This window comes from Melospiza georgiana, chromosome 4 (genome assembly GCF_028018845.1).
Source record: "Melospiza georgiana isolate bMelGeo1 chromosome 4, bMelGeo1.pri, whole genome shotgun sequence".
In the NCBI taxonomy this organism is placed as follows: domain Eukaryota; kingdom Metazoa; phylum Chordata; class Aves; order Passeriformes; family Passerellidae; genus Melospiza; species Melospiza georgiana.
In genome coordinates, this window is record NC_080433.1 from 70,144,982 (window position 1) to 70,217,070 (window position 72,089).

General features: G+C 38.6%; 1 protein-coding gene across 1 annotated transcript; it reads right to left on the reverse strand.

The window, feature by feature from the left end:
• Nucleotides 1-13,089: 13,089 nt before the first annotated feature.
• GNAT3 (G protein subunit alpha transducin 3) lies at nt 13,090-39,237 on the reverse strand. The gene is made up of 8 exons (XM_058022743.1): nt 39,120-39,237; nt 31,477-31,519; nt 27,590-27,731; nt 22,797-22,954; nt 18,955-19,083; nt 14,316-14,445; nt 13,966-14,119; nt 13,090-13,280 (listed from the first exon to the last, which is right to left on the reverse strand). The coding sequence occupies exons 1-8, from the start codon at nt 39,235-39,237 to the stop codon at nt 13,090-13,092; spliced, it is 1,065 nt and encodes a 354-aa protein (XP_057878726.1).
• Nucleotides 39,238-72,089: the final 32,852 nt, after the last annotated feature.

Consider the following 72,089-nt stretch of genomic DNA (forward strand, 5'->3'; position numbering starts at 1 on the left):
AGAAAATACATTTTATGCCCATACTTCATGTTAGTAATTCAAACTGTCATACTGTATACTTTAAGAACAAGACAGGAAGGAGCTTGTTCACTTTGTGAGTTTTTTCTTTTTCTCAGAATAGTCCTTTGAAACCTTATTTGCATTGAAAATAGTTATTGAAAAGTTGAGTGTCATGTCAGGGTTCCTATTCTACTCAGAGGATGTAATTTTGCTTTGAAAATTGGTCTCTCATCTTGAATGAGCAAATAAGCATCCTGGTGGATGCCAATTAGATGAACTTTTGTATCCCGAGTAGAACTGCTGAGAGCAATTTTGATGGACTGAATTTGCATCTGAATATGCTTTCAACTGGATCTAAAACACATTGTAAAATCAGATTGATCTCTCCAGAGCTCTTTCAATGGAAAAGATTCCAGTAATGTAATTTTATTTGGAAAAATTCAGAGAAAGACATTTGGATTTCTGTTTAGTTCCTAAGAGTTTTTCTTTTAACTACCCAAATAACATATCTTGAGAAGTCAGTATGAAAGTATTTCAGTTTTTCTGAAAGTAAACATTGAGAATACTTACAGCCTTTTGTTTCTGTGCTTTTGAGACTTATCTTCAAGGAAAAATCTGTAGCACTGATTCCTATCAGAAAAAACTCGAACACTGAAATCCTGAAATTCTTTTGAAAAACAACTTCCATTCTCAGACTTAATCTGTAGAGGGAGAAGCATTGATTGCTTAAAATGTTTCCAGCTGCAATAGTCTAAATCAGGAACTTAAAAATATTTTTGATAGATGCTGCCTTTGCTAATGGCAGCACTGGGTATAATCACTGACAGAAATAGCACTGATTACTGGTATCAGGGAAAAGCACTTCCAGCTCTGACTGTCTGTCTATCCTTCAAAACCAGTTTCCATAACATTATGATTTATGCTGTGATCCCAGGACTGCTGAGATTTGTACCAGGGTTTTTGGGCACTGGAGTGCCTGTTGACCTGGACTTTCATTGTCTCCCTACATTTGAGGCTGATGTTAAGAGAATTCTAAGCAGATTCAGGGAAACTATTTTTGGGAGAAGCTGTGCATCAGCATCCTGCCATGAGCAGGCAGGATTGGTGTTCACTTTAAAATCTGTTCCTCTGCATCCTAAATACCCCAGGCTATAGTAAAAGTGCAGAATTACTTCATCTTGCCTTCAGACAAATGATATGCCAGTCTTTTGCAGTAAAAATACTTTTTTCCTCAGCTCCATGGAGCTACAGATTGGTGCTATTGATGTACTGCTGTCATTCTTGTTCATCTGGACTCACAAAAAAATCTCCAGCATTTTTTTCTGAAGCAGCTATCAGGGAAGATGAAAGGAGCTGTATTGCCTCTGAAACCTCTTGTGAATTGTTGATTCTGCTTGGATTTAAAAGATCAGCTTCAGCAGTGGTGGGCATTGCAACATAAGGACAGGTAGTGGCCAGTGCTCTGTGGAAAGGGATCACACCAATGGAACAAAGGTTATCCAAGACATCACTACTATGTAGTTCCTCAGGTCTAAAGTCCTGTGTCAGAGTCAGGCATTAATGACAGCAATTGCTAAAGGAAAAACATCTTAGTGAACATAGGGATAGCTTCCTGTTCTTAAAAGTAACAATGGTAAAATTGCTGTGCTTCACTGAAACAGGCAGAACGAGCAGGAGATGCTTCTCTTCCCTTCAGGAGTCTCCTCTGTGTCAAAGTAATTTTTCCAAGGAATTTCCAACATGACTAACCTTACCCCAGTGCTGGACCTGAGGGAAGCTCTGATATTTGGTGGCTACTTTTGTTTCGTGTGTCAGAACAAACACAACTGAGTCAGTCCTTTAAAATTAGCAGCCAGAGGCCAAGGTGGAGGAGTCATTGTGTGCAAGCCCTCTCCTGGGCTGCAGAGATCAGCTGAAGGGCTGCTCTGCGAGCTGCACCCTCCTGAGAGTGGCCAGGAGAGGAGGAAGGAGAAATGTCCTTCCTAGTTTTTTTGCTTTTCCTTTTGAAGGGAGATATTTCTCCATTCACCACCTTTACCATTCCCCTGTGTTCTGTGCTGTGAGCTGTCTCTCTGCAGCCAAAAGAAGGCTGAATTTATCAGATGCTCTGTCTGGTACTCTGATTCAGCCACTAAGCCTGTGCTGTGATGAATGCTGCTGTGGGCAGACAATGTAATGGCAGGGAGCTTTTGAAGAGCCTGCAAGGGAGGGAGGAGGGAGAACAGTGTCATCTTGACATCCCAAAAGCCCATCAGTTTCCAGGAATAAAGATCACCCGTATCCGCTCCCCACCCTTGCAGACAAAGCCCTGGCCTGTGCTGCTTTCTGAGAGCCCCACGTCCCTCACAGTGGTTACATAAAGGCCTGATGCACACAAAGGCAGGCCTGTGTTTATAGTGGCACACAGACAAACTCATAAACAATACCTCTCCCAACAGCACAAGTTCATACAGAATCCCGGTCTTGAGTGAGCTGGAAGATAAACATGAATCTGTGTTTTTCTTTGAAATAGAAAATTCTACAGCAAATGATGGCTTTATCACTTTAAATGCCTGCTTCACAATTTTGGGGGATAGAGTTTGAATCCTTATTATAGGCTACTAGAAGCACAAGAAACACTTTGCTACAGCTAAGAAAAGCTTTCAGATGATTATGAGTTTAAAGTTGTATGTGCTGCTGGGTTAGCAGCCTCCTAACTGTGCTGTAATTTTTGTAGCTGCAGAAAATGGCATGTTGCACTTGAATTGTTTGGGAGAAAATATATATTGCATACAGATGGAGAGATTGGGAATTCTTACCCCCAGGAGAGTTCTGTGGAATTGAATATATCAAAAGCGACCTTTAAACTTTTCATATGCTCATATAAAGATGCTGCATATGTGCACATGTGCACATTTTGGCACATTGCTGTTCTGACTTATGGCCAGTGACAGAGCTTCATCTTGTGGGCCAAGATTGCTCCTGCCATTTCTTTTACAAAGAGACCTGTCTGAACATCTTCACCTCCCTTGTAGTCAGCTGGACTGCAGAGAGGTCAAAGTTGGGGCTGCATAATTTCCAGGGACTATAATCAGTGCTAGGTATAGCCAACTATAATCAGATGATTCTAGTCAGCAAAATTATCCAGGTCATCTTGCCCCTGTGAAAAATGGGAAAAAAAGAAATCCTTTCCAGGAGGTCCAAAAGCCTTTGGGTTGTTTGTGACAAGGTGTGAGTGAAAATATTATCCCAGTGCTGTACTTGAGCTTCTTTTTCTGGTGGTCAGCTGGTGTTGGTGACCCGGCCCTCTCCTCAGACAGCAAAAAGGGTTACTGGAAAATATTCACATAGATCCTTGGAAAAAAAATGAACTGGAGATGTGAATCAGTCTCACTGAGGGCTGCAAACTTCTCTGGGAGAAATTCTGTAGGTAAGTTCAGCCCTCAGTATGTGGAAATTTTTTGTTCTCATTGAACAAAATTGCCAAGGTACAAAAAGTTTCCCTGCAAATCATTTTCCTCAGAGGAAGAAAGTGAAGCTGAGGAACCCGGGGAAGAAAAACTCAATGTTAGCAATACAGAATCTGACCTATTTATGAGGAACCTTCTGTTTCAGCCTGCCAGATTGAACAGTCATTATTAATCCCATTTCACAGAGCTGATTAAATTAAAATTTTCTTTTGTATTGTACATTAATATATAACACTGAAAACTTGAGGAGGTAGAAGCTAAACAGGGAAACTAACAAGAAGAATAACGTAGCTTACTCTATAAACTAGAAAAATCTGGCTTGTGGCAGCTTCAACCTGAGCAGGAAAGATCCACATGCTAATAAACAATCCAGAGAGAGGGAGAAGGAGAGAGAGAACAGGCTGAACCTTCTACAGGATTCCAGGTGGAAGTTTTTTCTTGGCTAACATTTTTTCACTCATGACAACTCTCTCTCAATTCCAGTTGAAAGCAGCTGCTTCCCTAGAATGGGCTGCAGCTTTCCCAACTTTCCTGTCTTGGCCTCACGTCTGTCAGAATCTGACATAAAAACTTGCACTAAAAATGTGAATGCAAGCCTTGTTTGTTTTTTGTTGCCTATGAAAATATTCCTGCAATAATCTTTAAAGATACCATACATTCTTTTGCCTCAGAAATGTGTTCTCTGTAATACCTTTTTTTCAATATTAAAAAGTGTTTTCAATATTGTCTTTATGACCACTCAGGGTTCAGCTTTTACACTTTTTTTTTGGTTGTATATATAAAATCCAAGATATGTTGCTATTCTCTGCCATTAGGTGGATATTATTTGATTTTGGCATTCAGTTAATGGAGATGGAAACATTGAGGTACATTCAGACTCAGGAAATTTTGCCTATTTTCACAAAGTCAATCATATACCATTCTTTATGAAGAATGCAACATTTCAGATTCCAGTTCTATCAGGTGCTAAATACTCCCAGCAAAGTGCTCCAGTCCTTCCACAGAGGACCTACATAGCAAGGTCTTTTTTGGCATCAGATTCTCCTTCAAAGAGGTGTCTGGATTCCCACTTATGTTTAGAAAAGTTGATCTCTGCAGCAAAACCCTCTCTGCAGGATTTCCTATTGACTGCCCTGAGCTCCTTCTGCTGCATGCTGACTCTTGGTAGCTCATGCTCCCTTGCTGAACTCTCCCCTCTCACTTTGTAGGGAACTTTAACTCTCTGTTCAGGGGAGTAATTTTTGCTTCAAAAGCTGCTTGTCTGTGTCTAAATCCCTTTGCTGTGTAAACTGCAGCATTCCCCAGCACCCAGATCTGGGTGTCTGCCTGAACTACTGGATATGAGAGCCCCCACTTTATTTAATGTTCCTAAAAACCAATTCATGGAAAAGCAAAGGCTAGCCCTGAATATGCCATACTTTAAAATCAATGAGCCTCTTTGCATTTTGCTTTCTACTTCTTACTCCTCCTCAATGCATCTGTTGGATCTGTACCAGCAGACAGAACCACATGATTTGCACTACAGGATGAAATGGCTTTAAATGGCAACGTGGCACTGGTACAGCAATAACATCTCAGCAGCAGACAGCGTGAGATTAATGTCACCATTAGCCAGTGGATGTTTGATATCTTAACCTCAAGGATTCATTGGGCTTGTAAATCTGTAGGAGCTCAGCTGGGCTCTCAGTTGTTACAGATCACAGGAATAATGCAAACAGGCATTTGCTGGGGCCTCGTGGATCTGCAAAGTCTGCGTTTGCTTGAGCAGTCTTCATAAAAAGTAGAAATCTTGTTATAATATAAACATGAATGTATATGTATATAAACATTGTTTTATGCAAGAAAATTCAATAAACCTAAATTCAGTAAACAGAAGTTAAAAGCAACTGCATATTAAATATTTAAAGGAGAAAGCAGCAGCTCCTTCATATTTGTGAGCTCAGGGATAGCAAGCAAATATTTTGGGCATAATTCCTCACTGTTCTTGTCAACCTAAACAAAAACATAAAGGAGAACAGCAAAATACCTCTACCTGTGCAGCTCCTGAGCTGGGGGAACTGAGGCATGGCAAGCAGACCTTATCCTGAGAGTTTTCTGGGTGCCATTTGTCACTGGTGCCCAGAGAGCCCACTGTGTCCCCAGATCAAACACAACCCACACAACTGGCAGGGCTGAGCCCTTAACGATGGGGCTACTGCTGCTCTCTGCTGGTGCAGAGCCAGGCTTAGGAAAACTCTGCTGAACCAAACCAACTCTGAGAAAACAAATGCTGCTGCCTCGAGCTGTGCAAAGAGGGGGCATTCCCCATCAGGTAGGTCCTGACGTTTTCAGCCTTTATTTTTCTTTCTGGTTTTAATAGATGCTGGTATACCTTCACACCTGACAAGGGAAATATTTGGGATCTATCACAATATTCTATTTCAAAAAACCAAGGGTTTAATTCTGAACTTTGAAACTTTTCTGTTATAATGTGCAAAACAAAACAAAACAAAATGAACAAACAAAGAAACAAACACCCAACCAAACCCCCCCCCAAAAATCCCAAAAAAAAAACCAAAAGAAAAACCAAAAACAAAACCAAAAGAAAAACCCCACAACTGTTTTGAAAGGGAGAAAATTATTTAGTCTGAAAACATATATGTCCTTAATTTAATCCCCTTTCCTCTAAGGGAAAAGGGCCTTTCCTCTGGCCACTTTCACCTTTTTCCCATAGCTACTATTCTGTGAAGCCCCAAAACTGTTTTGCAAGTATTTTCTCTACCTCATGTGCCTTTTCAGAGGGGCATTAATTTAGAAATTCAAATTACTTGTAGTATGAAAAACACCAGCTGAGAAAGAGCACTGATAAACAAATGAGAGTTTGTTTATTACAAAGAAGACATCTAAAGTATGTTATAAACATCTAGATATCATTTTACTTTCATGAAAGTTCTACTTGCTGTCTCTATTTACCTAATGGCTTCCTTTTCTTTCTGATGGAAGTACATTAAAGTAATGATGTCTTAAGTTTCAGCTTTCATATTTTCCAGATTCTGTGCTGCATTAAGATGTAACTCTGAACTTCATATAAAGTGTTAGCAAGTTCTCTTCACAGTTTAGTTAGACAAAAGCATCTTTTTCCAGCCTGAGAACCGAGGACACCATTGCAGCTTTAGGCTCAAGAAGTATAAACAACAGCAAACTGGGGAGAGCAGTCTGGGAGGATGCGACTTCATAACCTGAAGCTGTAATTGGACAATTGACCCCAATATGTAAGTGGACCAAAACTTACAAAAGTGCGAAAACTCATGAGTTGGGGCCCATCTTGGGTAAAGCCACAGCTGGGTTATTGCATTGCCCAAGGTGTATCCATTGAAGGCCTTTTAATAAATATTTTATTCCTTTAACTCTGTCTAGCCTCTCTTGCAGAGTTCTGATGCTCTTTAGGCATCAGTCTCTTCCCTTGTTCAATTTACATGGGATCAATAACGACCCTGTTGAATAATGTGTCTGGTTGTTTACTGATGCCTTGAGAGGCTCTCTGGAACAGAGGCTAGCCAGAGTTAAAGGAATAAAGTAGGTGTTTATTGAAAGGCCTTCAAAGGATACACCTTGGGCAGTGCAAGAGCCCAGCCGTCTCTCTGCCCAAGATGGACCCAAGATGGATGACTGGTCCCGAGTTTTCACACTTTTATAAGTTTTGGTCCATTTACATATTGGGGTGGATTGTCCAATTACAGCTTCAGCTTGTGAAGTCCCATCCTCCCAAATTGCTCTCCTCAATTCCCTGCTGTTTATACTTTTTGGGCCTAAAGCTGCAATGGTGTTCTTGGTTCTCGGGCTGGAAATAGATGGTTTTGTCTGACTAAACTGTGAGGAGAACTTGCTAACACTTTATATGAAGTTCAGAGTCACACCCTAAGGCAGTACAGAAACTAAAAAATATAAAAGCTAAAACTTAAGAAATCAAGACAAGAAAATAAACTTCGTCATTTCCACACACGTATACATAAAAATACAGCGGGAATTCTCAAAGATCCAACATAAAAACTAACTACTAATTGCTGTTTTATTACAAATCCAACATACAATGAGAATCAATTTTAAGCAGAACTCCTAAACAAGGTTATATTGACTTTTTCAGAGATAGCACAATAAGGTATAAAAAAAAATTATAAAATCAAAGTAATAAGGAGAAAATGTATCAGTCATAGTACATCATGTTGTTGACATTATACAGAACAACCCAGTAACATTTCATTCATGGTGAGCTCTGACCAAAATGCAGTACCATGACATCTCTATGCTGGGTGCAGTTCACAAGCCAAATAACTGCCTATTTTACAGGAGAAAAAATACACTTAAAGAGACATTAAGTCTTCCTTTTTGCAAATCTCTACTTCTAACTGGAATGAACACGATATCCCCTTAAGCTGCAGCTCTTTACCACAGCTTTAATCAACACACACAACTTGCAAAAATATCCTCAGATCTGCTGTGTTCTTCCCCCTCATAAACTAAATAGAGTATCAGTCTATCTCACTGCTCTCTACACATCTTGCTATCACAAAACCACCCACTGAACAGTCCTGCGAGGTAGCAAATTGTAGCTTAGTATCTTTTGAGTAAGATCTCATTGTAGCTGAATAATTTCATTTTACAGCTCCCTGCTCCTGTGTGGACAGGATTTGCACTCGGGGGTAAACAGAGCTAACAGGTTTGATCAATGCCTGTTCAGCTTGTAAGTGCCCCTTGATCTCAGGTCTCAGAGGACCCTCATACGTGCTACTTCAGAATTTGTGATTTGCTCTTAATGGGTTGGGATAAGGAGCTTTCACAATGCTCATCCTCAGAGTCTCACTGTCCTGTGATTTATATGCCATTCCTATGCTTTTAAAATGTTACAGAAAAGGACTGTATTTATGGCAGGTTTTTATGATGTTACAGAAAGTGGTTTCAGAACATGCAATGCATCATATAGGTACACATTGTAAGAAGGATATGTTAGCTTTTCTGAGTGTCTTGCTACTTTCATTCACATTAATCAGATTTATATGTCCCAGTGGATGAAAGTATGAACTGCAGAGATGTTAATTCAATCTGTTAGGACAAGTGGCTGACTCAGAGTTGAAAAGGAGCATGACCTTTCCTCATCAGTTTTCTCTTAGCACCAATGTAGAAAATCTTCTTGCAATCCTCAGTGAGGAAAAATAAACCTCTGGTGTTTCTTGAGTGGCCATTTCGGGTCATTTTGTCCCCAGCACAGCTGGTGTGCATAGAGCAGGTTTCAGACTGTTGGAGACACCTTTTCTTCATAATTTTCAGCTTATGGGTTCAACTTTGCTTCTAGCTAAGGCAAAAATTGCAGTTAGGGTTAGGGATTTGAAGGGCTTCTACCATTAGGCCTTTTCTAGCGCGGACACATTCCTGGGAAGATTTTTGGAAACTTCTGGCCATCTTTTCTCTGAAAGTCAGGTGTCATGTTTCCATCTCACCTCAAAAATTTCTTTTCCTTGTGCCAAGTTCCTGTTTTCAACAACAAGGTGTGTGCATAGAGAGGAAAGGATAAAAAGTCACCATGTACTAAACCTACATGGCAGATATCAGCCTTCACTCTTCTTCCTGTCCTCCACTACAGCTTGTTCTCCATAATTCTCCTCACCCCTCACTTTTTGGCCCTTCCAGGTAATTCAGGCCAAGCTCAGGTTGCTGCAGGGCTATGCAGGGTCAGGCTGGGTGTCAGTGCAGGTTTGGCACTGCTGACCACAGGTGGGTGTCTGGAGCCAGAAATTCAGCAGCTCCACAAGGTGCATTCAGAAATGCTTAATGACCTTAAGGGATCAGGCAGGACTGAGAAGAAAGTGATCCTGCTTTCTCTCTGGGGTAACTCAGCCCAAGCAGGGGCAGGTGACCTGGATTTCACCCCAGCAGTAAGAGCTGCCAGCCTTGGGCCCTTTCCCTGCCTCCTCTGTGTGTCTGTAGGAAGGAATTAGAGGCATCATGAGGCTGCACTCCTGGGCATGGCTTGGCTGCAGTTCCTGCCTGGTTTGGGGCTGTGGGAGGCAGCAGCAGCCCCTGGAATGGGATATTTGGGATATAGGCACAGGGTTACATGCAGCACTGCTGCACACAGCACTGGGCACTGGCACCCATCCCAGCTGAGTTCCCCGTGGTGTCACCAGGAGATGGAGCTGCAGGCTGGGCTGCAGGTGACACCCAGCACCCTGTCCTGTGCTGTGTCCCCAGCTCGTCCCTGTGGTGTCACCAGGAGATGGAGCTGCAGACTGGGCTGCAGGTGACACCCAGCACCCTGTCCTGTGCTGTGTCCCCAGCTTGTCCCCGTGGTGTCACCAGGAGATGGAGCTGCAGGCTGGGCTGCAGGTGACACCCAGCACCCTGTCCTGTGCTGTGTCCCCAGCTTGTCCCTGTGGTGTCACCAGGAGATGGAGCTGCAGGCTAGGCTGCAGGTGACACCCAGCACCCTGTCCTGTGCTGTGTCCCCAGCTCGTCCCTCAGTGCCCTGGGTCCTGGTGACACTGCCTGCAGCCTCTTCTCTTGGAGGAACACGAGCTGAGAGCTCACTCCTGTCACTGGGCAGGCTTAGGCCTCCCAAACTTCTTCCACATGAGCTGGAAACCTGTCGGGATATTTAGCTTGTCAGAGTGACCCCGAGATATGTTAGAAAGTCTCTTTTCCCAGCCCGGTGCTTGAAAAAGGAGTCAGGGCTCTTCAGTTCTTGGTCTCAAGGTTGTTTATTGTATCTTATATAAAAAATTCTTTCTCTGGCCTGCCAAGGTCCAGCAGGACAGTTCCAGGCACTCTGCCTGCCCCCAGGGCAGTGTTGTGTCTTTATACTAAAAACTATGTGTAAAATATTTACAATTACTTTCCAATATCTATCACCTATGTTAGACAGTGAGCTTCTGCTCTAAACCAATCTGAAAGTGCCAACAGCACAGCAGAAGATGAAGGCCAAGAAGAAGAAGAAGGAGAAAAGCTGGACACACCCAGTTCCCTCCATCTTGTCTCCTGAGCCTCCACAATAAAAACTCCAAAATCTACTTTTCCACCCCGTGGTAACTTCACTATTATTCTGCTTAAACTGTTGTGGCTTGCTGATCTTCATATAAGGTTGGTAGTTTGCTCCACGTGTCACAATCAAACCCACAGGTGTTTTGGTTCTGTGCCAGGGCTTCTGAGCCCCCTGGCAGGGGTCTTGGCCATCCTGGACAGCCAGAGGGATGTTCTGGGTTCCCACAGAAACCCAATCCCAGCAGTCTTACCTGTATGAGCTTTGGGCCTGTGGTGTCAAGGCTGTTTGACTTCTCGGACATTTGCTTGAAGAATATGTTTGAGACTTGCTTATTCATGGATTTTTTTCTTAAAGATCTTGGCTTTTATTATGTAAACCCCTCATAAGGATGTAGCCATACTTTTAATGCACAGAGTTCAAATGGAGATGAATGACAAATACCCAGCTTTTCCAAATATTGGTCAGAAATTATTGTTGATGTCTCCATAGTTCAAATTATTCATTTCAAATTAGATTTATTGCTGGAAATGAGTCCAGGATCCTTACCACTGGAAATCCATTACTTTCAATAAAAACAAGAAATTAATCAAGTGAAGCACTACAAATGAGGCAGCAGCAGAAATACAGGCAATGCAAAATGTATTTTGGCTCTTCACTTCCCACTTCTTTTGGAGACCTACACACCCTGATGGCCCTGCCTATGTGGACAGCTTGCAGGATGCTGCTGTTCAGTGGCCAAGTTCCCTGTTCTAATTAGATTAACCAGATCACAGGGAGTCTGTGGTGAACATTAACTTGAAATGAATTTAAAAAAAAAAAAGACAAAGGCAGAAAGAAACCCTTCATCAATGATTCTATTTTAAAAGTAAGTGTTGTTTCAAAGCCAAATTTCAAATTTCAGTTGAATATTTTTAGAACACTGTCATGCTCTAACTTCAGCTGGCAAATAATTACCACACAACCACTTGCTCACACACACTCCAAAACCTGCTGTGAATGAGGAAAAGGTAAAGTCCATGTCTTGATATTAGAACAGTTTAATAACACAAAAAAAGTAAAATATAATAATAGTAATAATAATAGTAATAATAATAATAATAATGATAATAATAATAGCAACAATAGTAACAATAATAATAGTAAGGAGAATGAAAAAGAGAGAGAGGAATACAACCTAGAAAAAACAAGGGATGCTCAATGCAGCTGCTCATTGCCTGCCAGGGACCCATTCCCAGTCCATCCCTGAGCAGTGATCAAGCCTTCCTGGCCAATCTCCCCCAGTTTCCTTACTGGACATGATGTTCCATGTTATGGAATATCCCTTTGTCCAGTTCAGGCCAGCTGTCCTTGCCATGCATCTTGTGGCATCTCTGACTGGCAGAGCATGAGGTGCTGCAAAGTCCTTGATGTAGGATCGGCACCACTGAGCAACAGCCAAACATCAATGTGCTATCATTATTCTTACACTAAATGCAAGACTCAGCACTGGGACAGCCACTAGGAAATAAATTAACTCTAACCCAGCTGAAACCAGGGAAAAGTCCCATTCTATTTAAAATAGTCAAATATTTCCTATAGTTAGTCACAACAAATCAACAGGACTTAAGGGAGATTAGTTCTGCATTAGCAAGATCTTTGTGTAGCGAAAAGTGCTCTGTGCCAAAGTCCCAAGGATGTGCTTTTGCCATGAGAACTGGTGGGTTTACATCTGCTCTGCAGTGGTAGAACTTACTGCTGCCATTCCTGTTGAGTAGCAGGACTATTAATTGCTTTTTAAGAAAGTCTCATGTTTAATTTCAAACAAAAAATGTTTCAACTTGCCTTTGTGCCTTATGCAGAAACCGACAGTCATTATAATTTTTTTCTCTCCTTAGGGATTTACAAAACTTGCCTCCATCTTACTGTGTTTAATTTTAATTTTTCTAAAACTGGGAATTTTGTCAATTTTGTATGTGTGCAGTTTTATGCATATGTCCCTCAGATCTTCCAACAAAACAATATCATTAAACATTCAGATTTGCACTGCTCTTCATGGTACACCATCTAAGTCTGGGGGTTTGTTTTTGCTGAATAAATGGCAGGTCACTTTCAGTTGTTTATGTAACATACAGAATACAAAACAGAACATAAATTATGTATTGATACTGTTTAAAGCTATAGTTTTCTTTAGGCCTCAATTATAAATTCTTTTTCATCCTGTATCACTAGAAGACACAGGATATTGAGGAGTCCCCAGTTTGCTAAGAAGTGCTGATTCCTGGTCTAGTGGAAGATGTTACTGCTTATGGCACAGGGATTGGCACAAGATGATCTTTAAGGTCTCTTCCAGATCAAAGAATTCTATGATTCTATGATATTGATTTAAATAGGAATGTGACTTTGATTCCAGCAGGGTTTATCAGCAGCTGTCATCTTTGTAGAACAAGATATTTTTTTTTAAATCTCCTTATGATATCTGGAAGGTCTGTGTTGGTCTGCAGTGCTTAGGCTGTACCTACCACTGCGCTGATACTAACTGGTGCCTAACTGATATTGCTTCTTACCTAGAGGATTTCTTTTTCTATTTCAGTCATCACATCAGATGAAGAGAGGAAAGAGGACTGAAGCTCTGAGCAAGGGGATGAATGGTTAGAAAAGCCCACAGTCTTTCAGATTTTCTTTGATTATTATGTCTGTGACTGCATCAAAAACAAATTTGACATTCTGAGTGTCTGTGGCACAGGTCAAGTGACAATATACCTCCTTATCTTCTTTCCTTATGTTCAAGTCTAGAAATTGTTTCTTGATGTAGTTTGCAGCATCTTCAAATGTATTTTGTCCTAGTAGAAAGAAAAGTAAATGAATAAAAAGACACATTTCAACTGGTACTTCCTCACAACTGCAAAAAGAGAAGAAATAATGTTTTCTGTGGTTTTCCCCCCCTTCTTTCTATTTGACTTAACTTCATACTTTAAGTTTGAAAATTCTGTATCTATACTGTTTTTTCTCTGGAAATTTCTGACACAGCCTTATATATTCTCTTGCATCAGCTGGAAACATCTGGTGTTTTTTAATTTCCAGTAGACACTACTGTGACATACAAAAAGAGACAGACTTCCCTTATGGAATGAGTTCTTAAAATGGGAACAAAAATTTTGGATTCAGTTGTGACGTGTGTGTGAGTGATAAAATACTGACTTGTACTGAATTATTGGCTGAGTCCATCACAGCACCCTTCAGCCACCTGAAACTTTTAAACTCTTAGCTTCTTATACCACCAATGGACAGAAATAAAGAACTCAAGGGGGAGAAATGAACCCACTCTAGGATAAACATGGTGGGTAGGTGAGATGAGTTGAATTCTAACTGTGTCTGTCTCATACCATTCTTTCATGAGAAGATTCTTAGGTAAGAGGTTTAATATTTAAATGCTTATAAATAGGAGACATGAGTCAAAGTCAGTGTTTCATTCATGGCCTACACAAAACATCTGAATGTGTTTTCTCCTGAACACTCCAAACTTACCATCATACTCAGGAAAGCAGATATTCAGGTGAACTTTTGTTATTTTCTCTTGAAAGAGGTCTTTTTTGTTTAGGAACAGCACAATGGAAGTGGCTGCAAAGCACTTGTGGTTGCAGATGCTGTTGAACAGATGAAGGCTTTCATGCATTCTGTTCTGTTGAGATGCAAAAGGTAAACATGAGACTGAAAAATCTCATCTCCATGCATAATTTTTACTGAGATGTTCTTTACTGGAAAGAACCAATAGAGTGTAATAGCCTTTAAATTGTTATCAGAGAATGGGAATGTACCATCAGAGAGTACATTAAAACTTAGAAGCAAAAAGGGGTTGTTTGTCTGTTCTGACTCACCACTTCTTTATCTTCCACCAGAACCATGTCATAAGCACTGAGTGCAGCACAGAATATGATGCAAGTGACTCCTTCAAAGCAGTGAATCCACTTTTTCCTCTCTGATCGTTGTCCACCCACATCAAACATCCTTTGCAGAGAAAATAGCATATGTACAATGTAAAGCACTCGTAAGGATGTAGCCATGCTTTTAATGCACAGAGCTCAAATGGAGATGAATGACAAATACCCAGCTTTCCCAAATATTGGTCTGTTTCTACCCCAAAAGGTCAAGGAGTGCTGTATGTTGTTACTCATGGTTTTGTAGTGGGTATAAAATGAAATAAAAAGGCTTAAATACCTGCATGTAGGATTAATAGTCAGCACTTACGTGTGGCACTTTGTGTTCACAGAATTCACAGAATCACCAGGTTGGAAGTGACCTTAAAGATCATTGAGACCAAGTCATGCTCTAACACCTAAACTAAACCACGGCACCCAGTGCCACGTCCAGGCTTTTTTAAACACATCCAGGGTTGGTGACTCCACCACCTGCCCAGGCAGACCATTCCAGCACTATTTCACTCTTTCTGTAAAAAACTTTTCCCTAATAGCCAATCTGTATTTCCCTTGATGCAGCTTCAGACTGTGTCCTCTGGTTCTGTCAGTGGTGCCTGGAGAAAGAGACCCCAGCTGAGCACAGGCACCTTTCAGGGAGTGTAGGGAGTGATAAGGTCACCTCTGGGTCTCCTCTTCTCCAGGCTGAACACCCCCAGCTCCCTCAGTGGTTCCTCACAGGGTTTGTGTTCCAAGCCCCTCACCAGACTCTGGACATGCTCCAGCATCTCAATGTCCTTCCCAAACTGAGGGGCCCAGAAAAGGAACTGTTGAGGAAATGGGGCTCACTGCAGGACTAAGACTTGCAGGCTAGGATTTATTTAGGGCAGAGTTCTGAGGCATTGATAGAAAACCCTCAAATACAGTACCATTTATTATTTAATGGTTTTGCTTGCAGTGAACTGACATTGACCAATAAGACACAGGACTGAAGGGCAGTCACACTTTGCCCCCTGGCTGTGCATGAATTGATGTTGCCATCTGAGCTCACTGCATGACCTGCATCCCACTTTGGAGGGTCTCTCCACCTTCACTGGCTGCTCTTCAGCAGCAATTCCTGGAGAGCAGGAGCCCTTTCCTTTGTAGAGGGAATTGTAGGGCTGTCCTTCCCTGCAATGATTTCCTTCCACCTTTGGAGAGAATCATATGAACTTTATATGGGCTCTCTATGGGATCCAAAGACATCTGGGCTCACCTGGCTGGGACTTAAGGCCCTTAGCCCTAGCTTCCAAAACTCCCACTTACATTTGCAGTTTTTCAGTGATAAGGGCTAGGGCTTTCTTTTCACTGTTTTTCTGAAACAAAAGGTGCCAAACTTTAAGATTTTTCAAGTGCGTTAGAAAACAGGGAAAACATAAAAAATCAAATTTATCCTGCCCTTAGGTTTTCTGTTTCCTAGTGTGCATGATGACTTTTCCCTGTGCCTCCTGTTGTTGAACTTAATACTGTAAAGCCTAATCCCCCCTTGGATTACTCCTTCCTTCAAGAATGTGCATTAGATCTCTGGGTCCTGCAGTATCTGAAAATTAAACAATTCTTACAGCAATGAATATAATGGAATTCAGTAAGGAGCAATCATGTCAATAGTAAACAGAGCAAAAATAATTTGTTACTGAAACGCTGTTTTTTTGCAGTATCTTAATCCTTTGTTTCCTTCACCATCAGCAATGCAGTTGATGTTAAAAAAGGTTATTTTTTGTAATTTTTCTTCCTTCTTAGGGAAAGAAAAACCCTTTCAGTGCTCATAATGAAATGTTTCTGCAGCTGAGGGGTAATCTTTTTTTTTTCTGGGACATTTCATCTTTTTTTTTTTTTAATTGGGTGTCAATAAAAGTGAATTGTTTTGGAAATCAGGAAGTTTTTGTGGAGCAAGATTTTGATAATAGCAATGACATTCTTCCAAGCATATCTTCACTCAGTTCAGGAGGTCTACTGAACCGTGGGATCAGCACAAATAAAATATCTTCACTTTTGTCTCTGATTAGTATTCAAAAGTCACCTATAATTACATGCCTTTCTTGATTTGTGGCGTATAACTGAAATCAGGGTTATGGCAGGAAAACAAATAATAAAAGCTACAAAATTTATTCTTCAGGAAAGTTTTGGTAATCATGTGAATCAGTATTCTCTTCCTGTGAATTTTTAGCTTATGGCCTTTGAATATTAAAGAGAAGCCAGTTAAAAAGGACAAGACCAAGGCCAGAGACAGTGCTTAAGGGGAGTTTTGGTTGTACTAACCTTAGTTTGCTTCTCTATTCTCAGCCCAGAACTTAACACACTCACATGTAAAACCAAAATCCCTCCATAAATGGTAGAAAATGAGATGATTTTGTTTTACCAAGATAGTCAAAGTTAGTCTAGAAATCTCTATATTTTCCCAGAACTGCTCTTGAAAAGCTTAGCTGCAGATACTGAATTAGCTATCTACTCCTTCAGTGGTACACACAGAGAGGTCTGAAGATTAAAATAAAGCTTGCCTGATTTCAAACTGTTCCTAGCACACCAATAGAAAGGACACTGGAAGAAGAACTATGAAGATCAGATCTCCTTTGAAAAACATTTAAATGTGTTCTAAGCTTTAAGTCAACATTAGTGAAATAAATTGAAGAGCACACAGAAGCTAAATTGCGCTAAACCAGCAAAGTAACTGCTAAGCAAGGAGCAAATAAAAATCAATGTTTTCTGTGCAACTGTAATTCAGTTCCTGGGAGCAGTGCTGGGATTTAGACTTTCACTGCACAGTTACAAAATGTTTTCTGTCTCATTCAGTTCAGTAAAGGGACAAGTGTTTAGTAAATGAGGCATCTGTTCATGGGTTTTTTGTTTCCATGCATGGCTTGTGACCTGAAGCCCCAACAGCACATCAGCCAAAACTCACTCTGAATGTGCAAGTGTTCCTCTCTTTAGAGATGTTTCCATGGTACTTATCAAACTTGGTGCAGAGACATCAGGATCCTCCAGCTGTTTTGCATTGCTATGGCAATGCAAAGCAGCAGTTCCTGGCTGGTTAACATGGATTTATAATTGTTCTGCACCCCTTTAGCAGCTCAAACCCCTCAGACTCCTTGGTAATGATTTTTTCTAATATTACCTAATATTACTCAACTCCCTGAAACCACCAATGAATTTACTCACATAACACTACTGTGATGCACAGCAGAGGGTAAAACCAGTGGGGCTTGTGTTTGTGGTGGCTTTAAGAGCCTTCCTCTTTTTTGCAGAATAAATTTTGCAAACTAAATTTTGCAGACTAAATTTTGTAAACTCAATTCCCAGTTGTGCTGCATTTCAGCTAGACCCAAACACTAATGCTGATATTCTCATATCAGGGCTGACAGCATCCTTGTCAATGAGGATTTCCCTCTGGTGGTTTCTTTCTCCACCCTGAGCTGATTTCATACATGAACTATGATTGTAACTGGTGGCATTCGAATTTCCAATGAACAAAGCTGGAAATACATTAATCAGAAAAAAGAAGATGATGTCCATGACATTGCACTGTAGCATTTTTGGGCAGATCATGAATTTTCATGAGTGACCAGAATATTGATAGATGATAATAATTTATTTGTAAGACATCTACTTCAGGATCTCATTTTGTATGTGCAATCTCTGTTGTGTTCAAGCATCTGTGTGGTAGCATAGATGGTTTGGGGAATGCTTAATTGGCACATAAGGAGAAAGAAAGAAGCCAAATGAAAAATGTAAAAGTTATAAACCTCATGCTTTTTAAATCTGTCTGTCTCTACAGGCAGTTTCTTGTCTAGACTGCATTCCTCAATATGTGCCCCAGCTTTTAAATTGAGAATTAAATGGATTTAAGTCCACAGAGAAAAGGATTATAGAATTCTGAAATGATAATAATTCATTCAAATCCATCTTCATGTGCAATTAGATGTTTTTAATTGGTTCACCAAGCATAACTAGATCTTGAATATCTGAAAGTGTAAAACATTTCAGTCAAATTTCTCAGAGGCATTATTTTAAAAATTTTTTCTGAGCATTTTGGTTTTCATCTTAAATGAGCATGAAGATATGTTTGATAATGCTGAAATTCCCCATGGGACAGATTGTTTTTTTCTTCTTTTTTTTTTTTTTTTTGGCCAACTGTATTGCATTCCTGTGCTAAAAGCCGTTATTTCCATTCTCAAAAGAAGAGTGAAAGGTCGAGAGTATGTGCAAATTGGTAGGAATCAAATGCTTTTTGCATGCTCTTAAGGACTTTTAAGTAGGCAAATTTTATAAATGGCACAATTATTCAAATGGCAGGATATAACTAAAGCTTTTTAGACATTTGCATATGTAAAAATGCCCTTTTAAAACCTAGTATTCTGTGACCTGTTTGTAATGGTCCATTATATGCTCAGAGTTGGAGTACTGATAATAAAAGATCTCGCTTTTTCAGCTGTGTGAAAATGTTATATAAGACTGGATTCAATGATATCACAATGACATCACCTGTGTTATAAAAAGTCAACACCTATTAAAGAAAATGCTTAAGAAAAACAAAACCCAAGAAAACAGTAAAATATGGCTTTCGTACCTGAAGTTCAAATCCTTGAAAGAAAACTGAGTCTCTATGATCCCAGTTGTCTGCACTCGGGAGTGCAGGACGTCTTGCTCCGTGGGGACATAGTCTGGCATTGCCAACCTGTCCAAATCATTGAGGTAACTGGGGAGGGTGAGACAGAAATGGTGGTTGGTGAATTCAAAAAGTGAAATGTCCGTTGCATAATCACTCCATATCGAGCTCCTTTTAAATATGTTATGCAATATACAAATTTAAATACAGTACTGTTGGTTTTATACAACTGAGTTGCGCAATTCAGACTTTTTTTTTTATTTCTCCTTGTATACAGAAGTGTAGTTCAATTGGACATAGCAAACATCTTTCTTAGATTTGCAGCTTAGGAAAATCCATATTTTCCCTAAGGATGGTTGAAAACCACCTTGTCAGCAAAGGGGTTTTGGCCATTTTCTCTCAGCAAGTGGGAATTTCTACCTCAGGGCAAGAACCACAAATACCCTGCAGCAGCAGATGCTAAAGGAATCGTCTCAGCTGTCAGACTGGTTGCAACAGTGTTTTCCTTCCTAAGTGAAAAGGAGAGCATAAAATTTTTGAGGAATTCACTTTAAAGGGCTGTGTTCTCTGTAGACCTCTCAATTTACAACAAGAAGGTAAATGGTGATTTTAAAAAAAAATATATTTTTAGTCAAAACCAAAAGATTAAATGAAGCTGAGAATCCCCTTCTGAAGAGTCCTTGAAAAACTGCGGATTATCTGCTTTTATTTCTGGTATACACAAATAAAATCTACATTATATGAGAACCCAAACCAGATCTTTGAGGCACGTTTTTGTCCAACACTTCTCCTGTCCCTTATAGGGGCAGACACCTTTCTTTGAATGGCCGGGCAGAGCCTCTGAATCCTGCTGGCTGCTCTGGGAATCTGTGCGGAGGGGTTACGAGTTGGCAAAAGGAAAAGAAAAAGGTGATGCCTGAGTAACTTCCTGCAGTTTAGCTACCAATGTTCAAATAAAGACCAAAGCCAAAAGCAAGCAGCCACACAATAGCTGAAGCATTTTCAGTGTCCACTTGGTACCTTCCTATTTGAAGCCTCCTGTCTCTGACAAACAAACACTGTGTCTCTAATGGCTTTCTTTTTTCTTCTCTACACCAAGTCTACAGCCTCTACACTGAACCCAGAAGAAAGTTTTGCTGCTCAGTTTAACCAGAATCTTCCAAAAGAAACCTCACAGATCATCATCCTTGTGTGCAATATTTAATAGATCGGTAAGTTAAAAATAAAAGGAGAAGAACAAAATGAAATTAAATAAAATAAAAATTTTAAAATGCTGTAATCTTTCATTAGGATATTTCCAAGTAATGCTTGGAAATGGGATTTTCCTATTTTAAGTTGAATAAACTGTATCCAGTCTGCATGGGGTGTTGAACCTGATCTAAGTAATTCAATGTTTTCCCATTATTTGAGGCCAGGAAACAATCTGTCGGGGAAAGGAAAAAAAAGCAATATAGCTCTGTTTCTCTGAGTAGAGCCTGAGGCAAACTCAGCTCATTTTTGTGAAAGGCAGAAACAAAAGTCATTTTGTTATTTATAAAACATGTAAGCACTAAAATAAACACTTGAATATAAAATAAAGTTCTGACAGTTCTTAGCCACAAATGCCTAAATTCAATTCAACACAGCCAATTGTAATTGCATAAAGAATTAGACCAAGTCAATTATGCAGTTAAAGGAGCAGGAGGCAGCTCCAAGGGGAGACTGCAGATCATCTTCTCACTGGGCAAGGAGGGAATGGAAGCTGGGGGTCAGTAAATGCTGATTTTCCTTGGCTTGGATGAGGTGACAAGACTCCTACCCTGACAGGAAAATTACTGAGCTAGCAATATGCACCATGTACTACAATGACATGTAAAGCCACTATTCATAATCCCAATCTTGCCCCTTCCATGCCCATCATTCCATTTTAAAACAGAAATAGTTCCAGGTGAGTCTAAGGGAGAAATTCCAGCCAAATTTGAGAAAGAGGGAATTTTTCTATTATTCAGAAGAAGTAATTTTTTTTCAATTAAAACACACAAAGGAAAAGCAGTGATCAAACTTCATTAGCATGAATTAATAATGAGAAATCTCAGAGGACATAAACTCAGAAAGTCAGAGTTTACTCAGTATTAATCAAGATTCTATGTAGGAGCTGGTTCACAGGCACTGAGAAACAGGGTTTGGCATTTAAAAGACATTGAACTGCAGCGTTAGATGGTTGATTGTAGCTGACTTTGAACTGATCATTAGAAGCCCAGCAGTAAGGGCAAACATTAAGTTGATTTTAATGATTCAGAGCCAAAGGCTAGAATTTTAGAAGCATCAGGTACCAAAAGATGAAGCCAGAGAAGCAGGATTTCCAAGAAATTTGCAGAAATGTTCCAGCAGATTGAAAACATCTCACTGTAGCTGTTTTTAATGTAAGTCTAGCAATAAATAATAACTACAGACACAACCTATATTAACCTCCCTAAATACTGAAACCTACTTCAGGACACAAACATTAACACTGAAAGGGAATTAATTTATGATCTTCTATCTTCTTTGTAGACAACAAACCTTATTTGCCTGGCAGAGGGTACACAGAAGAGTGTTAGCTGGTAAACAGGATTTAAATTTTGTTTTAAATTTAAGAGGCATTTTTCCTTTTACTTATTATGACTAGTTTGTTATGGGCTTTTAGTGGGAATGGCAGTGGAACCCGTCAGAAGGGATTTTGTAGAAAAAAATTGCTTTGTACCATCCTTATAAAAATACAACGCTGCTATAAAATGCTGTCAAATCAACAAATCAACATAGGCAATATTTTCTTTGTTTAGGACTCTTGCAAAAGATCTTCGTTCTTGTTTGGAAGATATAAAGAGATGAAGAATTTTTAATATTTTTTCTGCACATTCCCTGCACTATATCTACAATTTTTGAACTTTGGATCAATTCAGGTTGCCTCCTGAGGTCCAACATTCAACGATGCCTCTCTTTTCCTGCCTTGCAGGAGGGACACCTAACGCCTTGGAATGCTTCACCCTGCAGGTGCCCTCAGCCTGCAGGAGGAGCTCCAGGAGTGGGGAAATCTCCACCTGCGGGTCTCAGAAGATGGACCTCGGCTGGAACAAAGGTCTGGAGTCAGACTCGAGCACTCTCGAAAGACTCTGACCCATTGACACCTCCCTTCACGGAGTGAATGAGCTCGGTGAGAAGGCAGCCAAGCAGGACTGGGGCCAAGCCAGGGGCTCCTGAAAAGTCTGAAGCCACTGATTCATCTGAGGTGAGAGATGTGCCCCAGCTAGATGGCGATCCTGCATGGGGGTGAGGTTGAGCAGCCCTGGTCAGCCCCCTGCTCATCTGCCTGGTGCCTCCAGGGCTCAGAAAGGGACCTGGGGATGTCAGGCTTGGAGAGCACTTCTGGTTCAGCTCAGGTGGTAAAGGCCCAGGGAACATCTGTCCTTGCAGCTGGGTTAGTTTAGAGGAAAGGTTTTATTGTTTCCTCCTGACTTATATTTAGCATCTTGCAACATACACAAAATATCACTCTAGATAAAGCCTAAGCTGTTTTCCAAAATTTTGTCAATCTTAGAAATACTCAGAAGGAGAATACTTCTTTTTTTTTTAACCATTCAAACAAACCCACAGACACAACTTGTTTCTGAAACTTTGCTTTCACGCCTTTCTCCGCCTAAACGTTTCTGACACATTATAAACCTTATCAACCCCCTCATTTTTCCCGGTTAGCCAGCAATGATTTCCAGAGGCCATTCTGCGGGGGGGGGGGGACAGTTACTGTAGCGCTGCAGAATCCAGCTGTGAGCAGCTGTGCCACCTACTATGCCGCCGAGTCGCTGAGCTGGTACTCCGCCGCCCTGGCGAAGCACGCCTGGGTGCCGCCGTCGCGCCACAGCCGCTTGATGAGCTCCACCAGCTCCGCGGACATGCTGCCATCCTCCAGAGCTGTTGCCATGGCACACAGCTTCCTTTCGTCTTCCTAAAGAGAAATTTCAGTCAATATTGTGCAATATTCAGTAAATATCGTGCCCCTTCACCTCCTTGAGGATGAGCTTGGTTTGTGATGAGTCGAAAGGGCAAAAAATTTCTCGTTTTCGCTGGTTTTTCCAGGTTGCTGCACTCGCCTGTGCATGTAAACATCTTTTTACAGGCTCACTTCCCTTTAGGTAGTGCCAAGGTTAGGCTGAAATTGTGATACACGGAGTTTTCATCTTTTTTTGTTTTGTTTTGATATGAGGGCTCAGTTTCGTCTTGCCATAGGCATTCACAAATAGTCCAGCTTGGATGGAAGGCTTTTTATATTAAGAGAGTACTAGGGTATTAAAAATTAAATTTAAAAGGACATTTAAATTTAAAACATATTATAACTATATCAATGCAGAAATCTATATCTAAAGTTGGTTTTAAATGTGTTTGTAAGAAAAAATTTCTAGCTTTTGACCCCAGTAAGAAAAGTGACAAAGTGAATATAGCTTGTGAATGCATTTCCCCTATGTGGGGAAGAAGAAGATACCCTATTACTTTATTAATATAAAAGCCTTCCATCCAACTTGGATGGAAGGCTTTTATATCAATAAAGTAATAGGGTATCAAAAATTAAATTAAAAAGGACATTTAAATTAAAATGTGTTATAATTACATTGATGCAGAAATCTATATCTAAAGTTGGTTTTGAATGCGTTTATAAGAAAAAAATTCTAGCTTTTGACCCCAATAAGAAAAGTGTCAAAGTGAATAAAGCTTGTGAATGCATTTCCCCTATTTGAGGAAGAAGAAACCTGTACAGAGTAAAATCCCAAATATTTTAAATATATTATTCTCTAATTTCTTCCTTTTGTAGCCAAATGAAAATATTTTAAATAATCTAGTTCATTAAAAATATTTCTTTTCAGTAGTTAACAGCTTAGGAATTTACTGTAAATAAAGAGCATGATTAAAATAGTCATTTGATACACTGCCACAGCAAGGGATAATTATAAAATATAGCTCCTTCTTAGTCATAGAAGTAGACAACTCAAGTGACTTGCAGTCAATAGTTGCAAAAGTATAAATGGATTCTGACAGACACTGTTTTGGCAGGGAGTATGTTTTATTCAAAACCAAGAGGCATCTTCACAAAAATTTTTAACAAATTTATTTTAGGAATGTGTTGTATCTTTATGTCTCAAGAGGAACTGCAGTTTATGGAAAATTTATAAAAAGTCAGAGACAGATCAAAAATTAAACACTGCATTTTTTTTATGAAAGAGAAATTGAGTAGGCATGGAGAAAAAAAAAAATAAAAAGAGAAATTGAGTAGGCATGGAGGAAAAAAACCAAAACTAGGAAATAACCACTAGAAAATTGCCTTCGCTGGAAAGAGAGAGGACAGCAGGATAATTGCCCTTCTACATCAAGCAGCACCAGCTCCATTTACACCCCCATGCCCTCCCGCAGTGCTGGGATCAGCAGAAGCGAGTCACTCTCTCGTGTGTGCCTCACATTTGTCTCCAGGGTGCACACTTGTTCAGCAGAAAGATAAGAGTTGCAATGTTCTCTGCTTCAAGATATGACATATCATGGAATGATTACAGCTATCCACCTACCAGGCTGGATTTGTGCGTTGCATGGCCTACAATCTTGAGCTCAGAGTCTCCAGGTGTAGAGGGTAAATGTTCATTGATTATTATGCAAAAGGGAACCTATGTGGATTTTTGTGCTTACATAATTGTCCTGGTAATAAGAATAATAATAAGTAGAGGTGGAATATCCTGGGATGGCTTTATGATGCTCATATCCCCATTTTTCTGTTTAGCCCAGAAATAAGTTTTGCACCTTTAAGGCTGGTTCTGGGAGAGAAGGGGGGAGAGAAGAAGTGCAGTTTGTTACCAGAAACTGCACTTGCTCCCCTGCATCCTCTCCTGGACTGCGCTGTCTGCAGCACAGCAGGACAGAGCTGTCCTTTGCTTTTAGTCAGTTTTTAGCTAGCTGAGGCAGAAAAGTTCCCTGGAGTGTGTTTTTTTCTTTTTCTTTGGACCTGTTTTAACCTGCTCTGCACTGAACACCCAGAAGAGCACCAGGAGCTCACACCTGTGGCCCACTCAGGTTTGGGATGCAGCATTTCCAATGCAGGAGGGATTGATAACACACTGGGTGAGCTGAGCTACTGCCCACCAAGGGGACTTTCTGAGTCTGTCATCACTTTTGGAGCAGCAAGAGCTTTTATTGTTTAATGTTGTTCATTTTTTTGTGCTGGTGAATGCTTTGCCTGTTAAATAAACAGGTTTTTGCCCACTTTTCTCCAAGGAAATGTTTTCCTGAACCATTTGGGGGAGGGGCTGCTCGAATCTGCTTTCCAGAGGAACTCCTTTGGACGTTCTCTCCCAAATTTGTCCTAAACCGGGACCACAATAAAGGAAGATAGCAGCAGACTGAACTTATCAATTATCACCCTGATTTTTGCTACTTTTTGTTCATCTCTGGCATTTGCAAAGACTTAGATGATTTTCACACAAAAATAGATGGGAATGATGTTTTAAAGAGAAAAAATTACCTCACACTTCAGAACAGATATTGTTTAAATTAAGTGTTAAGGCCTTTTCCATACCATTAAGATGTATTTGCAGGCAGACCTGGAACATGGATAAGCACACTGCTTTGGGGACCAAGATAATCCCAGTCCTTGAACTAGATGACTTTGAGCAGCTGAATCTGGACCAGAACACACAGCAAGAACAAAGTCCAGCTGAAATCACTGCTTATATCAAAACAACTAAAGCTTATCAATTTCTTATTATTTTATGGGAAGTGTAAGATAAATTTTTTGAGGTTTTTGGAAGAGAAGGTAATATTTAGTGGCTATTCAAATAAATGTGACCAGAATTTCTATTTTCTCTAAAAATCATATGCAGGTTTCTCTTCTGTCATTCTGGGGGAAAAGAAGACAGGCACTGCAAACATTCTATACAGCTGGATTTACCTGTGGTCCTAGAAGCCTTTTCTGCAATGACAAGAGTCAGCTGACTGTGCTATAAATGATAAACTTTAAAAAGCTGTGTTTTCTGCATTTGGTTATATATAATGCTAAGAAATTATATATATAAAAAAATATATAAAAATATATATATAAAAATATAATTTTCTTATATTTTATTTTTATATTTTTATGTTTTAAAATAAGATTAATTAAAATTAATATTTTAAAATATTTTTATTTTTATATTTTATACTATTTTATATTACTTTATATTTATATTTATATTTATATTTATATTTATATTTATATTTATATTTATATTTATATTCATATTTATATTCATATTTATATTTATATTATATAAAATATATATAAGAAACTGGGCTATTTAACAATTTCTCCGTGCTGTGAAGTCCCTTGAAAAGAGGAAATCTGTGAAACTGGCAGAGAGTGAGCCTGTACAGATATCTCAGAAAGTTTGTCAGGGTTGGGAAAAGAGACTGAATATTGGGGCACAGGGAGAACATCTCTCAGCAAGAGGAGGCAGAGTCTGCCCCACATGGAGGAGATGAGGGGCTGAGCCAGGCAGGGCTTGTGGCCAGCACTGCAAGGCCCAGCTGGAGCCCTGGCTTGGGCCAAGCAGGGTGGTTGGTGGCTCCTTATGCAGTACAGCACATTTACATTGCCCTGTTTTCTGTGTGCTGCTTTTGGGCCTCGTTACATTTGTTTGAATGTCTTGCATTCGTGGAAAATATTTAATTTCTATTTTTTCAAATGCCTGTACGAGCTTTAGTGACCCCTGAAGATTTTGTTTATCATTTTTTAGGTCAAAGTACAACATGTCATTATAATGAAATGTACTTCTGGAGCAAGTAGAGCTCTTTCAGATAAGCAGATGTTACTCCCTCCAAGATAAACCTCTAGGGATTAGGCAGAATTTGCCAAAACTGGAATCAACTGATATTCTGACAGGCATTTGAGAAATTCTCAGCAAGATCTCAATTACAGGCTAAAAGACTAAATCATTGCATGGAGAAGAAAAGTTTTCCCTTTATTTCTGTCCTTGAAAATTCAGTGTGACTGACAGAAGAAAGCAGGTCTTCTTCCCGTGGCTTTGCCTCCATCTGCCTGTGCAGAGGATTTTTGGCTCTGTCAGGAATGTTGGGCACCACTTCCCTGTGGTGCCAGTAGTGCATCCACACCACAGGGAGGTCTCTGTTCCAGCAGCAGTGACTGAAACGCTCCCAGCACGTCTACACAACCTGTCCTCACATGGCTGAACCCCAAGGTTTGGTCATAAAAGGAAAATATTTTTTACATTTCCCAATAGCAATAAATAAGTGGCTAAGCAGCTAAGAAAAGGTTCTGGTTTTTTTTTGTTTTTTTTTTTGTTTTGTTTTTTTTTTTTAATGTCTTTGCAACTTGAAAATTTCTTTTGTAGCAATCAAAATAGGAGTTTATGCAAAAGTTAGGCATCAGTTTTGAGAATATAAAAATAAGTGAGGACATTTTGTCACATATAACTCAAATGGAACTCAGTTTCCGCTGTCATAAAGAAAATACCAGATCCTCCTTGTTCTACTAATCTCTACTATTACATTAAAAAAAAAAAATAATGTGTTCCAATACCTATTTCAAGAGAAAGGGTGTCATACTCACAATTCCACCAGGGTTTTCATAACTGATTCCTAACTTAGTCATTGCTTTGACAATGGCCAGTATAGACTGCACTGCATTGCTGTAAACGATTGGTCTGAACTCCATGCGCTCCTCGAAGGTGAAACCGTCCTTATGGATGATTCTGGTGAAAAAATAAACAACAGAAAAAGGCTTATGGGATACATTAAAAAAAAAAAAAAAGTAATGAAAAGTTAGATCAGGCACTTTTGTAGTCAGTGTGAGAAAGAACTGAATCCATCTGGCCCTTGGAAAAGCATTTTTCAATGGTGGATCTGCCTACTCTGCTAGAACAGGAAAGCAGCAGTTTCTGTCTTTGTGAGGTTAGTTGTCTGCAGCCAGTCTGAGAGAATAGATGCTGTTTTTTCTGCTTGGGGGTTAATCTAAAACTAAGTATGAGTCTAGGACAAGAGCCAAGCCCATCCCTGGAGATATAAGGCAAGACACATTTCTGTACTTAGATCCCAAATGTTTTACTGTTGGAAACTGCAATATTAGTCATGGGCTGTCGCTGCTTGTTCAGCCATTCTGATTTGTATCCAGAATCTTACCTAGATAGAAAAATTACTGGCAAAAATGTTTCAGCACGGGGAGGCAATTATGAAAAAAACAAGAAAAAGAATTAGTATTTCTTTCTGCATCAGATATAGTTTCTACAGTAATAACAAGGTCCTATTATCTCCAGGCTTTAGAGACTTACATTGTACTCCATAGGGTAAAGAGCCTTAGTAATCAGCTTCAGTAATCTTTCTGACAGAGGAATTAGAATGTCATAATCCTCCTTGACTGGGGAATGGCATGTGGTTAAAGTTCTCCAAATCAGCGTGCAGATTATATCACAGCTCAGAGACATCTTTTTTCCATGAGTTGGGGAAAAGGATGAAATCTTCACCCACTTTGGCCTGGTATGCTCTCAGTGAACAGACTTGGAACTGCTTTGGCTGCTGGAAGCAAGGCTCTATTCTCCCTCACCTCAGCTGGTCAGAGATGAAGGCTGTTAAATACAGAATTTCTGGCTTTGGGGTTTGGTGTTTTGCCCCATCTTGCCTGAGATACACTCTGGAGAGAGATACCTCTGAGTAGCCAAGTCAGCCCTGTCAGAAAACCATTCACTCACACACACACACAAAACCCAGATGACAACTGATGTGTCTTAACATCTCTCTGATTTGTGGATGTCAGAAAACTCAAAAGTTGCATTCCTGTGCCTGTAGGAATGGCATCTGTAGGGAAAAAAAATCTCTCTAAAATGTTTTCCCAATCTCTTCTTGATCAGGCAACTTTATGAACTCTCTTTTGAAGCCTTGCCTTTTTTTTTTTTTTTTTTTTTTTTGAATGCTGTTTTCATCATGAATTCAGATGAATTCTGAAAGATTCAAAGGAGTCCTATTGAACTTGGGAGAAAGAAAAAAGAGAAGCTCATGGAGCAGAGACCATCCTCATCTTATGTATGAGGATTCTGAGGCTTTTATTCACAAAACAGGGCTTCTCATCAGATAGGTGTCTTTGATTCAGTCTCAACAGGCATAATTACCAAATATTTTGTTTTCTGCTTTTCATTCACTGAAATATTTGTAGAAGGTTCAAACTGCTAAATAAGAGCACAGCATAAAGATATGCAACTTGGTTTTAGAAAAGCTAGATTGCACAGGGGAAATTATGCAGTTAGAAGCACAGAGCTCCAGAAATGTTTTTTTTTCTTTTTAGTAGCTCTCATAACCATCCTCATCTTTTTATGCTGCAAGGGCTTTGCAGCATTTCTGTATTTTGAATATCAGAAGATATTTTTTAATGTTTAGTGGATGGATATAACGTTAAGACTGAAAAAAATGTGATTTATTAATTAGAAAATTATGTTATAAACGATACCATTATAGTTATAGTTTTTATATGTTGTAAAGTATATAGTTATAAAATTACCATGATTTTGCTGGAAACTGTATTTTCAGCAAAATTATTTCTTTTGTAAACATCTATCAGTGTTCTTTAGAAAACTTTATGCTTCACTGAAAAAAATTTACTAATATTGGGGGTTTTAACTGAAAAAAAAATCCCTTGAAAAGTCCTTGGTTGTGACCAAAAAATGACATTTTATATGAAAAAATACAATTTTTGTGAACAGTTTTCCTGTAAAATAATTTATATTTGTGATCAATTTGACAGGTCAGAAATGCACAAGTCTTTAACTCTCAGCTTTGCAGTGTTCTCCCCTTCCTCCATACTGTTAAAGCTTATCAGCCTTCTTAAAGTGCTCAGTTCAGAGGAAAATCTTTAATTTGCCCCTGCTTGGGGAAGATTTGAACACAACATGCCTCAATGGTTTGCTGAACAGGGAAGGTCTCCTGTATGGAACTCAAACCAGTAATAAATTTTTCTACTGTTTAACTGGAAAAAAAGGGTTAGCAAAGTATTTGGTGGATGGTTCTGAATCTGCTTTATTACAAAATGAGTTGCTTAAATAGTAGAAAATTGTTCTTATGACATAATATTTTTTACTTAACTCTCTAAAATGCATTGGTGAAGATAATAAATAGGTATTGGTGAAGATAATAAATAGGTAGGGGAACTTAAGTCCAGAATGGTATTACTGATTTCATAAACAGGTTGCTTGATTTTTACACAGGAAGAAATTGGTGCTTACAGTGTGGGATCAAGTCTTAACAGCTGCAATTCTGTGTAATTTTTTTCTGTATTTGGACAGGTTTAGGAATCAGACCTGGATCTCTCTATGAAAATAAGACTAGACACATCAGCAATATTTTATCAGGTTGTGCAGTAAAGGAGGATTTACCATCAGTGTAAGTATGGTCCCTTGAACTTTGGTGGATTGTTAATTTAAACAAGATACATAATTAGCATTTTTGCTGCCCTTAAAAACATGTAGGAATTTAGTTGTAACCTGTTTTATATGAAAACATTGTCAAACTAAATTGTAAATCAGCACACGTGTAGAGAGATTCAACCTTCTTCTGAAGCCAAGGAAAGTGAAGTTCCTGACTTCAATCTGTGAGGGAATTTGTGCACTTTGAACAAACAGCTACAAATATTCTTGCAGTACATTTATGATGCACTCACAGTATCTCTGTAACCAGATAGTCAGTCCAAATTTCGAGCAGGAATTTCTGCACATGAGCTTGTACAGCCTGTTTTGGTTTTTTTTTTCCAGATTGATTAATGTATGAAAACTTTTTGTGTTGATAATTTTCTTACTAAAAGCAGTTCTTACATTAATCCCTGCCCATGGTATTGTGGGTAGCAGCTGCTCACTGTGCAGGTTAGTGGCTAAATGTGTTCTCTCCTGGCATGTTGGAGACCTTTTTAACCTCAGCAGGAGCTCTGGAGACCAAGAATGATCTATAGAGGCCATTTTGGGCTGGGAACCCAATGAAACAACAACAACAACAACAACAAAAACCCAAAAAAAGCAAAAAGAAAACCCCCAAAAAACCAAACCAAAACAAAAAAATACCACCAAAACAAATAAAAAATAACTTCACCCCCCCAAAAAAACCAGGAAGAAAGCACTCTGTGTTCTATGGTGCAATGCAAATATTTTGATATTTACTCTTGAAATACAATGAAGTTAAATTAATAGGAGAGATGTTTCACACCAACATAATGAAACTGTGGAACTACTTGCTGTAGAGTGCTGTGGATGCTGTTGGTCATTCAGATTTGGCTACCAATCCACCTGAGTGTCTCAGACACTTGGTGATTTTCTTTATAGTGTGTTTGAATGGAAACCTGATTTGAATGATGTTTCTTTGCATTTTATTCAAATAAGCATAAATATTGTAATAGGATTTTAGCTAGACAGCTTATACCACAAATACCAAATTCAAAGCTGATATGCATATTCAGATACTTACTTCATTTGCTTTACAATAGTGCTCTTTCCTGACTCTCCAGCACCTGCAGAAGGGGAATGTGGAGAAGATATGATTGATAGATGAATAAGAAGCAAGTATTAAAAATAACTCTCTGGAACACTGAATTTTCTGTCTATGAAGAGAGGTACAGATGTCTTAGTTTCTCATTGCACCAAGCATAAACCCCTCCCTAATGTCCATTTGGATTTAAAAAGAACAAAGTCTGGGTTAAAGTATTAATAATGAAAAGCAAAGGAACACTTGAAAATAAGTGAATATTCAGTCAATTAAAGAAAATTACAGAATTTTTAGTTACCAAGTAAATAAAATATGGATAATATTTTGATTTCATCTCTGTCAGATGGGCAGGAAAACATGAACAATATACAGCCTCTTTTAGTGTCCCATTATTACCTGATTTGTATTTAATTTGTATTATGACGTTTTGTAGCCAAGTGAGCCAGGTCCATACCCTTTAGGCAACTTCTGTAAGCAACTGGAAAACCAGAGTGTAAAGATTTGTATGTGGTCTAGCTCATGATGCAGAGGCAGCACATGAGCAAAAGTCTTGATGCCGTTTTTTGTTCCTCTGCCATGGAGCTCTGTGGCTGGAAGTGGGAAACCTGCAGAGCAGTGCACCAGTTCCACCTTGGGAATGATTCTGCAGGAAAACCCCACAGCTGCTGAGGAGGTGCAGGCATTTGCTTACACAGCCAGTTCAAGAACTGGGGCACAGGTTTAGCCAGATTATGCACTGCTAATTTGCCCTCTTATCTCATGGAAAGGGAGTAATCAATGCAAAGTGTGTCCATGGCAAATCAACATGCGTGACTGACTATCATCTTTGGTCAGTCAGGGTGATTAGGGTTGGCAAGAGCTGCCAAAAAAGAGATGGGTTTTGAAAACACCTGGAGAGAGAATTTAACTCTGTGAATCCATGGGATAGGATTCATAGAATCAGAGAATAAGACCCCTCAAGAATCACACCCTGAGAGCATTGTCCAAACACTTCTTGAACTCTGCAGGCTGGTGCTGAGACCACTGCCCTGGGCAGCCTGTTCCAGTGCCCAGCCACCCTCTGGATGAGGATATCCAACCTAAATCTCCCCTGACACAACTTCATGCTCTACTTTGAGTCCTGCCACTGATCTTGAAGTGATCAGTGCTTGACTGTCTGTTTTCCCTCAGGAAGATGTTGAAGACTGCAGTGAGATCTCCCCTCAGACTCCTTTTCTGCAGGCTGAACAGATCTCAGCTGCTCCTCATAATGATTCCCCTCCTGACCTTTCACCATCCATCCTCATGGCCCTCCTTTGGATAATTCACTGGCTTTTTATATTGTGCTTCCCAAAACTGCACACAGGGCTTAAGGTGACAAATATTCTTCATATTTTGAAGAAACTGAAATATTCACCACCAGAATTTGTGCTCTTTTCTTGGCTGCTGATGCTGTGCCAGAATTCCCCAGGACAGAGCTGTCCCTCCCGGCTGCCAGGGCACTGCTGGCTCATGTCCAGCTCGCCACTGACCAGCACCCCCAGTTCCCTTTTCACATCACTGCTCTCCAGCCTCTCATTCCCCAGCCTGTCTGTACATCCAGGGCTGCCCCAGCCCAGGAGCAGAACCCAGCACTTTCCCTGGTTGAGCTCCATGTGGTTGGTGGTTGCCCACCCCTCTGATTTGTTGAGATCTCTCTGCAGGGCCTCTCTGCCCAGGAGGGAATTGACAGCTCATCCAAATTTAGCTTTGTTGAGAAACTTCCTCAGTAATCCTTCATGTTCTGCACCCAAGTCATTGGAGATGATGCTGAAGAGAAGCAGGGTGAGGGTGGAGCCCAGTGGGACCCCAGCAGGGACAGTCCCCAGCCTGATGTCCCCATTCACTGTCACCTTTGTGCCTGGCACAGGAGCCCATTGCTCTCCCATTGTGTAACTCGCTTTTCCAGCTGTGAGATGGACGTTTTATCCCTTGTGAGAGACAGTATCAAAAGCTCTGCTAAAGTACAACAAGATTCAGCACAGCTTTTCTCGTGGCAGATTACCTTTTCCCTCATGGTATGGTGTCCAATACTTCTGACTGAACCAAAATCCGAGGCCTAGGCTTTTTAACCAAGGACTTCTCAGTAAATAGAACCAACTGATTACTGACTTTTCAAACACATTCTGTAAAGGTAACAGTATTCAAATGACAGGGATTAATTTACTCAAATGAACCACAAGAGACAGCAAACCACACTCAAAGCATTTTCTGAAACTCATGATGTGAACGGTAGAAAGTGCAAGAGAAAAACAGGCCCATGCAAAATGGGCTGATGCTGCCATCTGCCACAGTTTGGAAAAAATGCAAATTTTTGGTAGATCATTTATTATCCTCTCAGTGACCTCCTGAAGAACTTGGTAAAGCCCTGTCTACGAGGTAGTGTTTGCTACACTTTTTGTAGGGAAGAGAGGAAACTGTACTGAGAATTTGTGCATTCATCTCATGGAAAGATGCTAGGAAACATAATAGAGAAATTAACTTCTCTTCCAGATCTGAAAGACACTGTTAAAATAGAGTAAGAGATGTAATTTATAACTTTTGGATGCAATTTTCTATCTCTGCTCATCTTTAATTTATTATTCAATAATACTTTTATCCAAACAACATGTGACTTTCAGACTTTGGCTTCGCCATGGAGTATCATCTTAGTTGTAGCTGTATTTTCACCCCAGGAAGTGGGTCAGGAATAATTTTATTTGCACTTGCTTTTTTAATTCCTCCCCTTCACCATGTAGCCTCCTTCTTTGGACAGTCCCTGGTATGGAAAACCAGAGTTAGGACTGCATTCCCACCTTCTGTAGTGGATATCTGCTTTGCAGAAATAGTGGCAAAAGTGCATCACAAAAGACCTAGAGTGATTACACAGGGAGCTGAAGGCATCTTCTTCAAGCCTAGATTTTCTGAATAATAGATAAGAACTTAGGACAGTCTTGTCCTGAAGCTCAGAAAGAACTTAATTAGGGTTTTGAGAAGCTCAGTCAGCTCTGAAGATTTATACCTCTACCTGACAGGTATCACCCTATTTTAGTCATCACCGTATTCTATATTTTGCATATTTAAGATCTAGCTGAAATTTACTCCTCATTTCTGTCTCTATTCCTTTGACAGGGATGACTGCACAGACAACACTGGCACAAAAGTCCCAGTCAATGCCTGGAAGTCTGGCTGTCACTGCTGGGGTCCCACTGGGCTCCATCCTCAGCCTGGCTCTCTTCAGCATCATCTTAAATGACCTGGGTGCAGGACTTGAAGGGATATTAAGGAAGTTTCTCAACTTCCTGGGAGCTGCAAGATGTCCCCACTGCTGGTGACATCAACACTTCTTCCCAGAGATCACCTCCACCGTGCCCCAGGGCACGCCACATTCGCCTTCTGCGGGTGCTGAACTCTGCCTGGCTGCAGCCCGCGTCTCCTCTTGCTTCGGGTGCTCCAGATCTGCATCCCTCCATGTCCCAGGCCTTCCATGTTTCTGGGCATCCTGGGGCTGAGGAGCAGGCTCAGGAAGAGCAGCCATGCAGCAAGGCTGCAAAGGAGCTGCCCCCCAGCAATCTGACACAAATCCTCTCCTGATCTGGAGTGCTCAGCCTGCTCCCTGCAGGACTCTACAGCATGTAGGCAGAGCAGAAATTGAGAAAAAAACTAGAGGTGTCTGAAACCCAGTGAGAATCTCACAAATTCAAGGGGAAACAGAACCCAGGCCCTCAGCTGTGATTTGACATTTTTGTTTTTCTATGCAGAATTTGTTTGAATAGCTGTGGAGAGTACAAGCTTTCAAGATTAGCATCTGCCGACACATTGAGGAAGGTTCTTCCATATTAAGGTGCTTTTGTGTCTCAGATAAAGAATTATTATCTCTTTACAGTTGTTATTCCTGTGGAAGGAAAGGTTTCATTTAGAAAATTTTCCAGAATTAAACACAGGGAAATAAAAAACCCCTGCTGAATATTTTGTTTAAAACCTGTCATAAAACTCACTGACAATTACATAAATCTGCAAAAAGCAGGCAAAGAAAATATTCAAATAAAAAAAGAAAATATTCAAATAAAAAAGGAAAATATTCAAAATAAAATCAGAAAATGTTTCACACCCCTGTCTGATCTTTGCCTGTGCCATTCAGAAGTCTTGATATTATGAACTAGAATGGAAATCATATCTTCCTGGTCCTCTTATGAGATTCAACTTAGTGTATGAGAGAAAGAAACTCGAGAAAAAGAAATCTAAGATCTAACACTCTTGAGAGAGAATAACATCCTTAAATACTGCCCCACTCTCCAAAAAAGAAAATCAGTATATTCCCATCAGTGAGATTGTTGGGCTTTGTGCCCAAACTCCATGTTTTCAGGCCAGGTGTTAGTAACAGGAAGTTAAGGTTCAATACTACAGTAACTACTTTCATTTAACTGGTGTAAAGTATCTGTACTATAAATTTCTACATTCAGACTATTTACCACCAGAGACCTCTTCTAGTCAGTGGAGAGAAATATTTGCTACAAAAACTAAACTTCAATTTCTGTTCCCCTGAAGCAGATGTTTAAGTTAAATTGTGTGAGTTGTGCCCCAACAGGTGAGGTGAGGATGACCAGTTCTGCTGAGGGTGGCTTTTCTCCTGACACTGAAAACTGTAGACAATGAGACATGGAGTAGTACTTTGAAAATAAATAAGTTAAAATTTTAGTGATTGTTTAAACTGAAGCTAAGTTCTTATTTCTGTGGAACATCACTGTGAGCATCAGTTATTTTGGCCACGTTTGGAACGTGCACTGCACTTTGCACACCTATAAATTGAAAGTTGGCATCCTACAAGGAAATACAAATTACAGGTGATGTGGCAGCCAGATAGAGCCCTGATATACAGGATATAAAACTTTCACCTTGGAGTTTGTTCCAGACTCAAAAAACAACCTGACCTTTTTGAAGTATGAATACACAGAGACCAGATGGAAACGCTGGGGGAAGGGATGGCTTTGGCAGCATGGGAGCACTGAGAACAGAGGATTTACCGCTCCTGGCTCCTGGCCAGCTTGTGAGGAACGTCAGATCCTCACATAATTTCCCCCCTCCCCAGTTTATAGGTACATAAAAACATGCCATAAAAACTGTAAATCACCTCAACCCAGTTAGTGTGTTTGTCTGGGTCATAGAACTTGACATAAACAAACATAGCGCCTTTTTTTCTGAATAGAAGTTCTATTTTTTGTAAAGGGATCTGCTGGAGGCTGTAGAGACACCACACTAGATTTTAAATAATACTCTCAGAAAGAAGTCAGAATACATTGGGGTTTTTTTTACATTTTAGGTGTAAGTGATTACACTGAAAAGCCTATGATATTAATCTCATTTTTTTCTGAATATTTTCTACCAACCTGCCTATTGCAAAAAGAAACTATGACATCTGGTCTGAAGTACAAAGGCAACATTAAGTCTGACTGAGCAGAAAGCTAGGACTAGGCTGGCTTGAATAAAGCTGCCCTTTATTTATGAACTCTAAAATTTCTATAATTTTTGATATCCCTTCAGAAGTATAGAAAGATAACAGGTACAAATCTGATCATGGTAGATTTAATCCTTTCCTACCTGGCCATTTTCACAGCCCCTGTGGAAGGATGTGGTGCCCATTCTGCACATTGCTTCAGCATCTCTGGCTCCAGATGTTCAGGAGACTCTCTCACTCTGGTGGAGCAATACTCTCCTGATACACAGTTTATTCACTTCTCATTTTTTTAAGAGGAAGAAAATTTAAGTTCTTGAACATTTATTTTTTTTTCTGTCTCTTCAATATATTTTTAACGAAGACTTTCTCATCTGTTGTTCAGGAGAACAAAAGCCTTCCAAAACATTACCCACTGAAAAATTTGAATTTTTATCATGTGTGATATTAGTAAAGGAAGATATTGTAAAAATTTATAAAGAAGTATTTCAGATCCAAATGTTCATCTTGTCTTATGAAAAGAGTGCTTGTGTAGCTAATGAAACTGAACTATGTTCAGGTTGGAAATGAACATAATGGAAGTTTATTTCATGTAGCTTGCATTGAATTTTAAAGTATTTTACTAAAATTATCTCAAGGCTGCTCTTAATAGTGTCAGAAGAAGACTGATTATATACATTAGGAAACATTTAAAACTTAAGTCCTTGATACTAAATGCATACATATGTTCAGTGGGGGGGTAATTTACTTGGTGTCCTGCTGTAAAGCAGCCTTCAGTAATACTGTAAGGGCATAAAAGCTTGAAGATAAAACTGCTTAACTTTTAAATTCCTCTTTATCTGGAAAATTCCTCTTTATCCTATACATTCCTCTTAAAGGATTTCTTACTTTTTCCTCATGGATAAGGTTGGATAAGGTCAAAGGCAGGATGCAGAATTAGATGGATCCTGGTTCTAACTCAGTGTCCCAATTTCTTTTTGTAACAATAAATTTAAATTACTTTAAATTTATGGAATTTTAAATGAAAATATTGTTTTGGGATTTTTTGACTGACTTAAGCTTTCCTCATTAGGAGCCATATTTTATGTTACTGTGGTACAGAAACTCTTACTATCCTTAACTGGACTGAAAAGCTTTGTAAGCCACAATCAAAATACTGATTTTACATCTAGAGTATCAAACTTCTGCTTTCCTATTATTATTTGAGAAACCTGCATGTTCTTCTCCTATTCATTTTTGAATAATTTTTCTTTGATTTTAACAGGTATAAATAGACCTTTTCATAAGATACAAAACAGAGTTGTTTACTTTATCTAATCTAGTTTTGTCTGAATAAATGTCAGTTTAAAACCATTTGCAAGAACTGCAATTACAAGAAAGGCAAAAAGAGAAACACTCCAATGATCAAAGACTCTTTTTCTATTCATTGGGAGAAACCACTGCTAACTTTTACAGGAGGCTGTTAGAAAAAAATATTGTGGTGGGGTTAATGTGCTTTCGGATATTTCTTGTAAGCTGCACATCACCATGGGAAAAAAAATAAAGCAAGAATACAGCTGTATTAAGAAAAGGAATGTTTTTTCTTTGGACATTACAGCCTCTGTCTGCTAATAAATTGATCATAGTGGGGATTAAAAGCAGTAGTTTGTGAGAATATTTATCTGTGTACTTTTCATTGCACTCTACATTATACATCCAAAAAAGCCATTCTAAACAACTTTCTGCTTCTTTAAAAAATGGAATGAAACACTTTGGAAGATAAACAATATCAATATCTTGTGACACATGGATTTTTATGTAACCTTTTATCTAACTTAATCCTCCTGCAAAGGAATGCATGTAGATCCATGAAAAAAACAGATAAGTGTGCTGTGTTCTCTGTATGTTTGTATCATAGCATTTATTCAAACAGCAAATTTTCATTTCTCAGAAGTATTCAAAGTCAAGGATCTATAACATTTAAAATTGAATACTTGCAGTGACACGGCCGTTTCCAGCCTATTCCTTGTGACTTCATGAGTGGCCACAACCAGAGAATGTTTTAAACATATATTACAGAATTGTCTTCTTCAAATAAAATAGTGAGAGGTGAGAAATTCACAGTACTAAAATGTAATTCCAGAGAAAAACAACCCCTCAATGGAAAAGCATTATGAGCAATTTTTACTCTATTTACCCAGCAGTAGTAGTTTGACTGTCCTGGCTTCCCTGGCTGCATCTTCCTGGAGTTTCTTTTCCAGTTCTCTGGATCTCCTGGCTGAGTCCTTGCTCTCTGAACTGGCTCCGCTGCCCATCTTGAGATGTTAACAATTCTCTTTATGCAGCTGATTTACTTCTTATCAGACCAGTTGCTTTGATTCAGAGGGACAACCATCAGGGCCCAAAGAAAATTTTGAAATCCCATTGGGCCTCTCTGGGCAGCCTTCAAATCAAATGCTCCTTTTCACCTGTCACATGACCTGGAGATGCTGTAGTCAAGCATTTGCATAGCAACACAAAAATGAAGTGTTATGATGTCATAGAATTAAAGTTATCCATTCAAAATCAAACCAAGGACCTCCCTTCTTGTTCAGGGAGGTTTTGTTTGACATACTCCAAAAAATGTGCAAAATGTCTTGAAACAGGATTGGAAGTAACTACAGAGTAGTTTTCAGCTTCTGAAGCAGTATGCATGCCCTGAAGCAATAAAACCCAGCATTTACAATTTTTTGTTTTTCATCTTTCTCAGTGGTCATAGCTCTAAATATATGTATCCTAGGTTTTCAAATGACAGAATTTAAATTTACATAGTAAGGACATTTTTGATTATTTTTGATTTATTAACTAGCATGTGGAATGTTTGCTGCATTTTCATATTATGGCAAGTCCATTTGTTTTCTTGGAGGGGTAAAAGACACCTTACAGTAATTTGTAATATCTTTTTAATATTTTTTTGCAAAATTTCCTTGAGTAATTTCTTGAGTAATGTCAGAATCTTTGCCATTGTTAATGCTAATAAATTATGCTAATAAGTGCTTATAAAAACATGTTATTAGTAGTTATGAGTTTTGGCTGAAAGTACTGCACCTTTTCTCATGAAGAAAGGACATTGGTCAGATTCTCCTCACAGATATAATATTTTCATGTTAGTTTCTTCACAGTGCAGTAATATTATAGAAATGTTTTATGTGATATGATGGAAATATTACTTGGCATGTGGAGTCAGCAGTATATTGAGAAAATATATCTATTGTAATAGTGTGGCAGTGAAAAAGTGTAGAATTACTGTCAGAACTAAAAGATAAAAAATACTTTTTTTGCCCTTGATCTTCAGATGAAGGATTTAAATTAAATAATTCTCACGAGTGTGAAAGACTAGAATTCATTCTAGACTTATTCACTTTATAAAGTATTTTGGTTATATAAAACCCATGCGGTTTTCAGTCTCCTTGCACTGAGTTGCCTGAAGTGAACAATCTGTGCCTGCTGATGGCTGAATTTTTGCATATATGCAATGCAAGAAAATTCTCTGCTTTGTAAATCTTATATTACTAATTTGTTTATTGTTTAAAACAGGCCACCATTAGGTCTTTACAGAGTCAGAGTAGCGACTGATTTGTTTAAAAAATGAAAATAAGTAACTGTGGAAGTGTGATATCAGCGCCAGGTGTCTTTTTATCAGAACTGTAGACAAGTACAGTGTTCCTGTGGATTACAGGACGGTTGAAAAGTAAACATTTCTGAAAACTCACAGAACTAAACTTTAACTGATATCACAAATCATGGAGATGAAAATCATCTCCAAATTACAGGCCCAGTTCACTACTGAGTTGTTCTACATATTTACTAGCATAACTCTATTAATTTTGCATTTTATTTTTGTGGTATGAAACTGGAAGAGGATAAGGGTAAACCATTCAGTTTACTGGATGAGTGTAAATGAATCCTCATTTACATAATTTTTTTCCTAGATGGGAAATAATGGAAAATCAATGTGCATCCCATAATAGAAGTTTCCTAACATTCTCTGTTATTATGACTCTGTACACAAATTGGCTTTAAAAAAGTAGGTGACTAAATCAAGCAGACTGTAAAGAGAATGTGCACAAATAAAGATAAAAAACAACTATTTCATAAACATGCAGTGTCTACATTATTCATTTTATTTACTCAGTTCTACCTTCAAACTCTTAATAGTTTATTAATAAAAGACTCCATAACAATCTGTTTCTATTTCTTTAGTGAGTAAACAGAATTCTGTTTTGCTTTAGACATCCTCTTCCTCTTCATCATCACTAACAATGTTTTGATTGAGGAAATTTCTGCTGATGATTAAGCCAGAACTAATAGACAGAGTTTACTTGATTATAAAATGCTTTTTGGTATCTTTTCTTGACCTCTTCTAGATGCAATAATAAAATTATGGTTTCACCTTATTTCTCTTCTATTGTTTCAACCACCTTTATTTGAATGGAAGGTTTTGAAGGTGATTCTGGAAAGTGCTGCTTTGAAATGAAGTTATGCTTTGTAAAGAATATTAGTTTTGGGGCTGAAGTTGTTTCTGGTGATTCACTCTAGGTGGTGCTGATAATATAGAGTGCTCACCAAAGCATTCTGCAGCTGTACAGGCTCTCAGACTGCCTGAGAGGCTGCTTCAAGTGATCTCTTCAGAATTCATGGGTGGGCCATTTCGGATTCCAGTTGCAAATTTTTATTTCATATTAAAGTTACAATGGTGTGGGATTTTTTGGCAAATAATATAGATTGTCCTGGTAATGGGATTCTCAAGTTCTTACGTTTTCATTCTAATTTTCAGTTTCTACTGAAAGTACTAAACATGTCCCAGTCAAAGAAAGAGGAATAGCTTAGGAAATCCAAACCTTTTAAAGTTTTGTCTATTTTCTCTCTAGGTCTTTGCATTTACAATTTGTTCACACTGGAATTTGGTAACCTTTTCCACTTTTTCACTAAAATGAATATTTTGCCTTTTCCCTGATAAATTTAGCAGAATGAGATGGATAAAAAAAGGAGGAAGTTTTAGAAAGAATAGTTTTCTCTAAATTTAGAAACTTTTTCTGCAAATCCTTTAGTATACTTCTAAATATAGGAATCTTGAAAAATCTTCAGTACAATGCCTTTTACAATCAGAGGAAACCATTCATCTCTTTTGTCTGACTAATGAATTCCTTGCAATGTGCCGCTGAGATATCCACTGGCAACATTTCAGTGGGAAAAACACCCACTGAAACACTGACAAACCCATCCAGACTTTGGTCGTTACTAATGTGCAGAGATTCCTGCTCAATTCTCTGTCTCTTCTGAAGCTTTCTGTTTCCTTTTTCCAAACAGAATATAAATGTGAAAATCTAAGTGAAACCTAATTTTTATGTCGTTTCAGCCCCTCTCCCCCTAATTTGTCATCTTCTCTCTAGGAAACATTACCAAATATCAGAAGAAAAAAGGAAATCTTGGCCTTTAGCTCTATGTTAGTACAGTGATGATACTGTAATATTTGCAAAGCCATTCAGTTCTTTATCGAATATCAGAAGAAAAAGGAAATTTGGGCCTTAGCTCTATATTAGTACAGTGATGGTACTGTAATATTTGCAAAGCCATTTAGTTCTGTAATATTTGCAAAGCCATTTTAGCTCTATATTAGTACAGTGATGATACTGTAATATTTGCAAAGCCATTTAGTTCTGTGAGAAAGGTAAAAGGAATGATGTGGTCATTCATTTTTACAGAGGTGAAAAAAGGGAAGGATAGAAACAATATTACAGATCAAAGAAAATACTTTAGAAACAAGAAAGGGTTCCTGTGTTTTAAATCATGTCAAACTTTTTTGGCATGAACAGTAATGCTTTCCCATTTTTGTGAAAATCTTAGTCCCACTATGGCAGACGTGAGCTGTTCTGGCTTCAGTACTTTCATTATCCTTCCTTCTGTAATTGTGAGAAAAGGTTATTGAGCACTAGGGGAGAATCAGTGGCTGAGTATTGGTCAGGTAAGACCCACTGAGTTCTGACAAGTTTGCTGAAACCTTGTCTGTGGTATCAGGAAACCTATGCCAATTGTTGACAGTAGATGTGGGGCTGAGCTGCTGTGCTCGGATTGAGAACTGGTCATTCCAACAGTCTGAAACTTGATATATATATATATTTGGCTGACCAGAGCAAAAAAAAAAAAAAAAAAAGAAAAAAAGCAACATCCAGTGCAAAGCTCTAAAAGCCCAAACTCCTTCTTGAACCAACACTCCTAAACTCCTGTTCTAGTCTGTGCTTAGAGGGTGCCTGGGATGTGTTCGACAGAGCTGCACTGAGCTTGGCAATGTCCCTTGACTTCTCACATAAAAACAGCAAATGTTTCAGGCTCTGATCTTTCTACAAAGATTAACAAATGATCTCTCTGCTGTGCTAAGTTTAATTTTTCTTGCAGCTTATTGCTGATTCACACAAGAAAATGCAAAAGAACAGTCAGGAGTTAGTGCATTATAAAATGGTTTGTGGTCTTTGAGCTCATGTGTTTCCCACTGGATTGTCCAAGACTCGCTCCTGCTGACTCCTCTAAGAGGTGCACCTGGTGTTCTTTGCAGGGGGAGAAAAAAGAAAAAAAAGTAAAAGGGAATCTTAATGGGAAAATGGGGGATGCCTGCTAGCTCTGAAGAAAAGATTAAATTTCTAGTACAAGGTGAACAGTCAACACAGTACATAAAAAAAAAAAAAAAAGAGCTTAAAACAATGGGGAAATATTTTGCCAACATCTCACTCTGAACAATTCCAATTCCCACCAGAGCTATGTATTGACTCATCAAGTCCCATTGTTCCATGATAGCCAGAAATTAATGAAGAATAAAAGCAGACACGATTCTGATTTGACTTGTAGAGCCGTTTAAATAACAAATATTTTAACCTTTTCACTTAGTGTTGAACAAACATGCAACACAAATTATGGGAAAAATAAAGACATTTTTTTCCCAGCAGATTAAAATCTCTTTAATTTGGCAGACATTTGCAGCTAAGAAAACTTGTGATTTTGGTGCCCTCCTCAGAATACATGCAGCTCTGCCCTGACACAGCTGGGTAGTGGCTGGATAAATCTGATTTCTGGATGCTGACAAGGATGTAAGTGTGCAGTTTCAGAGCTTGGAGTCACTTCCAGGACATCAGTTGAATTGAGCTATTCTGCATTCTCCACAAAGTTTCCATTAGAGATGTTGCCATATTGCAACAATGCCTATAGAAATTAATGCAGAAGAGCTTGTTCTGGTGCTGAACTAATGCTCTGAAGAGATCTGGTTTTTTTCTTCATGGATTCTTACATTACATACTTATGGGAGCTGGCTGACATCTGATGCATTATATTTGTTCTTTCATTCACACTCCAGGACATAATAACTAAATAAGATCTTTATTTTGATACGTTTTTAGAGAGGATTTTTTTAAACAAATTTTTTACATTGTTTCATTTTTTAAAGATTCATTTCATTGTAACACTATGTTAAACTTAAATATTTAACAGGGTGGAGCATGACTCCTAAATGTGGTAAGGCAAAAGAGAGAGATTTCCTAGGAATCCATAATGTCGAAATAATTCTGGAAAAACTCTTCTATCTTGCTCAGGGTAACTTCTGAAAGTAATTTTTTCAGAGAAGCAAAGTTGTCTCTTATTATCTTTGTGGTTTGTAACCATTTCAGCCTCTGATTTAGTCCTATACATTGTCTTTCTCCATAGTCAGGTCTCCCTAACTTTTAAAGGTCTTTAACTAAAAGACCTAAAATGCTTTCTGTCTTGATGGTATCCTGCAGCACATGACAAACTTCATCCCAAACCATACAGGCTATCGAGGTAATATTGGGAATTTTAACTCTTCAGGAATTTTAATTATTAATGATGTTTTTAGTATTCTTCCATTCTAATTATGAAGCAGTGTACTAATTAACACAACTCTAGCTGACACTTTCCCTAGAAAAAAAATTGTCCTGGGAAGAATTCCAAAGAAAAGGGAAATTATCTCATTCTTTTCAGCTCCCACTCCCCTTACAGAAATTTTAAACAGCTGAGCTCTTTAAAAGCCTTCCTGAGCTAGGCTGACCTCCACCCCAAAATGTTCCATTCTTAGATAGGGAAGGAAAAACAAAAACAAAATGTTTTTATCACTCTCCTGAATGGACTGAGCACAGATCAAGCTCCCTGGGTATTTGGGAAGGGAGATCCTAAGCAAGTATGTTAAGAACTCCACCCACATTCAATAAGTTGATGGAGAAAATGTAAAACTCTGAAACCTCAGCTGTTATAAGAATTGAGGTCAGGACTTAGGTACAAAGGAAAGGGAAGAGCCTACAAGACTAGACAGACATTTCATGAATGCCAGCAGTGTCTAAGTGTTGTTCCTTAAGAAATCACTGACAGGAGTGGGTCTGTGCCTCCAACAAAGGGTAAAAAGAAATGTAATTGGGTGATTATAAAATGCTGAAATGGGGAATACCACCATACCTTCAGACAGCACATTAGTCTATGCCTTCCATTAGTCTATGCCTTCAGGGATGAAGATTTTTGCTTCTCAAAACCAGGCAATCTTTTCCAGAATTAAATATCCCTCCTGTTTTATTCTCAAAGTTACAAATTTAAGTAGACTTACTTTTCAGTCTTTTGAGATCTTTTTTTCTTGGCAGCTACGGATGCTTTGTGAAAATGTCTCTTTAATTTCTTCTCTTTCTAACATCTTTCATGTCTCAAAATTAGCTTAATCTGAATCTTCCTTTAACCGAAATGCGGAGCAGAATCTGCCAGTTCTTTGTACAATGTCTGTTTTCATATTTGCTTGCTTGAGTAATTTTCTCATTAGACATTCTGCAAGGTTTAAGACACTCCATAGGATAACCTGAGTTACCCTGTGTTGTACTGCTCAATGTCTGAAACGTTTTGTTTATTCTGGCAATGGATGTCGTGTTTTTGTATTTAATACTAAATCTGTTGTGGCAGCACTTTCATGGGATGCAGGGTGACATTTCTCAGAAGTCACTGCAGTGCCTGCCTCTTATTTTAATGTGCTGTGCAGCTGGCAAGCTGTGTTACTGATATCCCACACAGCCCTGTCAGGCTGTTTGTCTGCGTGCCCTCTGCTGCTCCAGAGCCACCCTGATGGAAAGTCACCTCTGGCTTGAGTTGCTGGTGGGATGCCAGGCACTGCCCTGTGTGATTCCAGCTCACAGACCAGACACAGTCCTGCTGGCTTAGCAGGGCTCGTGCTTCAGGATGCTGCTCTGCTTGGGTCTTATATTTCATTTGTACCTGCTCAGTTTTTAAATCTCTCTGAAGCACAGATGCCACAGGGCTGGACTCCTGTGTTTGTGATCAAATTGCTCATATGTATGAATTCAATCCCATACTCTGTTCACATTCCCAATTTGCAGTTAAACCATTCATTACAGACATGTAAGGTTCAGCAGTGTCTGAACCTTGACATGACCTGCTCTCATGGATTATCTGGTGGCATGTGACAGAAAGAAACATGTCTTCTTGTTCAGTATATCTCCCCTTCCCTCAGTTATATGTTGAATTTATAGGCATCAGCTGTATTAGTAAAAGTAAGAGTGCCTGGCAATTTTCCTGGAACTGGATTCTCTGTGCTTGTATGTCTTAGGACACCCCCAATAAGGAATTTGGCATTCCCTGAACAGTTCATACACTTGGCCAGACAAAACTGGCACAGCTAAAGGCAGATTGCTTGCCTTGCAGATTGGTTTGAAGAGTGGCAGTTTATTAATAGACTTGAGCTGGACTATGATAATTGTTCTCAGTTCCTATAGGTGTGAGTCACACGTTCTGGAGCTGACATGGAACTTCTGTGATATGTTCAGGAACTTCTGTGATATGTTCAGGAACTTCTGTGATATGTTCATGTGCTTCAGGCTGCAGCATCCTCTTTATTTTACAGTACCATCTATCCCAATCCATGTGTGTGGAAGGCTATATTTGTGTGAGTCAGAAACACAAAAATCTATCCAGAAAAGTGCTCCTTCAGTGTTCTGTGGGCATCTGGCAGCTCCTTTCCACTCCTGCTGAAACTCTAAGTACTACCAAGCAAAAAGCAGAGCAGGCTATTTTCCTGTTTTCCCCACCAGTTTATTATTCTTCTCTGCACACATTAATTGTGTATTGACATAAATTTTTCAATAACAGAATGTAAGTTTTCTCTCTCTCTCTCTCTCTCTCCTTCTCTTTCTTTCTTTAATTCATCCTTCCTTTCTCTCTTGCCTTTCACCCTACCCCTTTATCCAAAACATACTGTTGTGTGCTTATACAGTAGGCCAGGGACTAACATACCAATATCCATGTCAAGTCTGTAACTTACTGATAAAACTGAGAGGTTTTGCAGGTTTTGTGTATATGTAATAATTTATTATTCATTTTTGTATTATGTATACTTTTTATTTACATTTACTTTAAATAATGAATAGCTTATAAAACTTTTTCTGTCACTGCTGCTACAATCTTGAAATGTATATTTTGATATGAGTTGCAACTGTCAGCAGTTGCCTACAGTGTACAAGCCTACATCTGGACAAGTCACCTTCAGTCATTTTTATAGGCAATAAAAAATAATAGACACTTCCACAGTTCAGTTTTATTTCATGCTTGAAGTGTGCAGTGCAGAGGTCACAGGTCTCATCTTTTTCTGCCAAAAACCTTCAGCAAGAATACTAAAGTCTTTTTGTCTCACTTATATTGTCACAAAAGTTCTTCTGAGCATGTTTCTCACCAGAAGAAAATCTGTTGCCTCAGAATCCTCTTGGGTTTTTTTCACTGTTCCAAATTCAGCAGCTCTCCAGGGAGAATCCTAATAGTGTCCTTCTCCCATGCAAGGAGCTGGTGCAGAAGCTATGGATAAACTGATTTTCTCAAAGTTGTTGGACAAATGACAGTGTCAGCAATGTCCAGAAGGACTCCAAGAGACGAAGGCCAACTTCCCATTTTAGGAGAACTCTGTGTAAGGACCTTGATGAGGAGCTTTTCCAGAGCTCAATTCAGCATGAACACATCTGACTCATTTCTGCTGCCTGCAGAGGTTACGGGGGGCTGCCTGCAGGGATTGGTGGCAGCCACACCAGAGACCTCCTGATAAACCCCAAGACCTGCTGGGCAAAAGGTCCGTGGGAAATCCATGAGTGCTCCAAAAAAAGAGTTTGGAAAATTGAGAAAAAAGTTGTACAATGGCCAAAGCCAGTGATAATTTCTAGCATGTTGTAATGTAATAGAAACATGTTGGAAACATGTCATAGAAATGAAATATGTAGTAAATTTTATTGATAAAATCAATTATTTTGTTAAAGTAGTCCAGTGGTTGATCTATGAACACAAACTGAAATGGTGATCAAGGGCAATGGGAGACAGGGAATGTCCCTGTGTTGACAGCCACATTCATCCATTCATCTTTGGGTTTACAACAGATTCTTTGTGTGTAGGGTGGTTGGGTTTTTTCCCCTATTCTTCATGCAAGAGAACACATTTAATTTCCCATTACCAGATTAATTGTGTAACCATTCGTAATTGTAACCATTCATCTAGATGTCACTTTTACAAGGACAGTTTTATATCAGATGTTATATCCAATTTGTAACCAGGAATGGAATCCATCTCTGGGGTAAATTCTACCTGCTTCTTTATCTTGCAGTCAAAATAATAAACATTTGTTAGAACTCACATCTTTTAGAATGAAAAAGAAGCAGAGCAAACCCAAACACAAAAAGCCAGGTCAACAGAAATAAATAGAACAGCTTTCTCTAGCAGAAAAAGGAATATAAATGAACTGCACAAGGAAAAAAAAATTGGTTACTGTGTATCTGACTACACTGAATTATGATCCACTATAGAAAAATCTCTGTTTTACTACTGGCTGAGTTCTGAATTGCTTTGAGTCTGTGTGGGTATACATGGAAATCACATGGGGAAAAAAGGAGACAAGGCTTTAGGAAGAGGAAAACCCTGAAAGCCTCATTTCTTCATATATACTAAGGGCAAGAAGAAATATAGTCTGTATAGTCTGTATATTCTGCAAGAATATGTATAGTCTGTATGGATATACAGACATCTTCTGAATATGATGACTGTCTTAGAGCCACAGATCTGTCATAACAGGCATACCTGAAAGGAATTGTAGCTGATAATATCCAAGTCAGCACCATCAAGGAGAGTTCTTCCCACAAATAACATTACATGGCTGAAATACAAGAAGAGATTCAAAGGTGCTCAGTTTCATCATATTCTTAGAGAAGCTTCTTAGACTTAAGTGCAGAAGCTCATAATGGAGGCCAAAGTCTTTTCTCCTTGTTACACACTTTTTCATTAAAATGTCAGGTGCATTCTAGATGAAAATGTTGTGTACATTCACATTATCACTTTGTAAATAAACATCAGCTGAATGTAATGGGCAACTGACCTTTGTTATGAGCTAGTTTTTGCAAGAAATGCATAGATTATTTTGAAAGTATTTATCTAGTGTAATATTTGTAATCTGAAAGTATGACCATAAATTTTTTAATTTGTAATAATTTTGACAGCTTAGATTCATTTTTCCATTGTTAATTGATAAAGAATATTCAAGGAGGTTATTGTGTTCAAGTAACAAACCCAAGATAAGTTGCATTAGGCATTAGAAAAAAATGCAAATAATGGTCATAGTGAAAATAAAAAAAAAAAACTTGATTTATAAAGATTCGAAGATAAACTAACAAGGAAATGAAATGTGAAAGTGCTCATAATAGCTGAAAAATACCAAACATGCATTTTGAGGGGAATGGAAATCAAATTATCAGGTCAAGAAAAAAAAGAAAGGTCATAATTTAAGACAGAGGAGGTTTATATTAGATGTTATTAAAAACTTCTAAATGTAGTGGTAGTTTAGCAGTGTAAGATGTTATATAGGAAGGCTATGGAAATCATAAACATAATAGTCACGTATCAGACACCATTATGGGAAACTAAAGCCAGCAAATTTACTGCAGAGAGACAGAATGTAACTTTTGAAGACCCTTGTATTATTACATTTCATTTCTCTTCTCATTCACTTGAATCCTAGTGTGCCTTTACAAAATTTAGCTAGCTCAGTGACTTCTTCTTCCTTAAATAGTCATTTTTGGCTATCTAAAACGGTCCTCATGATTGTTTCTCTTTCCTTCCTGAATGATACTCTGTGTAGTCCAGATTAGAACATACTCTTTACTTACTTTAAAGAAAATTACCAGGATTTAAGAAACTTTGTTTAGGCTGAGAATTTTTTTCTAGAGCCTCCAAATACATGGCCATTCATTGCTTTTTGACAGGATTCCAGGACTCAAAGGGGAGTCCAGAGTAAGGCAAACAGTATTAAAAAAAAAAGAGAAGATAATAAATAAAAACCTGACAACTGGTAAAACCAGAATAAGGATGTTCTCCCCTCTTTTTAGAGAGTTAAACTTGCCTTTCCAAGATTGATTGAGGATGAGGGTTAGGGGGAAATATCCATGGCTGCTCTAATCAAGATTATCTGAAGGACTTTATGGCATAAAAGATAAATCTGAATCTGACCACATTCAGGGTTATATCATGCTGGACAGTGAATGCTGGGATTCTCTTAATTCATTCCAAGATTCTTAATTGTTCTTCAGGTTTCTCACTGGCACCAGAGTAGGTGATCTGAAATTTATCCTGTGTGTTTTTCACAATAGGAGCACATAAATTTGTGTGAACCTTATTACTTTAGGAGATATGAATGGATCTTTACTTCAGAAATTCCTAGAATATTTTGTTTTTTAAAGGTTGTATTCAAGACCTGAAAACAGCTATTAAGGTAAGGAAATTGTTTAACTACTTTGAGCTACTTTAACTATTACCTGTTTCCTTCTTTTGTTGAGCATTAATTAAAAACTAGAACATTTTTAGATGGTGACAGAAAACACAAGTCTTGGGCTGAAACCTCCTCATATTTAGGGAGATGTGCTCATTTTGGTTGTTTGTGATCTTCCTTCCCCTCCATCTCTTATTGTTTCACTGATTGATAATTACAAAGATCCTGCAGAGGGAGTTTTGCAAGAGTGGAGCTGTTCAAACAAGATTTCAGGGAAATCCTGTCTTGTGCTATCCAGTCAGAAATTATAATAATAGTTCAAAACTAAATTTTGCAGTTATGGACTGGCTTGTGCTGCATTGCTGCTCAGCTCTGCACAGCAAAAGGCCCAATGCCCACTTTAAGTGCTATGGTAACACCAGGAATAAAAGCATGGTTAGTGATGCATGCCAGGGTCCCTATAACTCAGGGATTATAGGAGCTGGTTCCTTACACTCATGACAACTAACTTAGCAAGAGATTTATAAGCATAAATGCATGCCTTCCTTCTAGAAAAGCTTTCAATAATTCTACTGGCAGTGTTTATAGATTATATCTCAGTACATCTTTTCCATTCAGCCTCACATGCTGCTCCCACCAGCCAGAACCTTTTGCTGTGTGGTTCCTTCACTGCTTGGATGCAGTAGAAATACACACACTGCTTTTTTCTAATGTTGTGTGCATTGTTTCCTTTTCTATATATTCTCCTCAGCTTCTGTCCCTAAATTTCATGGTGTTACACCAGGAAATGGAGGGATCCAAAGATAAGGCAGGACAGGACAGAGGCTTCCAGAAGCCCTGCACTGATACTGGCTCTGAAATGGGGGACCTGGTGCTTATGAGCATCCAGATAACATGAAGCTGAAGAGCAGTGCAAAAAGGAAATAAGGTGGAGAATGAGTCAGTCCACCCTCTGCAGGATGTGACTCCCCCAGCAGCCCCATTTATGTGAGTTTCCCTTAAGGAGAAGAAGAAGCACAAGGAAAGATAAGAGTTTTAGATTACAGTGTCCATGGATGGGTAACAGAGAGTACTGGCCACCTCCTGTTTGTCTCAGTTACCCAAATCACAGCAGTCCCATCCCACCCCTGCTGGACCCTTACTCAAACCCATTCAAATGATTTGAACATTCAAGTAAGCAGCAAAAATATGTGGTTAACAGAGAATCAAGGTCAGCCTGACCCCTGTGGTTTTGATGTTTATCTGTGTTCAGACAGAGAAAATTCTAAAAATGTAAGCCAAATTACATTATGTGCTGGCAGTATAGAAACCCTACCTTCAAACACAGAAGAATTACTCCTCTGCCAGATGATGCTGCTGAGGAATTCATGGAGTTCAGAATAAATTCATACTAGGTATTGAGAAAAGAATGCTAGGAAATGTCAACTTCTTTTTTTTGTACACCACTTCACAGGACCTCAGAAGTCCAATATTTTGATGTGGTTTGTTAGGCAGCCAAAATAGGAGAAGCCAGCTCTGCAGAGTGTATTCCACTAGAGAGCTCCAATGCAGCAGCAGCAGAATTTGGGATTCTATCATCATTCTGTTTCTCCACATCCTCCCTAATGGTTTGTTCAGATGTTCCCAGTGTGGGACCCTCCCAGCCAGGGACAATGGTGAGGACAAAGGTGGTTAAATTCAGGATACACCGTTCAGGTGCTCTTAAGGACTTCCAGGGTTTATGTTTGAAAAATATGACGTGAATATACAACCACACCTCAAGCCACAGCCCACCATTATTGTCCCCATCCCTAAACTGATCAAGTTTATCTCTCTCCCTTTCTCCTACAAACCCTCTTTTTTTCCCCCATTTTGCCTCTTAGGGTTTATTTTTTGCCTTAGATGTGAGATTTGAAGCAAAACCCAAAAAGTTGTTTGTTAGCACTTTTTAAAGCTGAAATCAGAATTTTACTGGACTTTATAACATATATGACTGAAGCTCTAAAATAAAAATACTGTTAAAGTAAAATCACATAAAAAGATAGAAAGAGATGGGAAAGCAAATTCTGTATGCAGGCTGGGAAGGAACTAGAGAAATCCCCAAGCCAAATTTTTTCACTAATTTGGAAAAGTACTGAAACAGACATACAAAAAATCTTGTGTAATAAATACATTTATAAACAAAGTTTTATGTTAGGGTGTAGTAGCCTCCCAAAGAAGAAAAGAGTTATGTCCTCTAATAGAAACCTGAAATTAAATGAAAAGTCAGAAGCCACCCTTAGACAGGTAAGTGTAATGCAATCTTCTAGGGGAGATTTCAGAGAAAATAAGATTACACTATCCTCATCTCATGCTGTGCTGCATCTTCCCTTCTGTATGTTCTATAAAGGATTTCATAGGAAATGAAATGGAACCACAGGATTAATCTTTATGTGTTCTGGAGTCACATTTTTCCTTCATGTGTTCTCCTAATGTCTTCCTAGATTCTAGCCTTACCTGGCACAGCAATTCCTCCCTTGAATATTTGCACCAAAGACAGAGCAAGCCTTGCAACTAATACTGAATTTTGCTCCTTCAAGAAGTGGACCAGGGAGGAGAGGTTGGCTGGGGCTGAGCAGCTTGCCCTGCAAGGAGGGAAGAGGAAGGTGGTGGGAAAATGTGTCACGCTGGGCTTGCTGCTGCTGCTGCTCAATCCCAGCAAACAGGGAAATAAAGGATGGTGTCTGATGCCTGGTGCTGGGGGGAGCTGCTCTTCCCCCTCTGCCCAGCACCACACACCAGCCCACTCACCAGAGAGAGACAAAGCACCTTTGTAAAGCTGCAGTTATCAGAGACCATGGCAGGGGAGAAGTACAGATGTTTGGGTTTTTTTTTTCTCTGTCTGCTTTTCTAAGCAGATGCCCACATTTCCCATGGGCAAATCAATCATCAAGAGGAGCAAGTTAATATCCTGTACAGCTGAAGTGTGATTTCTGACTCTGCCTGTTAGAAGAACAAGACAATCTGGTTTTTCAGAACAACATTGACAGAAATGGCTGTGGGCAGCCTCTCAAGCTATCATTGATTTATCCCAAGTACAATATATGTCTGGCAAGACAAGTCTCCATTTGAGCTGATTTAGCCTTTTTTATGTCGAGGTTTACTGGTATCAGTCCTATCTGCTGAGAGTTTCCTTTTGGGAAACTCATCAGGTATTTCTATAAAAACAGCAAATCATTGTGTTGTTCCATTTGGAACATTTTGTGCTGTGAATTTGTTCTACTGCCTAGAACTTGTTCCTGCTGCACCTCTTTTTAGCAACTGGCCCCCAAAATGTCAAGACACCTTCTCCTTTCTCGGCTGTGCAAATTATATTGTTTTCATTTTTTTCTCCATTTTTCTCCATATTTTTTTACTTTTTACTCTTTTTGTCTTATTGGGCCTTAAGGTCCAGTACCTGAGTACCTGAGATTTGTTTATGTTAGAAGAAAGGGGTGTAAGGATTAACAGAGATAAGATAAAAAGTTTATTGGTGTTTGCCCTTGAGCACAGGCACGTGCTTCTGACTGCAGAAGCTGGTACCCAGGAATGGTCAGAAGGGCCCTATTTTATAGACTAATTTATGCCTGTGCTGATGGTTCATTCTGTCACTGAAATAAAACACCACTGCATATTTTTCAGTCAGGATACATACACTTCCACCCCACTCTTTTAAAACTTAGTTGGATTTTAGCAAGTCTGAGTAATGTAGTCATGGCCAGTGTCAGGGACGTGGCTGGTGCCCATAGCCATTCTTTCAAGGCTGGCATCCACCCATGCTTTCAGAAATGCTTAAAAGTCTTTATAATTACTGAAATCACTTTACATACTGACCTTGATTCTTGGAGGTTGTAAACAAAGTCAAGGACTTCCATTTCCCACAGGTGATTATCTGCTGCCTCGGTGGCGATTCTCTTTATCAGCGAATGCTTCTTATAAAACTTTTTTGCCGGTAATGCTCAACTGTTAGAGATTTCTCTCTAAAGAGGAATGTATTGGAGGAATTTATTTTAATAGACTAACCAGCATCTCTGGCTATTCCCTTTTATTAGTATTTTCTAGTTAACACAGTGAATATTATTATGTACTTCCTGAGATACTTTGTGAAAGTCATAATTTGAAATGCTAATTGTCTTAATTTTTCATACTGCTGCTTCACCTAAGCAGGTCTTTAAGTATTTTTGAGAGAGGCCACACAGCTTTTAGAAAAACACAGTTGCCCTGATGTTTTTATTTTAAGGAACTGCTGCATTATGTTACTAAAAACACCATAAAAGTGACAAAATAAATTAATGAACTCTGTTTAAATGATGTATATGTATCATTTCTAGCAAGCTTTAATGTTCTAATTGTATAGAAACTGGATTTAAACTAATACAGGCTAATACATAGTATCAGCTTGCTTCTGATTTATTTGCATAGATTTGCACCATGAAAACCAGTGAAGTAATGTGAAGGTCCTGGAAAACATAGATACTTTCTGTGAGAATTTAATTTCTTATCAATATGCTTTTTTGAATGAAAAATGTATATTTGTGCCTGTCCTCCAAATAATTCTGTGACTTAGATGGCATTGTAACTATTGACAGTCTTGTACAACTGTCTTCTTTTGAACAGATTGTTTAGGTACATTTTACCTTTCATGTTTCAGGCAACAATTCCTGTATTTAGTCTTTTAATTCTCACTGGACCGAAGTTTTGAAATCTTCTTTAGGAGTAACAGATATTGGAGAGTGTAAGGTTATACTTTTTTACCCCCTTAAGTTACTAATTTACCTTGAATGACTTTTCATTACTGTGCCTGGGAATTTTTCTTCTGCTGCATTGCATCACCAGTGTAGATGCTATGATTTGGTGAGAAAAGAAAGCAAGCCCCCAAAAATCCACTTCAAAACACCAAACCCCCAAACACATTTCCAGCTGTAAAGGGACTTCCCAGTTTTGGTTTGCTGGTACTGTATGGGATGTCGACCTTCCAGTTTGCAGAATGCTGCTTAGTGGAGCTGCTGCCCTCTGTAAATGTGGCGAGATGCGTGTGGTCATGCCTCCTTCCACTCCCTCTGACTCAGCCTTTTGCTCCTCTGTCCAGCACAACCAGCAGCTTCTCTCTTCTCACTGATTTTTTGTCGCTTGAACAATTTCCCTTATAAAGACCCAAACCAAATGGGTCAAAAAGACATCGAAAGATTTGGTTTTCTCCTTAGAAGGGGGGAATGTGGAACTTTTCCAGGGGAGCACAAAGCCTGGGGAAGGGGATATATTATTGTTATGGGTTTTTTGGATGCTTCCTCAAGACTGAGACAGAGGCTACTGTTGTTCTTAGGCTTTGCCATTTCATTGTAACCTCTGAAAGCAGTCCTATTAAAGAAAAAAAAAATTGAAAAATTTGAAAAGAAGAATTCCTGTGACGAAAACAAAAAAATCCAAGCTGGGAAACCAAAGTCAGAAAAGATAAAAAAGGAAAACATATTCTGAAAAAAAAAAAAAAACGGGAGCCTGCTACACTTTATTATTCTACTCACTCCAGGGAATTTCTTCCAAATCTGCTCTGTATCAGTGTGGAATATCCTTCTGTGCCTGTAATTGTTAAGGAACAAGAATATCAGTGGGGATGCTTCCATGATGGAGCAGCAGGAGTAGCAGAAGGAATTTAATTATCCTTGACATGCTCATGTATATGTAATGAACACAGGCACAAAACACTCGGCTGTTTCCATTTTCTCCCTCATTCTCTGCAAATAAATTCTCTGCAACAAGGAATTTGAGAAATTTATTTCACTGTAGGTGGATATAGGGGGGTTTAAGTTCTTTGTAGTTAATTCTTGCTATCACAGGTAGTGCTTCAGAGGAGCAGTTACCCTGGTGTTCCTGCATTTCCCACAGCTATGGCTCAGCAAACCTCAGGGACATTACTAGAGCACAGGTCCTTCCCCTGATTGCTCAGTGATTAGAAGCCACTTCCTGCTTACTTAACTCAAAAATGTGATTGCTCTTCAAGATGCAGGAAGGCTCAAATTTAGACACAGTTGGAAAATGCACATTTTTTTTTTTCCCCTCAGTAAAACAACAAGGACAAACTGTTTATACAAATATTGACACGCTGTTCTCAGCAGCACTGCACAAAATGCAGCTGGTCACTGGCAGTTCTGTGCCACTCCCAGAGGCACAGCTAGAGATTTAGTAAAACCTGTTTCCACTAAGCCCTTCACAGACAGCCTGCTGCTTTAAAGGCCACAGCAGTCACCGCTCATGTTTGCTTGAAAATAATAACCACAGTTCCATTTTGTTGAGAATTTCAGTCAGCGTTCCTTTAAAAAATACTAATTTTAGAATAAGGGCTACTTGTGCAATTGCTGTGTTACACATTTCAAAATGTCTGACTCAGCAGTAAACCCATGTTACATCCCCACAGTTCTCTGCAAACAGTGCTCAGTGCAGTGACCCACCACGGCCACTGAAAAATCCATGGGCATATATCTGGATCTGTGAAAAGCCTTCATCAATGGCAGAAGGAAATTTACCATGCTTGGGGAACAGAAAATTGAGTTCTTTACCCTCACATATCTGATATTAAATAATTCACTTCAACTTTGGTTTAGAGTATTTCAGTGTATGTAGCAGAATATAATCTCTCTGCCCTCCTAAAAGCAAAGGGATCTTTCTGGCCATGTTCCAATCTGGCAAACAAGATATCTAAAATCAAACCTTTGCGTACTCTAACTGTGTCACTCTGCAAAGAAAACAGCACGCTGGATTAATAATTTCAAGGACCTGTTAGAGCAGCTGATAATTTTCTGCTGTAGCAGAGAACTGGGAAAATGCTGATGCTAAAAAATGAAAAGCTCTCCAGTGTGTTATCATGTAGGTGAACAGCTCCAGGCTGCTCATCTTGTTGTTGTCCTGCTCTCAGCCTGACATTTTCTGGCAGCACTTTGTGCTCATTTTTGCCATATGAAATTTTTCAGAATTTTACTATATAGATAGTTGAATTATATATATAAAATTGAATTCTATATATATTTAATCATTCACTTCAATAATGAAAAATGTATTATAAGTACTTCTAAATACATTATTTTGACCAAAAGTTGTGCGCACATATTTTTTTATAGTAGCCTGTCAAAAAAATCTCAGACTTCCCTGCAACATGTGCAGTTATTGACCAAGAATAATAAACGATTATCTTTCTTTTTGGTTCTTGATTAACATGAACCAGAATTCACATTCCCTACATGGCAAATACGCAACCAATGAGATTTTCAGAAAATATTCAATAGTACAATGTAAATAGCTTTTTTCTTTATAAATGGTCTCAGTTGTATATTCCAATTAGTTTTTTATTATTTTACTTAGATTTTTATTATTTTACTTAGATTGTATCTTATATTTATGCAATAAAAATATATTTTACATTTATATACAGCTTTAGTGTGTTTATTTTTATTTTATATAATCAAAATATATTTTAAATTTACATATATCTTTGGATTTTCCATTTATCTTTGCCATTTATATGATAAAGTAATAAGGATTGTGTAATAAAAACAGGCAATATGAGATGTGCACCTTATATCTTACCAGATCCACTATTCTTGATCAGCTTAGTTAAATATTAATAAATATTTATTTTAGATTCTCCTGGCTAGGTTCATTTCTTCTGAACTGAGATAAAAGAAAGGCATAGACAGCATGTTCTCTGAGCCTCTGTAAAATTTAACAGTACTCACTTTTTCCTCAAGTCACAATATATTTAGTGTTATCCTACTTGAAAAGGTGACTGCTGGTCACACAGCAAAGGGAGGGAATTTGGAGATTTGCTGTCACTTCTGGTACCAGAAGTTTGAGCTCTGGAGTAGGAAATCCTGGTTGGAGCTGTGAACACCCCAATGAGGCTGAGTTGTGATTAACCAAACCACCCCGACCCACAGCACACTGCAAGATGCAGAATTCAATGTGACTGTTCTCAGGGACAGAACAATATTTTGGGCTTCACTAAAACATACCTGGTTTTCATTAAAATGTGTCTTCAAATGGGGGCTGCTGGATTAGCAGAGAAGGGAAAATCCAGTGGCATTTGGAAGTGACATGGTCTTGGCTGGATGACAGTTTTGAAGCAATCCAGTGCAAGGGCACTGGTGAGGGATAATCACTTTTTGCAGAGTCGCTCTAAGATAGGACAAATTCACAGCAGAGGGCTGAGGTGGTACATGAAACAGAAAGGAATGAGGGGTGATGAGATTTTGACAACACATGGAGACAAATTTAGCCAGCAGCTATGTGCCACTCACGTGAACTGAAATAAAAGTGCAGCCACAGTTCACTGCCCATAAAGTGGCAAACATGCTGTAAGACATGGGAACTTCTCTCAAAACCCTGTGAGAAAGGGAGAGAATTAGGAACAGGAGATCTGGTTCTACAAAGCTCTGAATGGCTTTCATGTCTCTGTTGAAGCACAGTTGCACAGTCCGGGATGCTGGGCGCTCCCTTGCAAGAGCTTCTGTTGACACAACACCAAACTGAAAGTTTTTAGTCTGTCTGTATGATCTATGCCCTTTCTAACACAATTCTGACCAAATTAGATGCTCCTAAGGTGAGATCCCCATAAGCTTCAAGTCTGAAGTGAAATGTGGGCAAACAGAATCAAGATTAGTGCAGAAATCCTATCCTATCTATGATGTTGATCACAACCTCATGTTCATGCGTAGGAGGTTTTTAGTAGGAGGGGAATTTAGTTTGTACACACAATCTAAGAAATCTCTAGATTCTGTTGGCCAAAAAGTTCCAGTGCACTGTTTTCTTTGGAAAAAAAAAAAAAAAAAGCTAGAGAATCCAAACAAGTCTATATAAAGAAAATCTCATTCCTTAAATGTTGAATCACTTAGTCTTTATACTATAAAATTGCATGAATTTCCTTGATAGTATGAAGTTGTAATAGATTTGATTTTCTGACCACAAAAAAAACTGCTGGTAAATGTATTTTTAGAAACTAAGGGGAAATGTAACTGCAGTCTAAAATTACTTGAGAGGAAATTGTAAGGTGAAAACCAAAATCTTCTCAATAGTGTTGGATCTCTGAGAAGAGAGCCAGAGGCTTAACAGTTTTGAACAATAGAAAAAGCTTCTTTATTTATTGGGTGCAGGATAACGTAGCATTGGAAGACTATGGAGAATCTGTCCTTTGATATTTTAAAAACATAGCTGATGAGAGCTGCAGCTAGTGAAACTCTTGGTTTAAGCAGGAAGTTGATCTGAGAGCTCTGGACATACCATTTTCTGCGCATAGTTTCTCTAGTGAATATTCATTCAGATCAAATTCAAATGAATGTCTATTTACTTGGTTCATCTAAAGATGGTACACTAAAGAAAAGGAGTAGGAATTCACTTCAGGTGTCATGAGATTGTCCTATGACTTATATCTGGCTTCAGCTTGCCGCTGTTTTATGCACTTTGCAATGTGACCCAATAACACACTTGCACTTGTACATGCAAATGTAAGGCTCCAACAGTAGTGAGAAGGTACTGCAAATTCACAGTGGCAACTCCTCCCTGCTCAAACCTAAGACAGTTTCACATGCCTAAAGCTTGTGTGGAAGAAATCAAGTGAGTCATTATGAATTGTTTTTTTATATATTCTTACCAATTTCGCTTTAGGTTTGGGGTTTTTTTCTTTTTTTTTTTCCCATAAATGCACTTATTTTCAGATAAGAGTTTTATGACTCTTGGGGACTCTCATTTTTACTAAATCAAACTTTGCCTCCATTATGCAGCTGTACTTCACCTAATTATTGCAGAGTCAGTTGAATCCTGAACTCCAGCATACTTGGGCTGAGAAATTTGAGCTGGGAGATTAACCATGGCACGACGGGCAGGAGTCTGGCCTTGTGAAAATGATCCTTCAAACAACCATCTATAACATATACAGGTATGGTTTTTTTGTTTGTTTGTTTGCTTGTTTTGTTTGGGTTTTTTGGTCCCTGAGTGGGATACTTTGGAATCAAATCTCTTTCTAGATCTCATCCTAGCACAGCAATAAAATGCTGCCAGTTTTACGAGCTGTGATAAAAACTACATTTTAATCAACAGTGAGTCATGAAGCCATTAAACATGCATTTTTCGAACATGGATTTCCTTCCAGGAGATTTCTAGGAACTCCTTATCAATTCTGTTTGACACTAAAGAAGCCCCACTAATGTTTGGATTATGTTGCAAACTTAACTATGGGGAGAGGGTTATGCCCTCCAGCTGCCACGTGCCGTGTTTAGATATTTGGCATAAATATGCATTTAAAATAATTGGGCAACTCCTATGCTTTCACCATTCTATTTAATCCATCTGTGTGTACTGCTTCAGGCCTGCTGTATTAGGGAACATATCCAGCTGGAAACTAATCAAGGAATAAAAAGGGGCTTGGTTGTAATGATTAAGGAGAGGATCAAGGGCTGAGATCAACAACCTGGTGTTTGATGAGGAATGCTTAAAATAACACAGCAAAAGAAGAAAGGAATGTTTAAGTCCTTTGTAGCGCTGAACTGCTTTTCTAGGAGATCTTCTGTTACAAAAGAGATAGTTCAAGGTTCTCCTTCCTGTGCAGAAACCCTTTCCTTCTCAGGTGCTCATTTTTCAGTTCTGACTTGCAGTGGTCAATGAGCTGTACATCTGCTGAAGGCACACTCTCATCAGGCAGGAATTGTGTCCAAGCTGACCATCTGACGTAAATTGTCTCACCACTTAATTGAAAAATGTGTGGCCATCACCATCTAAGTGCTTGTGACACACAATTATGTAATGTGTATTATCACTTGCTGATTAGACCAATCCTTTGTGCTGTGGCCTCTTTACATCTATCAGCCCTCAGACTTTATAATTAGAAGTTAACATTCTTATTTTATTCCCTTCAAAGAAACTAGTTGTTTTGAAAAGCACAAATTCTCCACTGAGCCTTCAGGACATTATGCTGACTGCAATGTGATCTACAAATGTGAATTTAGAGGTTTAGAAATGTTTGACCTTCTCTGCTGTCAGGACTGTATTGCAGGAAAAGATTTCTCTTTCTGCTTACACTTAAAGTACTCCTGAAGTGAGAAGACTTTTCTTTGGTTTAATCAGCTGTCATGCACAAGTACCAGGGTTTGTTCTTTGGTTCTAGAAATGTGATATACAACTATTAACCACCACTGTGGCCATTTGGGTACTTTCTGCCATGGCCCATCTGACTGGAAGCCATCATAGGTATACACCTTGATCCCTAAAAGCAATTTTTGCTTGGTTTAAGTTTATATTCTTTCAGTAGTTAAAGCAAGAGATCTAATTTATCATCTCTGAGTGAAGGATTTCCTTGACTTGGTATGTAAGTAGATTTTTCATGTGACTCTACACTTGTGGCTTTCCTGTCATGACTCCTACTCATAACGAACAAGCTATTTTTGTATCTTTTCTGGTACTTCCTCTTGCAAATAGTTCTTTGTTCATTTACACTAGAGACTGTTTAACTGAACCAGTTTTCCTTATATGTGCTTCTAAAGATCAACCTCAAATCTGCCTCCTGAGGATCCCCATGATGTGGTTGGTATACCTTTCGTCCTGTGCTTCAAATCTTTCTGATACTATAAATCAAATTTGGAAAGTCACAGGCTGTTGTGGTGACTTAGGAGAAAGTCCATGTGTCCTGAACACAGGATTTGAATGTAGCTTAAGCCATGCTGTATGCTTGTTGTACTCTCAATACTGGAATTATTATTTTTTAGCTTTGGAACTTAAGTCTCATATTTGCTTATAGCACAGGTGAAACAGTCATGCTAGCAGTGCACAGGATTTAAATGTTTTATCTGTTTAACCTAGCAGAAACTCTGGGATGATCCATAAGCACTCAAAGTATATTTTAAAACAGGAAGAGCAAACTAATTTTTATTGGTTATGACTTGAAGTTTTTTGGGGGATCAAAAATATTATAGTTTATGTACATGGGTAATAACAGATAACTAATTTTGAAACAGAACAATTTACCTAGTGTCTATGTCAAGCCAGTGAACTTTTCTAATTCTTCTAAAAATATGATGGCTTTGTTTATAAATATCAGTCAATTTTATGCAAAAATACTTTTGACTCTCAAAAGTCAAGACAAATTAGAATCATTGGCACTGTTTCTGGACATAGAAGATTTTCAGCCTCAGTGGTTAAATATTGGTCCTTGATTTATGCAACTTTCTGTTTTAAAACTGTGTCTGCATGACAAAATTCGAGAAACTTTATAGGAAAGTCCTTCTATATAAGATGTCTTAGGGATGCCACCTCTTTGGAAATCATGACCCAGGTGATTACTGTGTTCTTCCAAGGCTTAAGCATTGCCTTAAAAAGTACCATCTTGCAGGCTGCCTTTTGTGTCTTTAGCTGTAGGCATTGGCATGGTTTATAAAACATGCAAAGGAAAAATCTCAGAAATTAAAAAAAAAAAAAATCAACAAAACAGTGGGGATTTTCACCACAGTCCTGCAAAGAGCTGAATCAGGATTGCAGATTCTGCACCACTTGCCAAGACAATGCTTTGAAGGTGGTGAAGGTGCAGAACATGCAGCCTGGGCAGTGTGGAATATTTGGTCCACACCTGGCAATTCTGGATTAGGGAGCATTGTGCTAATTAAAGAATATTTTGTGCAAACATGGTGCAACCAACATTTGTGCAAACTAGGAAGACTTAAGGTTTTTTTCTTAAGGAATAATTATAGTAAGTACTTATTTTTAATTAGTGGGATTACACTGCTTTTTCTTTTCTTTTAACTATTATTATTATATGTTGTAAGAACTGTTTAGGTCATGCACGCTTTAAGAAAAAAAAGAGGATCTTGTGTTCCAGCTCTGTGAAGGGAAAAAGATGGTTTCAGCATTGAAGTAAATGAAATGGAAGACTCTAAAAAGGAGTATTATGATGAGGCTTTTCCCCTTGGTGAAGGCACAGAGCAAGAGCCCTGGCCTCACATCCAGCAGTTACAATATCTCATCCTTGCCTACACACACTGCACTCACTCTTTGCTCTGGCCCCAGTCACTCTGCATGTTATACCCACACACCCATTTATCCTCAGTGCTAGCTAGAAAATTACACCGAAGAGGATTTGGGGAACAAATCCAGTTATTTAGTAGATTAAGTGAGATTAGGAGGGTAGCCAGTTCAGTTTCCCACTGGACTATATAGAAAGTAGAAAAGGACTAATTTCCAAAGATCTGAATTGTTTCTCCTGACTTTCTTCAAAGAGAGAAGAGGGAGATAAATTTAGCTGACCTAGAGATACTTTAGGTACCTTTAACCAGTATTTAGACATTACAAGCATCCTAAAATATGCCATTCACCTGATTCTAGGACGCTGTTGATGCTGCAAAATAAAAAGGTACAATAACCAAGTGAGGAATGTTGAGGCTGAGCAGCACTGATTCTCCTGTATCGAGTGCTAGAGTTGGTTGGAGTGGTTCAAAGTGGTCAAGGAGCTGTGAAGTGTCACACATGAACAGTCAGTGCTCACACTCATGGCAACCCAGGTTACCCCTGCTTCTCTAAATAGACACACAGGCTGTCAGTGAGCATACTGAAAGCTGCTGAGATATAAGGTGGAGCCATGCTTGGTGGATCAGGTAGGGAAAAACTATCAGCACCTTGATCCTTTCAGTGTCCCCTGAGCAGCATTATGGCAAAAGATCTGTCATTCAGAGGCAGGTGGGGAGATGTGAATTGGTTCAAATATTGAAATGGAGGTGATCTGTCCAACAACCCCACTTAGGAGGAGTCCATCTCCTTAGCTGAGAGTTCATAGCTAAACATCCCGAGATGAATGAGGAATGTATCTAACATATAGACACTTACCTTGCTTTTCCTTTCTGGTAAGTTGTGCAGCTGTTCCCTTGTTTGTGCTTTGTATGAAGAACACATAGTTCGCACTAGGAACTATGTGAGATGTTGAAAATTATTTCAAAGTCTTGCAACACTTAGGGGAGTTATGAAGGTATGGAGTTAAGTAACTTGAAAGTGACAATTGAGAAATCGGTGGAAATCTGGAGCTTAGGGAAGCCTCTCCTAAAACTGAGCCAATTTTGTACCTTCTTGTGTACCTCACACTGTCACTCCCTTCTTTAGTGCTTCTTCCCCTCCTTGATCCTTCTGATGCTTATTTGGCACTTCTGGGATCAGATTAAGAACCAGAGTATTGGGCAAGGGGCAGCACAAAGGCAAGAGGATGACAAGTGGGAGATGTTCTAGTGGGAAAGGTCCAGAGGATTTTTACACAACCAGGGTCTGAAAGAGCTTCTGGTGATCCTGTCACCACACTGCACTTTTAATGTCAGTTCTGTATTATCTGCACTCTTCATGCCAAGGCTTGATATCTCAGTCAGTTATCTTGGTCAGAAATCCTGCAAGCTTTTTCTTTTTGGGGAGGGGGAGTTAAAACTAAGGGAAGCATGACTGTGGGAACTCAGTGATTTGCTGAGGTCAGTGCAAACAAGTAAAAAAAATACCATCAAGGAGACAAAGAGGACACGGGGACAAGTACTGCAATGCAAAAGAGGATATGGAAAATATTAGAAAAAACATGCTATTGAGCAGAAAACAAGATTTACCTTGGGGAAACACATATTTACTTGCAGAAAGAAATCTGAAATCTCAGGGCTGATAGAAAAGGCAATATTAATGGTTATTAGTAAGAGAGAAAGCTAATAGTTGGGTACAGGAAGAGATCTATTAGATGCATAGAAGAGGGATCTATTTTAAATTAAAAATATTTTTACTCTTAAAGGGTAAAAATAGTAGTAGAAAATAGAACAATAGATTGGAAAAGAAATTACTGGGAATTGTTTATAAATCTTAATGGTTGTTGGAATGCTTCCAGAATATTTTCTGAATACTTCATTCTTTTTTGTATGATTTTTCTCTTCCCCTTCTAAGAAAGTCAAAATAGGAAATAAAATGTGAAATTCATCAAAAAATCCACACTCTCAGAGCTTCAATATTGTTGACTAATTATAATTGTATGTGCCTTTAAAAAAAAAAAACAAACAAACTGTAGAAGTGAAAAAATTTATTCCACTATTAAGACACTCCTGTGGCTTGTTTTGTTATTCAAACTCAAATAGATATTCAAACAAGGAGGGTACTCAACTTTCATTCAACTGTGTTTATGAAGAAACTCTTTGTGACTCCTTAAATTAATCCACTCAGTCTGAATATCTCTGACATACTCTCTGGGGACAGAGATTCCTTATTCACTACATGCAATAAAAGATGTACACCTACACAACAAATCAACATCAGAGTGCCAAACAGCTAGCAGCAATAAGAACATCTGCATACAAGACCTATCCTGCCAAATGTTTGTATCTCACAACTTTGGCTAGTCAACCTACTCTTCAGACTGCCCCAAAGTGAAATGAGTTGAAATAACAAAAGAAAAAAAAAATACCTGCAGAAGAAACAAATTGTCTGCAGTGGAACAAGTGAGCAAATGGGACGAAGGATTCCTAAAGGTCATCTTTTGCAATTAACTGTCTCCTCTCTACCCCAAGAACCTGTTCCCCACAACCATGCCACTCAAAATAGCCAGAAGAGGAACATAACTGAGGAACAGAAAGCTCATTTTGTTCAGTTTAATTTCAGGGGCCAGAATCAGTCAGATTCCTTGGTATTACATAAAATTACTAATTTTCATGAAGACAAAAAAATTAAAGAATGACATCAAACAAACAAAAAAACCTCCTGATTATTTTTTACTTCTACTTGAGGTCTGTTGCCCATCTTTTGTACAGTTCTTTGTTATTTAAGGATTTTCCTTCTTGTGCTTTTCCACTTTAGTTTCTTCAACAGTAGTTAGTGGATGGCTGATTTAAACAATTTGTTCAAATTGAAGTAACTGACATGCAGGTTTCCCATCTGCACTCTTGCTTGCTTTCTTCTTCAAAGAAAACTCTGAGGCGTGACTTTCCTTGACAAAAGGGAGGCATTTTTAATTTTTTCCCCGAGACTTACCTATTTCCTTGAGTTATGTCAGAACAGAGTTCATATCATCTCCCAGCTTCAAATTAACAAAGACATTTTCTGTGTGCTAAGACTGATTTCAGACTATGGGGGTAATGCTTGCATGTGGACCTGGAAGACTGGATATTTAAAAATAAGGTCATACTTCTAAAAAATTCAAACTATTTAACACTGGAAATACAGTTCTTCTCTACTTCAGCTACTTAAATTTTAGGTGAGATATTAAGAAACATAAGTAGTCTGAGAAGCAGTTCCTCATATTCTCACATAGGACATTTTAAAAAAACGTTGACATTTCCAGGCTGCAGAACAGGCTGTAGGAGTGGGATTCATTATGCTGGCATATACACCTTTAGTGAATAGGATGAACCTAAGCACAGGTGATGGGTGATGCACCCTTGGCAAAAGTACTTTCATTTTATGCTCAGATTCTGTCTCATCCAGTCTCATTTCACTCCTTTGCTGTTCAAAGCACCACACAGACGAACAGCAGAGAGGAAGGCAGGACATAACCTTCAACTCAAATTGGATTGAAGACAAGCATCCAAAGTTTTAGAATAGCTGTGAAGAACTTCACCTTGGCAGAAGATGATGTGGTTACTAACAGATTACTGACTATTTTTACCATCTTATCAATCCTTTTCCACTTTCACATTGCTGTGAATTTCCTGCCCTCATTTTTTTTTGGGGGGAGCTCTTCCTTCCCAGATGTCTGCTCATAGCAGCCATCTTCTTTCACTGAAAAACCATTGAGCTTATGTGTAAAACTTGAGGATTCTTTTATTTTTTTTTTTTTTAGTGAAGGTTCTTTAAAGATCCATGCTTGTGTGTGCATATTACTCTAATAGTGCTGAAGTACAGTAGTTTCCCATTGCATTTGTTATATCTTGCTTTGTAGCTGGGCCTCTCCTCTGCGTGTTCCTCTCTTTTTTGCCTCCCTTCAACCTGTGGCCAGCAGCATTTAATTAGTGATGAAATATGTCCTAGATTGTCAGTGCTGCTCATGCAATTTCCTTGATTGTTACTCATCTCCTCCAGGGAACCCAGCAGACAGCACAGCTAGAAGAGATCTGCTCAGTGATTCTAACTGCAGCCCTAATGTTACGATTTGCTTTCAGTTCCTGGAAAAATTACTATGTAATTTTTTTCTCACTTTTTAAAGTAGGACAATATTATATTAATCCTCTACCTGAATAATTTGGACTGAATTCTAAACAATGGATTAATCCTCTACTGTTTTGATTTATTTCTAAGACCAGATCTATAATAAAAAGGCAATTTCTGCGCTGCATTTTTAACACTCCCTCTAAAGCAGAATAATGCTCTTCATAACGACATGGAATATTATAGGATGGCATCTATGTGTCCTGCCTCTGATAAGGAATTTTTCATTTAATCATTTGTGATTATGTTTTTGCAGACTATGTTTCAATTTGGACAGACTTTGAACACTTTTTATTGTATCCTCTCTCAGATAAATTCCTGGCGCCAGAGAAGATTTTAGGACTTTGCCTTACAATTGATTTCTTTATGCAAATAAAGTGAGTATGTGTGCAAGTGTATTAATTTGGTATGCTGACTGAATTGGAAAATCCCAACCAGCTGCACTGAGTGCTGGACTTACTATTGTAAATTGAAACTTCTATCCCAGTTAAAAATTAAGATCATTTTCTACACGGAAGGCACATACTTCTCAAAAGATGATTGAATTTATTGTACTAGTTTGATCTATATAAACAGGGCTTGGATTTTGTTTTTGTATAATTTAGCATAGAAATTTCAACCTAAACACCCCAGATAAAAAAATTTAATTTCAGCAATTGCCCAAAGTTCTTGCTGAAGTTAAAAAAAAACACCTCTGCTTCTCTTTACCAATAATATCTGAACAAAGAACAGAACTCTTCAACCATAGGTCATGTAACTGAGCTTCAGCTTTCTCCAGACATTAATAGGGTACACAGAATAGCAAAACAATCCTATTAAGTCAGCTTTCGTTCCCATCAGCTCAGCCTCATTTACTGCAGTGGTTTCTTCACAGCAGCCATCGGGAAATCACTGAAAGCAGGTGTGCTGAAGTGGGAGGCAAGGAAGGAAGGTCAGGCTCTGCTGTCATCAGTCAGTCAGTTCCGCCCAACTTTTCTGTTTAAATGAAGGCATGACTTGGGATAAGAGGGAAAATTACTGATGTGGTAACCTTGGAGCAGGGTAAGATATTTAATACCATTGAGCAATTCAGATAAGCCTTATTTTAATTAAACAAACACAATAGGAAGCCTGAAAAAAGTGATGATGACTGTGGCATGTCATGAAAACAGATGCTCTTGGAAGCTCTCATGATATGGCAAGATTTAACCTCAAAATCCTGTTGATTGCCTTGTTCCTCAGCAAAAAAATCCAGGATTTACAATGAAAACCTACATGAATGGATTCATTGTAAATCCAGGATTTACAATGAAAATCTAATCTATTTAGCCCACATGAATGCAACCTCACCTTTTCAAGAGCCTGCAATCCATTGCATTGTCAGAAAAATTGTTATGAACTGCCTTGTGGTAATACATCTATGCTCTTGCTTAATAAAGTATAATTAAATACTTGTTGAAGGCAGTTTTATTACTATTAGAAGGGCTAATATACTACACTATACTACTCAACTGCCACTGGTGCACTTATAGATTTGTTTTTCCATCAAGCCTTCAGGTACTGTTGAATTATTCTTTTTAAATAGGCCAGTATTAAATCACCTGTGGGGTATGAAGTAATTACTGATTTAGGCTGCATTGTAAGTGACATAAATTGTAATTGCTAGATGGATGATGAGACACCAAAATAGCAATGCGTGAAACAAAGCAATTGAGAAATCCTCTCTTGGACTTGACCTCATCCTAACGAGGCATACGAGGTCAGGCCTGTCAGATTCATGATTAAGGGTTGTCTTCCTTGTTTTGTTCACATACTTTTCTGTGCAGAGATACCCTGAGACACTGGGGAATCACTACAGAACATTTTCCTTGTAAGCAATGGCAGTTTTTTCACTTAATTCGCTTACTGTTTTATTCAGATTTGTTTAAAAGAATAACTGGTTCCTTAGATGCTACTGGTACAGCTGCATATTCAAGAATGTTTCCTTACTTTTTCTGTTAGATTATTGCCTGAAAATCAGTGCAGGGTTAGAAGAATCACAAATGTTAATCCATTAAAACAATGCTGTTTATAGAACATTTCTTATAGCAATTTCCTGCATTTGTGTGTTTAGAAACTGTAGGAAAAGGAATTCATTTTCGAGGACATTCAGAAGTGGTGTCCAAATGTATTCTGAGTTTAAAAAAAAGAGTTGAAACACAGAACCCTCCACTGAAATGTAACAGATCATTAACAAAACCAAAGGAGGAAATCTGCCTCTCCAGGCACTTCTTGGTAGTCTGTAATAATGTATTTTAAGTAAAAATATATGCCTTATTTGAAAACTCCTGAGACAGCACTGACTCTTGTAATTTCCTTTTTTTATTTCTTTACAAAAAAGCTATAAAGATTCGGTTCCTTTCTGAATATAGTTCTTAAATTATTACCAATGTGCCAGAATTAAGGAAAGAGAAAATATCTTTTAAAAATGCTATTTGCCCTCAAGAATGTTGTAGTAATGATGTATTCCGATATTTAAAAAGTAGCCATTAGAATTCTCACAAAATGAGATAAATTTTGGCAAAAGTTGGAAAATTTCAACACACACAAGCCCTCTTGCAGAGGAAAGAGATGGAGAGACAGAATGTGATGAGCTGATCCCATTCCATCCCCTTGTGCTACTCAGGAGGAGAAGGTAGAAGAGTTTGGAGTGGAGTCCAGAAGAAAGGTGTGTGTAGGAAGTTCATTTCAGATGTGTTAATTGTTTCTCATTATCCTACTCTGCCTAATTGGAAATAAAGCAAATTAATTTCCCTAAGATGAATCTATTTTGCCTGTGACAGTAACTGGTGAATGATCTTTCCCTGTCCTTACCTCAAAGCATGAGCTTTTCAATGCATTTTCTTCCCCTCCCCACTTGAGGAGGGGAGCGATAGAGCAACTTGGTGGGCACAGCACCAAGCTAGAGTCAACCTATCACACTTTTCTAGCTTTTTTTTTTCCTTAGTTATTTTAAGCATCTCTTTTGAACCTTTACTTTTCTCCTACTTTCACTCCACAGCACACTCATGCTTGAGAGTTGTTAGTCAATTTGCTGTCAAGTCCCTTGAGGCGGTTCAGATGGAACATCTTAAGTCTTGTTCTCCATTATTGACATCAGAGTTTCCTTTACCCTTTTACCTACTCCTTGGATATAGAAATTGCCTCCCAGCTCTCCTACAAATAGGTATTGTTTGTACGTGTCTGGAACAGAACAATTAAAATTGAAAAGAGAAGCCAAGTATCTTTGGGCTACTGGCCTCTGAGTAGTCGTTCTTGGCACTCATCTAAAAATGACTTGTGCAATGTCAAGTTCTGTCTCACTCCCAGGATGTTTCTTGCTCTTGTGCTCTTTCTTTCTGGCATAGCTGCTATTCTTCCCACAATTGCTGCCAGAGCCATTAGAGACCCAAAGTGCATGTGTGGTTCCAAGTCCTCACAAAGTGCAAGAAGAATTCTTGTGACATTTTGTTCAGTGTCTTCCTAACTTAACAGCAATCAGTTTTTGTTACTGCTGCTCAGGAGATCCTTGAGCACAAGATACATTTTCAGTCTTCACGCCATATTCTGCATTCTGATCTTGATAATAATGCAAATATCAGTTGATTTTGAACACAAGTTTTTACTTAGGATCATTTCACTTTTTAATTAAAAAGACTGCATATGGCATAGAAAACAAAGTCCAATTATCTGTTTAACTTCAAAAATGCTGAAATAAAGAGAATGTTTATTCAAGATAGAAATAGATCAGATTCTTACCACTGCTCAATTCACAGGGGAATACTGCCTCAAGGAAGCAAGAGCAGTCCAGGCATTCAAGCACCTTAATAAAGGATCCTTTATTTCAGAAGTGTAACAACCAGATTGGTGAGGCTGACAGCCTTTATATGAAAGATTAAGAGTTTTAAAAAGTAAATTCATGAATTAAGGTATTAATGTTAATAGTATCCTCCGATGATAGACCTGGACTGATTTTTAGGAAAAAAGCTGAAGGAAACTTGGGCTAAACTGGAAGACAATGCTTGGTCAAAAGACATAAGGCATGTTCAGTCTTACATTTTCATCAGAAGGTGTTCTGCAGACATAGCATTTTTGTTTGAAAAATACAAGCGAGAGGCCAAAGAAATGAAAGCTAATTAAAGTCTCCTGAGATGAAAAACAAATATTAAG

Coding starts and splice junctions, on each gene's coding strand:
- GNAT3 (XM_058022743.1), bottom strand. CDS start 39,237: ATGGGCAGCGGAGCCAGTTCAGAGAGCAAGGACTCAGCCAGGAGATCC. Junction 27,732..31,476: donor ACTATTGTAAAGCAAATGAA/GTAAGTATCTGA, acceptor TTTTTTCACCAG/AATCATCCATAAGGACGGTT. Junction 13,281..13,965: donor CTGCTTTCCTGAGTATGATG/GTAAGTTTGGAG, acceptor TCTTTCTACTAG/GACAAAATACATTTGAAGAT.